This window comes from Salvelinus alpinus, chromosome 2, assembly GCF_045679555.1.
Source record: "Salvelinus alpinus chromosome 2, SLU_Salpinus.1, whole genome shotgun sequence".
In the NCBI taxonomy this organism is placed as follows: domain Eukaryota; kingdom Metazoa; phylum Chordata; class Actinopteri; order Salmoniformes; family Salmonidae; genus Salvelinus; species Salvelinus alpinus.
In genome coordinates, this window is record NC_092087.1 from 23,030,342 (window position 1) to 23,090,648 (window position 60,307).

Sequence of the window (60,307 nt, forward strand, 5' to 3'; positions counted from 1 at the left end):
GGGGGGTATACAGAAGATAGCCCTATTTGGTAAAACACCAAGTCCATATTATGTCAAGAACAGCTCAAATAAGCAAAGGGAAACAACAGTCCATCATTACTTTAAGACATGAAGGTCAGTCACTACGGGAACATTTCAAAAACGTTTAAAGTTTCTTCAAGTGCAGTCGCAAAAATCATCAAGCGCTACGATGAAACTGGCTCTCATGAGGACCGCCACAGGAATGGAAGACTCAGAGTTACCTCTGCTGCAGAGGATAAGTTCATTACAGTTACCAGCCTCAGAAATTGCATTCCAAATAAATGCTTCACAGAGTTCAAGTAACAGACACATCTCAACATCAACTGTTCAGAGGAGACTGTGTGAATCAGGCCTTCGTGGTCAATTTGCTGCAAAGAAACCACTACTAAAGGACACCACAATAATAAGAAGAGACTTGCTTGGGCCAAGAAACACGAGCAATGGACATTAGACCGGTGGAAATCTGTTCTTTGGTCTGGAGTCCAAATTGGAGATTTTTGGTTCCAATCACCATGTCTTTGTGAGACGCGGTGTGGGTGAACAGATTATCTCCGCACGTGTATTTCCCACCGTAAAGAATGGGGGAGGAGGTGTTATGGTTTGGGGATGCTTTGCTGGTGACACTGTCTGTGATTTATTTAGAATTCCAAGCATACTTAACCAGCATGGTTACCACAGCATTCTGCAGCGATACACCATCCCATCTGGTTTGGGCTTAGTGGGACTATCATTTGTTATTCTACAATGTAGAAAATAGTAAAAAATAAATAAAAACCCTTGAATGAGTAGGTGTTCTAAAACTTTTGACCGGTAGTGTATAATAATGGTGTCTCAGTCTACCAAATGTGAACTGAAAATATGGGTTTGACTCAGTGTACACAAATGTGTCATCGGTGAATATATCAACATGTTTTTTTTAATGATTAGGAAACATGTTAAGGATTTCAGAAATGTATCTTGTGTTGCGCTAATATGTTGCATAGATTTCGAAAGAGGTTACAGAAGCTGGAAATGCAAAAAGTGGGCCACTTAAACCGAATTCACCCTATTTGTTCAACTACCAAGACAATTTATATTTGAAAGTCATACTTGACATAGCATATAAGCATTTTACTGCACCTTTTATACCTGATGCAAACTGTACTTGACAAAAACTATTTGATACAGATTTAATACAGACTTTTAAATATTCAATTAGTAATTTCATCATGTTCAACGTGATATTGGCATCAGTAACTGAGTTGTAGGGTTAAAGGCTTCAGCATGCTTCACTTCGGCTGGCGAACTGAGAGAGAGTGCTCGCATGAAAATACCTTAGTTTGAAAAACGAGAAAAAAACCCGGCTATAGTGCTGCTTGTCCATTTTAAGACGACGTTGCCAGTATACACGTCCCCAAAACAGTCTGAATTAATCTATGATAACTAAATAAATATTTCATTGATTTTTACGGTTTTGCCGAGGAGATCTTAGTCGCGCAATTTTATATCGAACTAACATGTTTGGTGCAGTATTTATCAATGAAAGAAATGTGCATGAAAACGAGTCGTCTCTCGTTAAAGAGGAAGGCTTGCGCTACGGGGGCGAGCACATGCGCAGATCAAATACACCATTAAACGGTTTACATGTCCTAATAATTCGAAAGATCGATTAAAACACCTGGTTTTCTAAGCAACGTATTCTTACTTCGATTTTGACTTTAGGCCGATTAAGATAAACAGATTACGGTGTTTACATAACTATTTCCATACTCGGCCTACAGCCATCAACAGTTTAATATCGAATTATTAGTGTGCATGTGAAATCTAGCTCAGACAGCCCATAGCATAGTGCATGGGCGCTAGATCTGCACTATCGGTTGCCTAGGCTAGTTCAAATCCAATTAAAATGTTGTTGGTCGACTAGTAGGCATAGCCCAGTCTAATTACAAGTGAGACTTTTGGTGAGTATTTTTCTCATATCGCCAGCGATACTTATGAGAATAATTTAATTTGCTGAAAAAACTTTTCATAACTAGCCTAGTAAGATTTCAGTTAATTATTTTGCACCTGGCAATTAGCTTACTGCTAACGTTACCAGTTGAACTAATTAGCTTGGCCTAGTGTGGCTAGATATCCACGTGTGTGTAGATATATATATATATTCAGCAAAAAAAGAAACGTCCTCTCACTGTCATGCGTTTATTTTCAGCAAACTTAACATGTGTAAATATTTGTATGAACATAAGATTCAACAACAGAGACATAAACTTAACAAGTTCCATAGACATGTGACTAACAGAAATGGAATAATGTGTCCCTGAACAAAGGGGAGAGGGGGGGTCAAAAGTAACAGTCAGTATCTGGTCTGGCCACCAGCTGCATTAAGTACTGCAGTGCATCTCCTCATGGACTGCACCAGATTTGCCAGTTCTTGCTGTGAGATGTTACCCGACTCTTCCACCAAGGCACCTGCAAGTTCCCGGACATTTCTGGGGGTAATGGCCCTAGCCCTCACCCTCCGATCCAACAGGTCCCTGTTACGCACGCCTCTGAGAAGAGGGAACGCAACTCCCTGCTACAACCCAACTCTCTGTGAAGTGCAAGAGGTATGAACTGTAGGTGGGAGAAAGGACGACAAAGGCAGAATTTACCGTTTACTAGGATTTATTTCCTACACAGTAAGATGGGGAAAAGGGGCTGGACGGATCCAAAGCAAAGAAAGTAAATATCAAAGCTCCCCCTCTCCTATCTAACCTGCCTACTCACTTAACTTAACACCATCTGGTGCCCTAAACCAAAATACAGGGGGTGGTCCGCCCAGGTCTTCCCTAGTGTGCCTAGACAATGAATATACTACAGGTATATGTATGCCCGCGGGCCTCTTGCCTAAGCACTCCCTAAGTGCCTTCCCCTTCCCCCCTGGGAACAAATGAAACAGAATAATTATTAACAATTTCACAAACACTCACAAACACAGGACATAGCAAAGCTGCTACCAACAACAACTAATATAGTACATACCAACACTTTCTGATACACAACCAACACTATACAAAATATTCAATTCTATCTCTGATCTCTTCTCTCTCTAATGATCTCTCCAAAACATTCAATCTCCCTCTAATCTCTTCTCATGATCTCATCTCCTTTCTTCTGAACAGAACACTGGCTTTTATATCTTCAGGTGGTAATGGTGATTAGAGTCAGCTGCTTCTTGACGAGGGGGCGGGGTCAGCTCCAATCATCAATTAGCCTGGGGTCGACCAATCAGCTGCTTGGGGAGTTACAGGAGTCTATCTCCTGAAACACACACACTCAAATACAAAAGCTACAACACAGAAACTGGGGAACGTAACAGTCCCAGACTTGCTCAATAGGATTGAGATCCGGGCTCTTCGCTGGCCATGGCAGAACACAACATTCCTGTCTTGCAGGAAATCACGCACAGAATGAACAGTATGGCTGGTGGCATTGTCATGCTGGTGGGTCATGTCATGATGAGCCTGCAGGAAGGGTACCACATGAGGGAGGAGGATGTCTTCCCTGTAACGCACAGTGTTGAAATTGCCTGCAATGACAACAAGTTCAGTCCGATGATGCTGTGACACACCGCCCCAGACCATGACGGACCCTCCACCTCCAAATCGACCCCGTTCCAGAGTACAGGCCTTGGTGTAACGCTCATTCCTTCAACGATAAATGCGAATCCGACCATCACCCATGGTTCGACAAAACCGCGACTCATCAGTGAAGAGCACTTTTTGCCAGTCCTGTCTGGTCCAGCAACGGTGGGTTTGTGCCCATAGGTGACGTCGTTGCCGGTGATGTCTGGTGAGGACCTGCCTTTACAACAGGCCTACAAGCCCTCAGTCCAGCCTCTCTCAGCCTATTGTGAACAGTCTGAGCACTGATGGAGGGATTGTGCGTTTCTGGTGTAACTCGGGCAGTTGTTGTTGCCATCCAGTACCTGTCCTGCAGGTGTGATGTTCGGATGTACTGATCCTGTGCAGGTGTTGTTACACGTGGTCTGCCACTGCGAGGACGATCAGCTGTCCGTGTAGCGCTGTCTTAGGCATCTCACAGTACGGACATTAAAATGTATTGCCCTGGCCACATCTGCAGTCCTCATGCCTCCTTGCAGCATGCCTAAGGCACGTTCACGCAGATGAGCAGGGACCCTGGGCATCTTTCTTTTGGTGTTTTTCAGAGTCAGTAGAAAGGCCTCTTTAGTGTCCTAAGTTTTCATAACTGTGATTTTATTGTCTACCGTCTGTAAGCTGTTAGTGTCTTAACGACCGTTCCACAGGTGCATGTTCATTAATTGTTTATGGTTAATTGAAGCATGGGAAACAGTGTTTAAACCCTTTACAATGAAGATCTGTGAAGTTATTTGGATTTTTACGAATTATCTTTGAAAGACAGGGTCCTGAAAAAGGGACGTTTCTTTTTTTGCTGAGTTTACATACAGTCCCAGTCAAAAGATTGGACACATCTACTCATTCAAGGGTTTTTCTTTATTTTTTACTATTTTCTACATTGTAGAATAATAGTGAAGACATCAAAACTATGAAATGAGACATATGGAATCAGGTAGTAACCAGAAATGTGTTAAACAAATCAAATTATATTTCAGATTCTTCAAAGTAGCCACCCTTTGCCTTGATGACAGCTGTGCACACTTTTCATTCTCTCAACCAGCTTCATCTGGAATGCTTTTCCAACAGTCTTGAAGGAGTACCCACATATGCTGAGCACTTGTTGGCTGCTTTTCCTTCACTCTGCGGTCCAACTCATCCCAAACCATCTCAATTGGGTTGAGGTCAGGTGATTGTGGAGGCCAGGTCATCTGATGCAGCACTCCATCCCTCTCCTCTTGGTCAAATAGCCCTTACATAGCCTGTAGGTGTGTTGGGTCTTTGTCTTGTTGAAAAACAAATGATAGTCCCAGTAAGCCCAAACCAGATGGGATTGCGCATCGCTGCAGTAAATACGAATTTGTTCTTAGCCTCTCTTAGGTACGTGAGACGTTAGCGTCCCACCTCTTCAACAGCCAGTGAAACTGCTGGGCGCCAAATTCAAATACAGAAATACTCATTATAAAAATTCAGAAAACAAAACCTATTTTACATAGGTTTAAAGATTAACTTCTTGTGAATCCAACCACGGTGTCAGATTTAAAAAATGCTTTACGGCGAAAGCATACCTTACGATTATTTGAGAACATAGCCAAGCAGACAAATCATTACAAACAGTAACCAGCCAAGTAGAAGAGTTACACAAGTCAGAAATAGAGATAAAATTAATCCCTTACCTTTGATGATCTTCATATGGTTGCACTCAGCAGACATTAATTTACTCAATAAATGTTCCTTTTGTTCGATAAAGTCTCTTTATATCCAAAACCTCTGTTTTGTTTGCGCGTTTTCTTCAGTAATCCACAGGCTCAAACGCAGTCAAAACAGGCAGACAAAAAAATCCAAATTGTATCCGTAAAGTTCATAGAAACATGTCAAACGATGTTTTTATTCAATCCTCAGGTTGTTTTTAGCCTAAATAATCGATAATATTTCAACCAGACAATAACGTTGTCAATATGAAAGGTAAACAAGAAAGGCACTCTTGGTCGCGCATGAAAAAGCTCTGTAACACTTTAGGGTCCACTCATTCAGACTGCTCTTACTTCCTTATTTTTCAGAATACAAGCCTGAAACAATTTCTAAAGACTGTTGACATTTTAGTCCTAAGTCAATGGATACTGTAATGGCATTGAATAGAAAACTATAAAAACAAAAACAAAACTACTTCCCGAATGGATTTTTCTCAGGTTTTCGCCTGCCAAATCAGTTCTGTTATACTCACAGACACTATTTTAACAGTTTTGGAATCTTTAGAGTGTTTTCTATCCAAATCTACCAGTTATATGCATATCATATCTTCTGGGCCCGAGAAGCAGGCAGTTTATTTTGGGCATGCTTTTCATCCAAAATTCTGAATGCTGCCCCCTACCCTAGAGAAGTTAGTTCAATCAATCAATCAATTTTATTTTATATAGCCCTTCGTACATCAGCTAATATCTCGAAGTGCTGTACAGACACCCAGCCTAAAACCCCAAACAGCTAGTAATGCAGGTGTAGAAGCACGGTGGCTAGGAAAAACTCCCTAGAAAGGCCAAAACCTAGGAAGAAACCTAGAGAGGAACCAGGCTATGAGGGGTGGCCAGTCCTCTTCTGGCTGTGCCGGGTGGAGATTATAACAGAACTATGCCAAGATGTTCAAAAATGTTCATAAGTGACAAGCATGGTCAAATAATAATCATGAATCATTTTCAGTTGGCTTTTCATAGCCGATCATCAAGAGTTGAAAAACAACAGGTCTGGGACAGGTGGCGGTTCCATAACCGCAGGCAGAACAGCTGAAACTGGAATAGCAGCAAGGCCAGGCGGACTGGCGACAGCAAGGAGTCACCACGGGCGGCAGTCCCGACGCATGGTCCTAGGGCCCAGGTCCTCCGAGAGAAAGAAAGAGAGAAGGAGAAAATTAGAGAGAGCCAAGATTTTCAAAATGTTCATAAATGACAAGCATGGTCAAATAATAATCAGGAATAAATCTCAGTTGGCTTTTCATAGCCGATCATTAAGAGTTGAAAACAGCAGGTCTGGGACAGGTAGGGGTTCCATAACCGCAGGCAGAACAGTTGAAACTGGAATAGCAGCAAGGCCAGGCGGACTGGGGACAGCAAGGAGTCACCACGGCCGGTAGTCCCGACGTATGGTCCTAGGGCTCAGGTCCTCCGAGAGAAAGAAAGAGAGAAGGAGAAAATTAGAGAGAGCCAAGATTTTCAAAATGTTCATAAATGACAAGCATGGTCAAATAATAATCAGGAATAAATCTCAGTTGGCTTTTCATAGCCGATCATTAAGAGTTGAAAACAGCAGGTCTGGGACAGGTAGGGGTTCCGTAACCGCAGGCAGAACAGTTGAAACTGGAATAGCAGCAAGGCCAGGCGGACTGGGGACAGCAAGGTGTCATCATGCCCGGTAGTCCTGACGTATGGTCCTAGGGCTCAGGTTCTCAGAGAGAAAGAGAGAACGAGAGAATTAGAGAGAGCATACTTAAATTCACACAGGACACTGGATAAGACAGGAGAAGTACTCCAGGTAACCAACTGACCCTAGCCCCCCGACACATAAACTACTGCAGCATAAATACTGGAGGCTGAGACAGGAGCGGTCAGGAGACACTGTGGCCCCATCCGAAGAAACCCCCGGACAGGGCCAAACAGGAAGGATATAACCCCACCCACTTTGCCAAAGCACAGCCCCCGCACCACTAGAGGGAGTTGACTTAGACTTGCCTAGTTAAATAAAGGTTAAATAAAAAAGTTGTGGTTTCTTTGCAGCAATTCGACCGTGAAGGCCTGATTCACGCAATCTCCTCTGAACAGTTAATGTTGAGATGTCTGTTACTTGAACTCTGTGAAGCATTTATTTGGGCTGCAATCTGAGGTGCAGTTAACTCTAATGAAATTATCCTCTGCAGCAGAGGTAACGCTGGGTCTTCCTTTCCTGTGGCGGTACTCATTAGAGCCAGCTTCATCATAGTGCTTGATGGTTTTTGCGACTGCACTTGAAGAAACTTTAAAAGTTCTTGAAATTTTCCGCATTGACTGACCTCCATGTCTAAGTAATGATGGATTGTGGTTTCTCTTTGCTAATTTGAGCTGTTCTTACAATAATATGGACTTGGTCTTTTACCAAATAGGGCTTTCTTCTGTATTCCACCCCTACCTTGTCACAACACAACTGATTGGCTGAAATATGTTAAGAAGGAAAGAAATTACACTATTTTGCTATGAACAAGACACACCTGTTAATTGAAATGTATTGCAGGTGACTACCTCATGAAGCTGGACTTGACTTGAAGAATCTCAAATATGAAATATATTTTGGTTTGTTGAACACTTTTGTTTGGTTACTACATGATTCCATATGTGTTATTTAATAGTTTTGATGTCTTCACTATTATTCTACAACGTAGAAAATAGTCAAAATAAAGAAAAACCCTTGAAGTAGTAAGTGTGTCCAAACCTTTGACTTATATATACAGCTGACTAAATTGTTAATAGCCTTTGTCGTTTCAAAGAAGTATGACTTTTAATGTAAATACATTTTATCTGTTGCAACTCGCTAAGAGGTCAGGGAGGGGTGACATCATACAATGCCTTTTCACATTTGGCTCCACAAGAGGTCACTGTTCTCTTTCAGGTTCGGCAGAACTACAGCTCTTGGCTACACCTATTAATATATATATATATATAAATATATAAATATATGTTTTACAGTCTATGGTCTACAAAGTGCCAACAATGAACAATGGAGCTGTCTATTCAGGCAAAAGGGACGAGGCAAAATGTCTCACGGTTAATAAACTGGTACCCTGTGTAGTTTCAGCAAATGTAATGTGCCATTCAGTGTACCGATGAGGGCAAAAATAAAATGTGATAGGCACAGGGACCTAGGCACTACTGTACATTGTCAAACTGCAGAGAGGAATACCCTACTTTTAAAAATGTTTTATTAACCCCGTATTTCATTTAATTTGATTTCTACTATCGGCTCCCGAGTGGCGCAGCGGTCTAAGGCATTGCATCTCAGTGCAAGAGGCATCACTACAGTCCCTGGTTTGAATCCCAGCTGTATCACATCTGGCCGTGATTGGGAGCCCCATAGGGTGGTTTACAATTGGCCCAGCGTCGTCTGGGTTTGGCCGGAGTAGGCCGTCATTGTAAATAAGAATTTGTTCTTAACTGACTTGCCTAGTTAAATAAAGGTAAAGAAAAAAAATAGGCCAGGGTTTAGGCTGTTTCTTTAAAGAAAATGTCCATTAGGAAAGCAGACAAATCACAATTATAGTATTGTGTTAGTGGGGTAATATCATTGGAGTATTGGCCTACTGTACAGGTTTGAAACCCTGATTAGTCAGACTTGCCAAAGAAACATAATTGGTTAAATACCCATAGCATCACATAAAAAGTTCCTGCAATTATGTATTTATTTTATTAGATCAAATCATCACTTATCTGTTCATAAAAAGTATATTTTTATGTGACCACTTTAGAATTTGATGGCGCATAAGAACTTGGTGTTAACTTCTGTCTTCAAAATAGTAAGTCATCTACATTTTTTTCTCTGTTTGCACTGTTATGTAATGTGTTGATGTTCAGTTGGCTTTTGGACAAGTTCATCTCAGTTACAAGAGGGGGAAACTTTGCAGATCGACCTCGCTGTCTCTCACTGTTTGTTTGCTCTCATGTATTTGTGCAACACTTTTTCACTGCGGAGGATTTTAACTTAAGGGTGGGATCTATGAAACAGGCCTTTTCTGAAACATGTGGCCTTGGGCCTGTCCAGTATTCGTGCTCCTGTTGCTGTATTTTGTGAAATACAACCAAATGTCCTTGTAATATAGACGGGTCAAGCATGGATTACAGCACCATGTGGTTTTATTGGATGTTCTGTGCTGTGAAATGGTTTATTTTGTGATTTGGGCCTTGTTTCTCCCTCTGTCCACAGCGCTTCTCCTGCCTGCCTGTGCAGAACAAAAGATTAGCAGTCAGGAAATGCCCCAGCCAATCAGCTACAGCCTTACATCCTGCCAGTGAGAGCAGGCCACTCACAGCTTGGTATCTATCCTAGCAGCCGATCGGCCAGCCTGGAGAGCCGTGGCTGTGCTCTGAGCAGGGTGAGGACAGAGGGCTGTCCTCCATGTTTTAATAAGCATTGACATAAAACACTGAGTTTTTTAGCCATGCATCCACAGAGGTAAGCTTGCTTTTCATTATTTCACTTTAATAAGCTACCAGCTACTGTGTATGTTATGTGCCTTGGGAATATAGGTTTGTCTCAGGGAGAGAGGGGGGAGAGTCCCCACAGCACAGTAGTGGAGCCTGGCAGGAGAGCAGAGTACAGCACAGCAGGCTGCCTCTGCTGGTTATGTCTCTGATCACATACGGGTCAGCCTGTTTTACTACCTTTTTACAGAATATAGCATGGCAAGAGGAATATATCCCTGTTGGAGTAAGGAACAGGATTGATCCGTTTGGCTTGGCTGTCAGGTTGTAAGGGTTTATGACTGTCACAGGCCTGTACAGTCAAAATGGAAGGTGTGGGGAGGTGAGAGCTGTAACATTCAAGATGGGATCCCAGTGGATTTAACAGATGGTAAAGAGACAGCTCAGCAATGACAGCACAGCAAGAATGATTTAGGCCTCAGTGATATTAGAGCAGGGCACTGCTTTTAATCATATGCCCTTTTAAACAGGGAAGTAACCTTTATTGAGGACAAACAAGAGCAACTATTAAAAAGGCATATTCTCATGGCTGTACAGTCTGTTTTTCCAGACTACTGTTTATGCCTACAGGTAGTTCTTGCATTCTTCTTTTAGCATGTATAATTATTGAACAGGATTTGTATATTGAACAACTAGCCAAACTAAAATCTCTCTGAATGTTAGATTATATTCTTCAAAGGTTTAGTATCTGGTGAGAAAATCTGCCTAATGGTCTTTTTCAGTTCACTGCTTTCTCTTTGCTGTGGAGTGGCAGCCATTTCAGAGAGCTTCCCCTTTCTGTGCCTTGGCTCTAGGCACTCTGGGTGATATCATGTGAAGCCTGACGAAGGGAAGCAGGGCTGTTTCAGACAGCCTTGGACAGAAAAATATCATTATCCCAAGAAGGATATAAGAATATTTAATTCTGTAGTGGAACTCATATAATTCACACACATAGACCAATGCTGTATGTCAGCAGATGTTTTGTCAACAACCATGCAAACTATCATATTATTTCTGGCATGTAACGCCAATTGCCTCTACTTCATTGGGTCAAAACACATTACTTTTTACCGTACAATGGTTCTTCTTAATGAATTGAATGGAGAGGAAACCTTTTCATCCAGTGCCTTTTTGTGAATGGTCTTTGGTAATGCCCATAATCTCTTCATTCCTGTCTGGCGTGAGGATTTGAGGTGCTGCCACCGACTTAACCCATTGATAGATGCTAACTACCTTTAGCGCCCATTGATCAATGTATCTTCTTCTTGGGGGACTTTTGTTAAAAACTTTTACAGCAAGCGTCAGGTTTAACAGTTGTTTTGGAAACATAAGGAACTTATATTTCATATCAGCGAGAAATACTTTTCTAAACACAAAAGGTTAAATTAATACACACCTTTTATTAGTATTCCCACACGGCCATATCGCCATGTTACAGCGCTTGTTTAAGGAAGACCGACAGAAAACAAAGGTGACCACCTGTGCTAAATAGCTATCTACCATGCACCTGTGTGTCAGCGTAACTGGGCAGGAAGTGTAGTTAGTCAACTGGAGGCACACAGTGTATGGATCTGTGAAAATCTGCTAACGTTACAGTAAGTGTATCTTTTTTATTTGAAAGATTCTTTATCACTGATATGAAAGATAAGGGCCGTATGTTTCGAAAAACGTTTAGCAAGCGATGATTATTGATGTTTCTAATACGGCGTCAGAATTGTAGTTCACATGGCCAGCAGTGGGCGAAGCTAACTGCTGAAAACCCTACTGAGAGAAGGGTTTTCTAGAGCTACGACCAGCTGTGCTTTGTAATAATGGTCCAAACAAGAAAACCAATTCATTCTGCCACTTTTGCTTTTATTCACCACACCTGTGTTGTCTGACCTTTTCTAACGACCTTCATGTCATTCGGATTTGTTCTCCATGTTAAACCATCATTGTTTTTGTCTATCATAATCTTTTTAATGGCAGCATTAGTATTTATTTAACTACAAATAGAAATTATGGTTCAAAGTGGCACTGGCAGAATAAAATAAGTAATAGCAATACCACTGTTGGTTACAAGTATTGACACATTGTAAAGGTCCAGAAGAAAAGCCAGTAGGAAGGTTTTGGACTGGGAAGAAAAGGGTGTTGGCAGCATGTTCTCCAGTCTTAACCACAGCCGACCATTTTGATTTTGAGGCCTGTGACATTTTCAGCCCTGTCTTTGTGCTCAGTGTAAGGCCCTTCCTGCATTCCTGTGAGCCGGTCTACTGGTAAGCTGTGTGTGATCTCTACAGCAGCTCGTCTCGACTGGAGCCGTGTGTGCAGTGTTCTCAGCAGGCAGGCAATAAGGGAATGTCTTCAAAATGGACGCCACACACACTGCCTCATAGCTGAGGAGTGAGATTGGAGGGAATCTGATACGCTCCCTTTCTGCCTGTGTAACTACATCCCCCATGTTTTAGAAAATGCACACAACCAGTGAGGACTATATGGGCTTTGAGGGAGTGAGGGACTTGGTTCCAGGGGTTTTGTGATAGTGAGGAGAAATCCTCTCTGCATTGCAGCACTGTGTCTGAGGAGATAGGGGAGAAGAGAGCCTGTGTGGCACTCTGAGCCAGGCGCCCAATCAGGCACCTCCGTGTGGCGCTCAAACCAATCGGCAGTCCACAGCTGAGGTTAAAGATTGACAATCGCAGGGAGAGCAGCAGGGAGAGCAAGGCCCTTCTGGAAAATTCTGCACCAATCTTTGTCTCATACCCCACCGGCCTCCAAAAAATTAAAATAAGAAAGAATAACAATTAAAAAAGGCTGAAGAATCTGTATTCTGTGCGTAAAGAGAAAAAAAAGGTATGCTGTCAATTTCCTACATTGAAGCATGGGTGTTCTGTCAGAGAGGGCGTGGGAGGGATTATATCACTATATTAATGAAAATAATGTATTTTCGGGAATTTAACTACAAGAAGGGTGTTGTAGGCATTGGTTTAGTGTGTTTTCACTGTCTCTTGCTCTGCGTATCTGACCGGAGGAAAAGGGGATGTTGCTGAGGCAGATTCTCTGTCTGTGCTGAAAGCCTTTATCAGAGGTGGAGGCCAGTAAAGCCAGTGCTCTGTCTCTGTAATTTTCTGCCCCCGAGATGGAGAAGAGAGAGACAGAGAGGGGTGATAAAGAAATGGTGGAAAAGGGACTACATTTGCTTCTCTAACAGGGAGCTGCTGTCTTTGTATCCCACACTTTCGCATTCTAATTATGCTGCTCTCTCCAAGAGCTAAAGAAAAAGCTGGTGAAATTGAACCCATCTGAGCTGTGAGACAGTAGCTTGTGCCGTGGCGTAAAAAACAAATGTCTGAAACAAGGGGATGCTCATGTTGAGCTGATATTGCGTAAAACCTGTTTGACAGTTTTCTTATGAAGCAGTGGCTTTCCCACAAGAAAGTACCTTTTTTAAATTCAAGGAAGTGTGCATTTAAATGATGTGTTCATAGGGCTGGGGCTGTGTTTGTTCAAGACAATGAAACAGTAATGTTTGAGTTGCTTCACTCTTGACTTGAGGGATATAAAACGCATGAGACTGGGGTAGTCCCATTTTAGAGGGAAATTACTATGGTATTGTAGTCACCATGCAGTTTTAGAGCCGATGGTTCTCCATTGCCCCTGGCCTCAGTTCAGCCTTGACCTGTCTCAGTAGGTATTGGGGCCCAATGGTTGTGGGCTCAGGATTCATGGGTGACGCGAACGGTTGAGTTTGATATCATTTTTAGATTACCAACAGGTTTGTCAAACTATTCTATGATTTCTTGAAAAAAGTGTTTAAACAATTGTTATTTTTTAAGCTTTAACATTTATCTAAAAAGGCATACACTCACATTTTTAAACCCTATTTTACATTATCTGAAGTGTTTGTTATGCCCGCCATTGGTTGAGACATAGCATTTTCTTGAATGCAGGGTGAGTGTCATTTCAACCATAGAAATATTGGATCTATCCCTTCAGACCCCTGCAATCTAGCTGGTACGCCATTGACATTTACATTTAATTTAAACTTTAACTTCCAATCACTACCAGAAAGATGGCCTCTGGTCCACCCATTGTCGAATGTCAACTTGAATGGAAATGTCTATTCTATTATCTCTACAACACCAACACCTCAGATGGTGTAAAATAGGGTCTAAGCTACAACATACACTACATGACCAAAAGTATGTGGACAAACATCTCATTCCAAAATCATGGCCATTAATATGAAGTTGGTCCCCCCTTTGCTGCTATAACAGCCTCCACTCTTCTGGGAAGGCTTTCCATTAGATGTTGGAATGTTGCTGTGGGGACTTCTTCTATTTAGCCACGATCATTAGTGAGGTTGGGCACTGATGTTGGGCGATTAGGCCTGGCTCGTAGTCAGTGTTCCAATTCATCCCAAAGGGGTTTAGATGGTGTTTGCAGGTCAGTCAAGTCTGTGCAGGTCAGTCAAGTTCTTCCACACCGATCTCGACAAACCATTTCTGTATGGACCTCGCTTTGTGCACGGGAATTGTCATGCTGAAACTGAAAATTGTTCTGAAACAGGAAAGGTCCTTCCCCAAATTGTTGCCAAGAAGTTGGAGGCACAGAATCGTCATTGATGTCATTGTATGCGGTAGCGTTAAGATTTCCCTTCACTGGAACTAAGGGGCCCGAACCATGAAAAACAGCCCCAGACCATTATTCCTCCTCTAGCAAACTTGACTGTTGGCACTATGCAATCGGGCAGGTAGCGTTCTCCTGGCATCTGCCAAACCCAGATTTGTCCGTCGGATTGCCAGATGGTGAAGCATGATTCATCACTCCAGAGAACGTATTTCTACTGCTCCAGTCCAATGGCGGCGAGCTTTACACCACTCCACCCGACGCTCAGCCATGGAAACCCATTTCATGAAGCTCCCGACGAACAGTTCTTATGCTGATGCTTCCAGAGGCAATTTGGAACTCGGTAGTAAGTGTTGCTCAGTACCGAGGACAGACGATTTTTACGCGCTTTAGCACTCTGCGGTCCCGTTCTGTGAGCATGTGTGGTCTACCACTTCGCGGCTGAGTTGTTGAGATGTTTCCACTTCACAGTAACAGCACTTATAGTTGACTGGGGCAGCTCTAGCAAGGCAGAAATTTGACAAACTGACTTGTTGGAAAGACGGGCATCCTATGACGGTGCCACGTTGAAAGTCACTTCTGTACTGGCCATTCTACTGACAATGTTTGTCTATGGAGATCGCATGGCGGTGTGCTCAATTTTATACATGTGTCAGCAATGGGTGTGGCTGAAATAGCCAAAACCACTAATTTGAAGGGGTGTCCACATACGTTTGTTTTTGGGTAATTGACGCTAAAGCTGAAAAAATTTGTTTTAATTTAAAATATTTTTTCAATCATAAAATAGTTTCACAACCCTGTTTGTAAGCTTTCAAATTATATCAAACTCAACCGTTTATCTTTTTTTAGGGAAGACACGGATGTAAAATGGGGTATGCAAAATGGGTCTTCTTTCAGCCCCTCTCGCTCCTGAATGTTTTAGTGTTCAGGTTCAAAAAGTCCCTTTCTACCATGGGCAAACATGTATGGAAGGTTTTGTTCAAATCAAAAGAGGTGCAATCAGAAAGTAATTGAAATCATATGGAACGACCCCATGTTGAGTTTGAAACTAGAATGCATTTAGCTGTTAGTTAATAATAGTTAGTTACATAACATCCATGCCCAGTCAATTCCTGTAGATGTGTCTCTGTGTGTAATTTGTCCATTTGAGAAATCCACTTTTGGCATCAATGCATGACATGTGTTTGAGTTCATGTGTAGATAGGATTCAACCCCATGTTATGAAATGCATGGCTCCAGAAAAGCAAATCTAATCCCTGGGACATTGTTCTGAGGCACTGACAGATGATTGTTGACCTTCAACTTAATCACATTCTGTCAGTTTCACACTCTGGAACTCTGAACATTAGAACACTGCTTTACTAGACATTTTCCTTCTCCCAATAAGAGAGGGACTCTTGCTGGCCGTAGCCTGTAGATTTATGATACCTCTGCACCAAAGCGAACAGTGTGTGTCTGTGTCCAGTCAGGATTGGTTTAGACAGAGTTTGCCTCCGGGCCAAATAGACTCTCACTCTAAGAATAACCCCATTGTAGTGAGACCGAGAGAGTGGGTCAGTGTTGAAGCAGACCTTTACAGCCAGACGGGATTGTCTTTCCTCTGGAAATGATACTAAAATGATACAAATAAGATTTGTGAGACTTTGGTTTTACATTTACACACAAGTATTTCAGCAGATTATTTTATACAGTGTGATTTATGATTGTTACTTAGTAGATGGTGTTGCGAAACCACGTGCATACTGAACATACTGTAGATTAAGCAATGTCTGGTGTAAACATAGTGAGTCAAACTGTAAAAAGGCATTGGATGAATTGATTTATGTTGGGAGTCTTTCTGTAGGTATTGTCATAACAGGGCTTTAATAGTGCATCTCTTTTCTCTGCCAGTTTGGCTGAGGAGGAGGTGACGACTGAGTCGGATGCAGTAGAGGGGATGGAGATATCTACACGATCCAAAGGTGAGAAACACTGAAAGCTGAGCTATACTTTCACCTATTTATGCCTATGCCTACAGGCAGTATGTGGTGGTGGTGAAAGGCTTTATTTTATTGCTCCCATGTTGAGTGTAGGCTACTGTATGTATGTGTCTGGTACAGAGCTGAATCACAAACAGTATAAGATGGAGGCTAATGTGCTGCTTCTGTTCATATCGCTGTCATGGCTTATCACTATGGTAACCGGTTTTTATCTTCTGTACTGTATGAAAACAATGAACATCTACTGTTCTATGGCCAGTACATGCACTTTCTTCTGGGAAATAATACATCTGTCATGTTGGCTTGCCTGACATTTGACCCCCTCCCTGCAGTTTCGGACCCAGGGTCAGTGGAGCGGGCGGCCCAGAAACGCAAGGTGCCCAGCCCCCCTCACTCGTCTAATGGTCACTCCCCGGCTGAGACCTCCCCCAGTCCGGTCAAAAAGAAGAAGAAACCAGGAGCGGTCAGCAGCAGTAAAGACCAGGTGCGACCTCCCCCTCCCTGCTCACACTGTTGTGCTTTCAGAGGCTGCTGGGTTTCTGTTACACTGAAATAGATCCTACAAAAAAAACGGTGTATAACATTTTCTGTTCCAGTTGTCTTTTGGTATGCCATGGGACTATTTTATGTTTGTGACACCATGAGGTTTATCTTTTCTTATAGTGTTACAGTAAGCCTATATGGCCTAATACTATGTAATAAGATTGATCTAAATTGTTTCATTAATGTGTTTGCATGCTTGTTTTACAAATTTTGCCTACTGAAATCAAGTGATTGGTAATGCTTCGGCTGTTGCTCACTCACACTGAGACTATTAATGATTAGCACTTATAAATGGTAAATTACAATAGCAACCTGGGCTTAAAAGCCATGGATCAAAGCTTGTCTCAATGCAAAAAAAGTAACAGGTGTGGACCAAAACACAGACTGCTTATCAGATCCAATCAGTAAGCGATACTAAAGGCTAGCTTCTCAAACTGATCCTTTTCACTGTCTTGACCTTTGAAAGGGGATTTGTAATATAATCTACAGTAATGATTCTCTTCCAGTCTGATACCAGGAATGGTCAATTAATCAATGTTTTAATGCCTTATGTCGCAACACAGGGTTCTAAGCAGTCTGTTTTGGACAGTTACTATGTAGATTGTGTTTTTTGAAAAACATATTTGTAATTGTTTTTTTCATGTCTGCTATGCTGCTCATGTAATCTCACACCTGATTTTTGAAACCCCAAACGTTCTCTTTCTCTTGCCTGCATTTCAGTCAGAACTAAGACATGGTCCCTTTTACTATGTGAAGCAGCCAGCACTCACCACAGACCCTGTTGATGTTGTGCCGCAGGACGGCAGAAATGACTTCTACTGCTGGCTGTGCCACCGCGAGGGTCAGGTGCTCTGCTGTGAGCTCTGCCCGAGGGTGTACCACGCCAAGTGCCTCAAACTACCCGCAGAGCCCGAGGGTGACTGGTTCTGCCCTGAATGTGAGGTACTCGCTTGTGGGTGGGACCGAAAACCAGTTGTCTACCAGGAAGACAACTTTAGAACCTTAAAATGCATGGGAGGCTGGGGCTTGAGGCCGGACCATGATGACAGACATCCCTATTTTATGGAATTTACAGAGTTGAGAAAAATCTTGGAGTTACAAGAAATTCTGACCATGTTGGTATAAGATGTGGTCAAGGTAGTAAAATGAGGCTTGATACTGGGAATATCCTTTGAAATGGGAATATACATTTGAAGCTAACATCTTGCTAACAAAAGATCTCTCTTTTCTTTCAGAAAATAACAGTTGCAGAGTGCATAGAGACTCAGAGTAAAGCAATGGCGATGCTAACAATAGACCAGCTGTCTTACCTGCTAAAGTTTTCACTCCAGAAGATGAAACAGCCAGGTGTAAGTGCACTGACCTCCCTCCTCCAACTGACTGATCAGTCACAGTAACATTCTAAATCAACTGGATATAGGGCACATATTCCAAAGGCTTGTGCTTCTGCTTTTACCCACATTGTCATGGAATAACTACTTATTTCTACCTTTTCTAACTGTTGTTATTGACTAATTGTTTTGACAGTAGATATTGAACTGTTGAAGAACAGAGAGATCAGCGTTAGTAAAATTCATATACACTGAGTGTACAAAACTTTAGGAACATCTGCTCTTTCAATGACAGACTGAGCAGGTAAATCCAGGTGAAAGTTTTGATCCCTTATTGATGTCACCTGTTAAATAATATCCACTTCAGCGTAAATGAAGGGGAGGAGACAGGTTAAAGAAGGATTTTTAAGCCTTGAGACAACTGACACATGGATTTTATATGTGTGCCATTCAGAGGGTGAATGGCCAAGACAAAAGATTGAAGTGCTTTTGAACAGGGTATGGTAGTAGGTGCCAGGCACACCGGTTTGAGTGTGACATGAACTGTATCTCTCCTGGGGTTTTCACGCTCAACACATTCCCGCATTTATAAAAAATTGTCCACCACCCAAAGGACATCCAGCCAACTTGACACAACTGTGGGAAGCATTGAAGTCAACATCTCATCTTTACTAGATGCTGTTCTTCCACTAATCTCATTGCAACTCCCCTCCAAGTCTCCGACCACTACCTTGTATCCTTTTCCCTCTCGCTCTCATCCAACACTTCCCACACTGCCCCTACTCGGATGGTATCGCGCCGTCCCAACCTTCGCTCTCTCTCCCCCGCTACTCTCTCCTCTTCCATCCTATCATCTCTTCCCTCTGCTCAAACCTTCTCCAACCTATCTCCTGATTCTGCCTCCTCTACCCTCCTCTCCTCCCTTTCTGCATCCTTTGACTCTCTATGTCCCCTATCCTCCAGGCCGGCTCGGTCCTCCCCTCCTGCTCCGTGGCTCGACGACTCATTGCGAGCTCACAGAACAGGGCTCCGGGCAGCCGAGCGGAAATGGAGGAAAACTCGCCTCCCTGCGGACCTGGCATCCTTTCACTCCCTCCTCTCTACATTCTCCTCTTCTGTCTCTGCTGCTAAAGCCAATTTCTACCACTCTAAATTCCAAGCATCTGCCTCTAACCCTAGGAAGCTCTTTGCCACCTTCTCCTCCCTCCTGAATCCTCCTCCCCCTCCTCCCCCCTCCTCCCTCTCTGCTGATGACTTCGTCAACCATTTTGAAAAGAAGGTCGACGACATCCGATCCTCGTTTGCTAAGTCAAACGACACCGCTGGTTCTGCTCACACTGCCCTACCCTGTGCTTTGACCTCTTTCTCCCCTCTCTCTCCAGATGAAATCTCGCGTCTTGTGACGGCCGGCCGCCCAACAACCTGCCCGCTTGACCCTATCCCCTCCTCTCTTCTCCAGACCATTTCCGGAGACCTTCTCCCTTACCTCACCTCGCTCATCAACTCATCCTTGACCGCTGGCTACGTCCCTTCCGTCTTCAAGAGAGCGAGAGTTGCACCCCTTCTGAAAAAACCTACACTCGATCCCTCCGATGTCAACAACTACAGACCAGTATCCCTTCTTTCTTTTCTCTCCAAAACTCTTGAACGTGCCGTCCTTGGCCAGCTCTCCTGCTATCTCTCTCAGAATGACCTTCTTGATCCAAATCAGTCAGGTTTCAAGACTAGTCATTCAACTGAGACTGCTCTTCTCTGTGTCACGGAGGCGCTCCGCACTGCTAAAGCTAACTCTCTCTCCTCTGCTCTCATCCTTCTAGACCTATCGGCTGCCTTTGATACTGTGAACCATCAGATCCTCCTCTCCACCCTCTCCGAGCTGGGCATCTCCGGCGCGGCCCACGCTTGGATTGCGTCCTACCTGACAGGTCGCTCCTACCAGGTGGCGTGGCGAGAATCTGTCTCCGCACCACGTGCTCTCACCACTGGTGTCCCCCAGGGCTCTGTTCTAGGCCCTCTCCTATTCTCGCTATACACCAAGTCACTTGGCTCTGTCATATCCTCACATGGTCTCTCCTATCATTGCTATGCAGACGACACACAATTAATCTTCTCCTTTCCCCCCTCTGATAACCAGGTGGTGAATCGCATCTCTGCATGTCTGGCAGACATATCAGTGTGGATGACGGATCACCACCTCAAGCTGAACCTCGGCAAGACGGAGCTGCTCTTCCTCCCGGGGAAGGACTGCCCGTTCCATGATCTCGCCATCACGGTTGACAACTCCATTGTGTCCTCCTCCCAGAGTGCTAAGAACCTTGGCGTGATCCTGGACAACACCCTGTCGTTCTCAACTAACATCAAGGCGGTGACCCGTTCCTGTAGGTTCATGCTCTACAACATTCGCAGAGTACGACCCTGCCTCACGCAGGAAGCGGCGCAGGTCCTAATCCAGGCACTTGTCATCTCCCGTCTGGATTACTGCAACTCGCTGTTGGCTGGGCTCCCTGCCTGTGCCATTAAACCCCTACAACTCATCCAGAACGCCGCAGCCCGTCTGGTGTTCAACTTTCCCAAGTTCTCTCACGTCACCCCGCTCCTCCGCTCTCTCCACTGGCTTCCAGTTGAAGCTCGCATCCGCTACAAGACCATGGTGCTTGCCTACGGAGCTGTGAGGGGAACGGCACCTCCGTACCTTCAGGCTCTGATCAGGCCCTACACCCAAACAAGGGCACTGCGTTCATCCACCTCTGGCCTGCTCGCCTCCCTACCTCTGAGGAAGTACAGTTCCCGCTCAGCCCAGTCAAAACTGTTCGCTGCTCTGGCACCCCAATGGTGGAACAAACTCCCTCACGACGCCAGGTCAGCGGAGTCAATCACCACCTTCCGGAGACACCTGAAACCCCACCTCTTTAAGGAATACCTAGGATAGGATAAAGTAATCCTTCTAACCCCCCCCCCTTAAAAGAGTTAGATGCACTATTGTAAAGTGGTTGTTCCACTGGATATCATAAGGTGAATGCACCAATTTGTAAGTCGCTCTGGATAAGAGCGTCTGCTAAATGACTTAAATGTAAATGTAAATGTAAACATGGGCCAGCATCCCTGTGGAAAACTTGACACCTTGTAGTCCATGCCCCGATGAATTGAGGCTGTTCTGAGGGCAAAGAGGCATGCAACTCAATATTAGGAAGGTGTTCCTAATGTTTTGTACACTCAGTGTAATTCCAATGTGAGTGAACAGAACTCGCTCACACAAACACAATATAATGGTTGTGTGCTTGTTTATATGGTCTGATTTTAAGACTGCTCAATGCTTTCTCCTGATTTTGTGTTCCATCAGTGAGGTCCATTGCCCCTTCCCCAATACACTGTGAACTTATTTACTATACTCAAAGTCTGAAGTATCCTTTGGTGTTCTGGTTACAAAATGGTAAGCCATAAGTAAGGGTGTTCTAACAACACTAAACCACCCAAGCCTGTTTTTAGCCAGTCCTCTCCTCTACAATGACATAAAGAGCAAAGGAACCATTGAACCAAGGGTCCATTTTGGAAAGCGGTGTTGTGGTGAGGATACAGTTGCCCCTCTTACTCTTTTTCAGGACCAACCACGCTCGTCATCTCACTCCCCCCATGCAGGCGCCACGCAGAGAAAGGCTTTTAATTGGGTAATCAAACACACAAAAAAAAAGACCTAATCATATTTCCCCCGTTATTTTCCTCCTGTTTGGAGTGTTTTTTGTGTCTGTTTTTAGTTGCTGTTGTCTGTCCTGGGGTGGTGGAGTGTTTGTATGGGTTGTGGTGGTGGAGGTCATGCAGTGAAGGCTTAATCCTAAATTGAGATGCAATTGAAATCTTAACCTAAATCTTGAATTAATTGCAATTATATATTTACATTAAAGTTTTAGCTATGAGTGTGTCTCAAGTTAGGATTTGGTCTAAGTGTGGCCTATTTGGAATTTGAATATGAAGGTTAATTCACTGTGCATGTTTCTTTTGTCTCTTCTCCAGACGGAACCCTTCCAGAAGCCAGTATCTCTGGAACAGCATCCAGACTACGCAGAGTATATATTTCACGCCATGGATCTCGGTACATTGGAGAAGGTTAGAAAATGTACTCTTCTTTCTTTGGGGTTAGAACTACAATCCCAAACCTCACCAGTGGTTGATCACTGACCTTTTCTATTTTATTTTTCCAGAATACAAAAAAGAAAATGTATGGCTGCACTGAAGCTTTCTTGGCAGATGTGAAATGGATTTTACACAACTGCATAATTTATAATGGAGGTCTGTGTCCCTGTTTTGATTGCAATGGATTTTTACTGGTTATCAATAACTGATTTGTAATGATTACTCACTGTGACCTTCTTATTTTAGGCAATCATAAGCTTACTGCCACAGCTAAAGTCATAGTGAAAATCTGTGAACATGAGGTAAGTGTGGGTATGCGGCCAAAAACTCTTTCAGGCCTTCAGAAGAGATTCTTCTTACACATACAATGATTATTCTCTTTCAGATGAATGAGATTGAGGTCTGTCCGGAGTGCTATCTGTCAGCTTGCCAAAAGAGAGACAACTGGTTCTGTGAGCCATGCGTGAGTTCAAAGCTTGTGCTAAACGAGTCGTACATTTGAATTGTAGTACCTTGTGTATACTGAATGTGGTCTGTATAATGGTCTCAGTATGATAACTAGTCTTCCTGTTTACTTTGCTCAGAGTAATCCTCACCCTCTCGTGTGGGCCAAGCTGAAGGGGTTTCCATTCTGGCCTGCCAAAGCACTGCGGGACAAAGACGGGCAGGTGGATGCTCGTTTTTTCGGGCAGCACGACAGGTACTTTTGGTACTTAACTATGTCACTTATACTCATCAGTTCATTTGGTATTTCACAGCTCTCCGTCTCTATCCTCTGTGTCTATTCAGCTGTTCTGATGTATTATTATTCTTCACCTTCCAGGGCGTGGGTCCCCTTAAACAACTGCTACCTCATGTCCAGGGAGATTCCCTTTTCTGTGAAGAAGACTAAGAGCATCTTCAACAGTGCCATGCAGGAGATGGAGGTCTACGTGGAGAACATGAGGAAGAAGTTTGGAGTGTTCAACTATGCCCCCTTCCGGACACCCTACACCCCTGATAACCAGTACCAAATGCTGCTGGATCCTGCCAACCCCTCGTCCGGCTCGGTCCGGCCCGAGAAGCAGGAGAAGATCAAGTTCAACTTTGACATGACTGCATCTCCCAAGATGCCCTTGGCCAGGAGCATGCTGTCTGACGGGGGCGGGGGCATGGGCGGGGTTGGAGGGAGTACAGGCCGGAGGATCTCCCTGACAGATATGCCCCGCTCGCCCATGAGCACCAACTCCTCTGCTCACACAGGCTCTGATGGAGAGCTGGATACACCAGACAAGGGCTCGGCTAGAGCCCCAGTCAGCCACTACAGTGCTGGGGAGGAGTCCATGGACTGCACAGGTAGGTACTGCACACTGCCTGTCTGACAGTCTGTAGTCCTAGGGGAATATGAAATATACTGTAACAGTGACCTAGACTCTGGTTTTCAGTATAAATCAAGAACTGTAAACACAGGGCATGTTATTTTTTTTAATACCTGCCACTTAAATTAAGATCCTGAGAAGAGCATGACATCGATAGATATATCTGCGCACTCTCCACAGCATCACCTGCTTCCACTCGACCTGGTCCTGCCTCTGGTGCCAATGACAGCCCTAAACCGTTCCTCTCCCAGGGTCCTGCTCTAGTCCCCAAGCAGGAGAAAGCAACTCTCACAGGGAGCATCCTTAACCTCAACCTGGGTGAGCTGCCACACACCTGCCCTCAGTCACACCACAATCATCTTCAAAGCTCACCTATTTAGCACACCTGGGAAAGGCTTCATGACAGCAAAACCATATCCATAAACCTTAACCATATGTAGAGACATTCCTACTTGGTCTAGTGATTGGAGTGGATTTCAACCAGTCAATAACATTGTTTGTGATCTTGTGTGCTGGCGTGTCAGACCGTAGCAAAGCCGAGATGGACCTAAAGGAGTTGAGTGAGACTGTACAGCAGCAACAGCAGGGGGCCCCACCAGTCCTCACCTCGCCCAAGAGACAGATCAGGAGCCGCTTCCAGCTCAACCTGGACAAAACCATTGAGAGCTGCAAGGCCCAGCTGGGTGAGTGAACTCGCCACACCGCTAGTAAAGCACCAGTTATGAAGATAGGGGCACCAGTCAACTACTTTGTTTTCAGTTAGTCCATTTGTATGAAAACAACCAAAAGAACCTTTGACGTTATACATTTACCCCAACTTCCCCTCTGCTGTGTACAGGTATAGATGAGATCTCTGAGGATGTGTATAAGGGAGTAGAACACAGCGACTCAGAGGACTCTGATAAATCAGATTCGAGTGACAGTGACGCCAGCGACGAGGAACAGAAACCTAAGGCAGGCAAACACACAAAGGCCAATGACAAGGGCGAGAAGGACTCTTCCAAGAGGGGATCCAAAGACCCCCTGCCCCCCAGCCTAAATGAGGTCAAAACAAAGGGGCCAGCAACTGCCACGGTAACCATGGGGGATGTGGGGGCACCATCTACCCTCTCTGAATCCTCATCTAAAGAGAATCAGGGTGTACACTCGGACAAAGAGCTCCCAGAGGAAGCAAAAGCAGCCCCAGTATCCCCGGCATCCAGAGAGAAGCCCCAGGTGAAGCAGGAGGCTAGGCAGCCCTCTGTGGTGGACGACTCCGACTCTGAGAGGGAACTGGTGATTGACCTGGGGGAGGACCAGGGGGGCAGAGACCGGAAGAAGAGTAGGAAAGATTCACGCGCCACCAAAAATCCACCAGCCAATAAGACAGAGGGTGAGAGTCCTCCTGTTCTCTATTACTAGTTGATAAAATATGAAAGCGAGAAAAAAGTTTAACCAAAACAGATGCTGTTATTAATATTTTCTTTTTATTGTAGGTAAAGCCCTGTCAAGTTCCCTTACTCCATCTCAAAACAACACAGCCCATTTCTTAACCCCCAGTATGAAAGATTCATCACATTCTCCACTAGCCATCCCTCTAAACATGGTGTCCTTCGCTACTGCTTCTTCCACCACCATCGCCCCCACCACACTCCCCAATGCCACACTACCGATGGCCCCCATCACATCCTCCTCTGCCACCACAGCAGTGAAGAAACAGCGCCCTCTGCTGCCCAGGGAGACTGTCCCTGTGGTGCAGCGGGCGGTGGTGTGGAACCCCACCAACAGGTTCCAGACTTCCTCCCAGAAGTGGCACATGCAGAAGGTGCAGCGGCAGCAACAAAATCAGCAGCCAGATACGCCTCAGCTGCAGGCAGCATCACCAGGCCAGCCACAGACAATGCCGCAAACGCCAGCATCTGCAACATCTTCATTGCCACAGCAACCTTCCCAAAGCACGCGGTACCAGACCAGGCAATCTGTCAAAGGTACACCACAGTATTAGTTGAAAATTAAATTAGCACACTACAGAGAAAATGGACACAGCAAAAAAACTACAGTATGAGGTTCAACTGCAGGCCTAAAAACCACCGCTGTGATGTTTTATTTTTATTTATTTAACCTTTATTTAACTAGGCAAGTAATTTAAGAACAAATTCTTATTTCCAATGACTGCCTACCAAAAGGCAAAAGACCTGCGGGGACGGAGGCTGTTTTTTAATTTTCTTTTAAATATAACTAAAAATAAATAAAATATTGGACAAAACACATCACGACAAGAGACACAACACCACATAAAGAGAGAACTAAGACAACACCATAGCAGCAACACATGACAACACAACATGGTAGCAACACAACATGGTAGCAACAGAACATGACAACAACATGGTAGCAACAGAACATGACAACAACATGGTAGCAACAGAACATGGCAGCAGCACAACATGGTACAAACATTATTGGGAACAGACAACAGCACAAAGGGCAAGAAGGTAGAGACAACAATGCATCACGCGAAGCAGCCACAACTGTCAGTAAGAGTGTCCATGATTGAGTCTTTGAAGGAAGAGATTGAGATAAAACTGTCCAGTTTGAGTGTTTGTTGCCGCTCGTTCCAGTCTCTAGCTGTAGCAAACTGAAAAGACGAGCAACCCAGGAATGTGTGTGCTTTGGGGACCTTTTAACAGAATGTGACTGGCAGAATGGGTGTTGTATGTGGAGGATGAGGTCTGCAGTAGATATCTCAGATGCGGGGAGTGAGGCCTAAGAGGATTTTATAAATAAGCATCAACCAGTGGGTCTTGCGACGGGTATACGGAGATGACCAGTTTACAGAAGAGTATAGAGTGCAGTGATGGGATGTGTCCTATAAGGAGCATTGGTGGCAAATCTGATGGCCAAATGGTAAAGAACATCTAGCTGCTCGAGAGCACCCTTCCCTGCTGATCTATAAATTACGTCTCCGTAATATAGCATGGGTAGGATAGTCATCTGAATCAGGGTTAGTTTGGCAGTTGGGGTGAAAGAGGAGCCATTACGATAGAGGAAACCAAGTCAAGATTTAACTTTAGCCTGTAGCTTTCATATGAGAAGGACAATGTACCGTCTAGCCATACTCACAAGTACTTGTATGAGGCGACTACCTCATACAAGTACTTGTATGAGGTGACTACCTCAAGCTCTAAACCCTCAGAGGTAGTAATCACACCTATGGGGAGAGGGGTATTCTTCTTACCAAATCACATGACCTTCGTTTTGGAGGTATTCAGAACAAGGTTATTAAAGGCAGAGAAAGTTGTTGGACACTAAGCTTTGTTGTAGAGCGTTTAACACTAAATCACTAAATAAGACTATCATCTGCATATAAATGGATGAGAGAGCTTTCTACTGCCTGAGCTATGTTGTTGATGTAAATTGAGAAGAGCGTGGGGGCCTAGGATTGATCCTTGGGGTACTCCCTTGGTGACAGGCTATGCCTGATACAGCAGATTTTCTGACTTTATACACTGCACTTTTTGAGAGAGGTAGTTAGCAAACCAGACCCACAAAAAATGGAATGGTCTACCGTATCAAAAGCTTTGGGCAAGTGAATAGAAATAGCAGCACAACATTGGAATCAAGGGCAATGGTGACATCATTGGGGACCTTTAAGGTTGCAGTGACACATCCATAAACTGAGCAGAAACCAGATTGCATACCAGGAGAATACTGTAGACATCAAGAAAGCCAGTCAGTTGATTGACAAGTTTATGATAAACAGGGCAAAATAGAAATGGGCCTATAACAGTTAGGATCAGCTTGATCTCCCCCTTTAAATAATGGACGAACCATGGCTGCCTTCCAAGCAACGGGAACCTCCCCAGAGAGGAGAGACAGGTTAAAATGGTCAGAGATATGCTTGGCGATGATAGGGGCAGCAACATTAAAGAAGAAAGGGTCTAAACCATGTCACTGATTTAGTCTTGGTTCTTGTTGTTTACTCTAGCTGTCCAGCAGAAAGACCCTCCACTCAGTACGTCCACATCGTCTGTTACCCTGGTGACCAGTACCCCACCCTCTGTGGCCATGATGGCAGCCCCTGGATTAGGTAGTGGCCCCTCCACCCCATCCTCCATGGCAGGGGACTTCCAGATCCCCACCGCATCAGCAGACGTAGCAGCTGACATTGCAAAGTACACTAATAAAGTAAGTATGTGAGGCTTGGATCGATGGCCAGAGTAAGCAAGCTGAAGGCTGTACACTACACTATCAGTATTATGGTTTGGGGCTTGGAGCAAGGCTTATTGAAGCATGCACACTTTTGGGGGACAATTTTACATATGGCAGATAGATTAAATATGTATTTTTTTTTGTTATCTGTCTTTTATTTAAGGTATGAATAGTCATTGGCCTCTTGGGTACTCAAGAGTGTGATGGGTCTGCATTCAAAGAGATTGCATAAAGCTTACTTCCGAAAAGTTTTTGCTTCAGGTCTCCTTTATCCCTCAGATAATGGATACAATCAAAGGGACTGTGACTGAGCTGTATACAGACCTTTCCAAAAACACTTCAGGGAACACATTAGCAGAGGTAGGTATCTGCTGGTCTCCCTCAGAGGGACTGAATACCACCATACCTATAATAGTTAGCTGTATGACTCTGGGGAGTCTGAGTGTATGTCCTTGTCTCTCCCACACAGATTAGACGATTGAGAATTGAAATAGAAAAACTGCAGTGGCTTCATCAACAGGAGCTGTCAGAAATGAAGCACAATCTAGGTAAGGACCTTTACATTACTCTAGCTTAAACTGCAGATGACCTTGGCAAATCTGGGTCAAGGACTGTCTGTCAATATAACAACGAATGTCATTGACTAAGGAGAAGTAATCACATTATTCTACAGAAAAGGTTATGTTATTGTCTGATGTGTGTGCATGTGCAGAGTTAACCATGGCGGAGATGAGGCAAAGTCTGGAGCAGGAGAGGGAGCGACTGATGGCGGAGGTGAAGAAGCAGATGGAGGTGGAGAAACAACAGGCGGTAGATGAGACCAAGAAGAAGCAGTGGTGTGCCAACTGCAAGAAGGAGGCCATATTCTACTGCTGCTGGAACACCAGCTACTGTGACTATCCCTGCCAGCAAGCCCACTGGCCAGAACACATGAAGTCCTGCACACAATCAGGTAACGCACACGCACCAGCCATATTCAAAGCTGAATTGATATTAGTTAAAGAATATTGAATCCATCTGACTACAGGTATCAATTGTCTTACAATTGTATAGTTATATATTTCTGTTCTCTTTTTGTAGCGACAGCCTCACAGCAAGAGCCTGAGTCGGGGTCCACGGCAGACGGCCCAAACAAAGCCTCAGGACAGTCAAGTGGTCAAACCTCTCCCAGAGGAACGACATCCGCACCCACAGACAAAGACTCTAACGTGGAGAAAAGCAAGGACAATGTCACTGTCAGCCTTTCCTAACACTGAGCCCTTGCCCCAACCATTGAGTTATTGCACTTGAACCTGTAACATAAAACTATCGACACTTTATATTTTCAAGCTGCTGCTCTGGAGTAATCCAAAGGCTCTTTTTTTGTTAATGACCGGAATTTAATCTTTCCCAAAAATCTACAATCATCCTTATCCATCTCAAGTATACTTACTGTATTTCCAGGAGATGAATGTCCAATGCACTGTGGGACAAGTAACCACTAGAGGGCACCACCTGTTCTCGCAATCACTGTCAGCAACAGGCAGTACATTACACTCCCTTTGCAAGCTCATAGAGAAGCAGCTTTATGGCCAAATTTGAGGAGTAGGTGTGTGAGTAAGATGCATAGAAAGTTTAGCAGAAAGTGTATCTATTATTATCTGTAATATTAATAAACATTTATTGGGAGTGCATAATAAGTTTTGGTACTGGAGTTTGGTCAATGATCACCCAGATGCCCAAACTCGATAAGAATGGAACATGGCTTCAGATGAGTGTTAACACAAATGTCTTTTTTTCTACAATTGTGTATGTTAATTTATTTATACCAGAATGTTGCCTACAGTTTATTGCAGAGATAATGTTCAATATACTGCCTGTTGAATTAAGATATGGTTTAAAGATAGGCTTTTCCATTTCGGAATGTTTTTCTTTCCTCCCTTGGGTCTCGTGTTCATCATAATGCTGCCATTTGTCCTGAATTCATATCTGTGTTATACGCATGTTGTCACTGAGAAATAAACCATATTTATGGCAAACACAGGCCTAGTTTTTGAGGTAACATAATACACCACTACATTTAAGGCTGTTACATTTTTCAATGTGTCTGCCACATAATTCCAAAATGTAAATGTAGCTGGTTGAAAATGATAAACTACAGCGAACAAGTCTTTGTGTGTCAGGTTTAAGCGCTCTACACCTTATTCACTCATCTGAGAGCAGGAAATGTCATTTGACTTTCAAACTATTTTCCTACTACAATCTACTGTAATGGAATCATTCCTCCCTGTATAGAGAAGTGACTAAATCAACTCTGTTGTATTTAATGTCTTGTTTGTTTACATTCTGTAAATAAATAAAGTATGTTCTGAAACTGTTTGACCATTATTATGGCAGTTGGGGTGAAAGATGTTAAATAAAATGTTATTGGTCACATACACATGGTTAGCAGATGTTATTGCGAGTGTAGCAAAATGCTTGTGCTTCTAGTTCCGACAGTGCAGAAATATCTAACAATTCCACAACTATCTAATACACACATCTAAGTAAAGGAATGGAATAAGAATATATAAATATATGGATGGGCAATGACAGAGCAGCATAGGCAAGATGCAATAGATGGTATAAAATACAGTATATGTGTATGAGATGAGTAATGCAAGATATGTAAACATTAAAGTGGCATTAAAGTGACTAGTGATCCATTTATTAAAGTGGCCAATGATTTCAAGTCTATGTAGGCAGCAGCATCTGTGTTAGTGATGGCTGTTTAGCAGTCTGATGGCCTTGAGAAAGAAGCTGTTTTTCAGTCTCTCGGCCCCAGCTTTGATGCACCTGTACTGACCTCGCCTTCTGGATGGTAGCGGGGTGGTTAGGCAGTGGCTCGGGTGGTTGTTGTCCTTGATGATATTTTGGCTTTCCTGTGACATCGCGTGCTGTAGGTGTCCTGGAGGGCAGGTAGTATGCCCCCGGTGATGCGGTGTGCCGACCGCACCACCTTCTGGAGAGCCCTGTGGTTGTGGGCGGTGCAGTTGCCGTACCAAGCGGTGATACAGCCCGACTGGATGCTCTCAATTGTGCATCTGTAAAAGTTTGTGAGGGTTTTGGGTGACAAGCAACATTTCTTCAGCCTCCTTAATGATACACTTGGAGGGTTCTATGGTGTTGAATGCTGAGCTACAGTCAATGAACAGCATTCTTACATAGTTATTCCTCTTGTCCAGATAGGTTAGGGCAGTGTGATGGCGATTGCATTGAAGTGGGTCTAGGGTGACAGGTAAGGTGGAGGTGATATGATCCTTGACTAGTGTCTCAAAGCACTTTATGATGACAGGTGAGTGCTACGGGCGATAGTCATTAAGTTCAGTTACCTTTGCATTATTGGGTACAGGAACAATGGTGGCCATCTTGAAGCATGTGGGGACAGCAGACTGGGATAGGGAGAGATTGAATATGTCTGTAAACACACCAGCCAGCTGGTCTGCGCATGCCCTGAGGACGCGCTAGGGATGTGTCTGGGCCCGCAGCCTTGTGAGGGTTAACATGTTTGAATGTCTTACTCACGTTGGCCACGGAGATGGGAGAGCCCACAGTCCTTGGTAGCAGGCCGCGTCAGTGTCACTGTATTGTCCTCAAAGCGGGCAAAGTAGGTGTTTAGTTTGCTACCATTGCAGCTTACTTCCCGTCAGATAGGTAGCAGCATGGCTTCATTGTTGTACTGTGTGACCTCGAATTTTGATTTGGAGCACAAGTGCGCCTAGAAAAAATCTGACGGGAAGTGAGCTGCAATGGCATCTTGGTATCAAATCCTAGATGCCATTGCCTGGCGTTGTGCCCTTGAGTTGATCAGATCCCTGGTTTAAAATCGGAAGCAATATTTCGTTTGGACCTTGTGTGCAATTGACCAATACAGTGATCGCATAATCTATATTAATCTATTGTAGATTGAATTGCAATGCCCTGGTTTCCCTGGGGTTTGTTTTGGCATCAGAATCTGGTTTTCCACCCCTGGCCTGAATTAGCGCTGTAGTAACAACTGAGCAAAATAGCTCTCCTCTAGCTGACAGTCAGCGCCATTCTGCATTGCCAGCAAGTGCGAGCCAACCATCACGAAATGAAAATGGAGGACTAAACGGAGACTGTGCAAGAACGTAAAATATCGTCAATGTTTACAAGTGGGTCGAATTGCAACGTATTATATACACAAAGTATACTTGTGTGGCATTCTTTGTCAATTACTAGATACGGTTGAATGCTGTTTATATTTGAAAGTATCTAGCTAGTTGTAAGCAGCAAGCTAGCTAGCCAGTCGAAGTGTGGTGGTGGCCTAGCTAACGTTCCACGTTTTTTAACGTAATTTGCGGGTAATACATCACGCTAATTGTATGTTCGTAAACTTAAATGATTTGGCTTTAAACGAGTCCCTATCTGTGTGTGCATTAACGCATGTTGTCTGGTGGCATGAATTCATGTTGAGGTCACTATGCATTGGGATGGCTACATAGTTTGCTACATTAAAGTGGTGGGTGTGTGATCCTTCTCGAGCTTCTCTACTTCAGTGCTTTTATCTAGTACATTTGCAAAACATCAAGTACTTGGTTAGCTAGTTGTGGCTTATAATATTTAGCCACCCAACATAAATATCATCGTTATCTAGCGAACGACGGTATCGGATTTCTCAGTGGACGCAGACGCCTTGCATTTGCGATCTACTGTTACGTTAACGGTACCACGATAAGCGGTTTGTGTCAATGATTGTTTCTTCGGTGTCATTCAGATACTTCTTTGCCAGCCACCCGAGTATGACTGTCGGGATTATAATTTGTATGATCCAAAAGACAAAGTCGAGCATGTGATGTGTTTCTACAACGGTTGTCAATATCTAGCTAGATGGTTCGCAGTGTTCTGTTAGGCCTGGACTGAGAGCTATCTAGCTAGCACAGTGTAAAATAACGTCGGGCATATTAGTATGCGATCACTGTCACTTCCCCACGATTTAGTTTAGAATAACATTGTAGCTCGCTAACAATGTTGAAGTGACCACCCCTTCCCCCAACATGCCAATTGGGGTGGGTCTCTGGGAGTGGTTTTCTCACGTCTGTCGTGACCATGATCGGGGAACAATCCGTGGTGCACCCCTCTCATCCCAGCATCGTGGTTCTCTTGTTAGTATTTTTTTCTTCCGTTGAATTGCTGTAAATTCAAATACAGACATTTCAAATTCATTTGCATTTTGTGGGTGAGGCTATTTACTTAATTACTATGTTTTAAAGGAGGGGAAGAAATGTCAATAGGCCTACCATTCTGCCTTTGAATGAGGACTCAACTCTTGCCAGTTCACTTCACCTATTTTGTGGGCCGAGTCCCTTTGCATTCACATTGCTATGTTTAGAAAGGAACCAATATATCTTTCCAATATGCACTCTGGGTTTTTACAAAGTGCAGGACAAGCCATTCAATCAGAATGTTTTATGAAGACCGCTATATATACCTACATACATTTTGGGAGCTAATATATTGCATTTAATTAAAATATAATAATTGTAATCAGAATATTCTATTAACATGTAAATTTTATTGATAACAGGATAAATGGCAATAGAATAAATGCAATTGTGCACCGAAAAGGGCAGTTTTCCCAGACATCTAGCAGTATTTCAATGTTCTGGAGAAGTGTGGATTAAGGTAAAATTTGGAGTACAGTGGCATATCCCATCCCTGCATTCAGGTACGTTTTTTGACCCCGAGTGTAACGGTAGGGTCTGTATCTTTTGGCAAGTGCTTCATCTATTGGTGAATTGTAGAAATGTGGTTACTTTGCATTGCATTTGCCCATTTAATACCATCAATATGGTCTTTTGGCGTACAATAACCATTTATATTCAGTGGTGTACCCTCCCCAACAGTAAATCAGGGATGAGAAATGCATTTGAGAATAATCAGACCAATGTAAATGGGATATTGAATCTTAACATGTGAAAGTAAATGTCAATGTTTCCCTGCATGTGTGTTTGTCAGTCATTGAAACAAACAATGGGGTGTACATTTGAAAACTTTACAACTTTGTGTATTAGGCAACTTCTATACAGCCAAAGCCATTCCCAGAGCTGTGCTAATGTCATTTTGATGTCAAGTTGTTGGTCTGAAGTGTTTATTTAGTGACCGTTTAATATGTTTTTACAACCCAGTTAAGTTTTATTATTATGATTCAGATGTTCTGTCAATTAATGCACCAATTCAGAGATAAATATGACTGACTTGAATCCTAGGCAAACCCCAAAAACTGCAGAAATGGTCTTGTCTCTCTTTTCTTGCTGCATTTGTATATCCCCCATCACCAATTACCTTTCTCATTGAGATATTATCAAATTGTAGTTGTCACATGCTTCGTTAACAGCTGTAGACTAACAGTGAGATGCTTACTTACGGCCCTTCCCAACAATGCAGAATACAATAGTAGTAATAATAAATAGTAACATGAGGAATAAATACACAATGAGTAACGATAACTTGGCCATAGACATGGGGTACCAGTATCGAGTCGATGTGCTGAGGTACGAGGAAATTGAGGTAGATATGTACATACAGGTAGAGGGAAAGTGACTAGGCAACAGGATAGACAGTAGCAGCAGTGTGTAACTGACAAATGTGAGTGTGTGGATATAGAGTAAAAAATAGTTAGTCCGGATGGCTATTTGGTTGAACTATTTAGCAATCTTGTGGCTTGAGGTTAGAAGCTGTTCAGGATCCTTTTGGTCCTAGAGGTTTCGCCTGTTCAGTACCGGTTGCCGTGCGGTAGCAGAGAGAACAGTATGACTTGGGTGGCTGGAGTCTTTGACAATTGTGTGGGCCTTCCTCTAACAACACTTGGTTTAGAGGTCCTGGATGGCAGTGAGTTCGACCCCAGCGATGTACTGGTTCGTACGACTACCCTCTTTAGCACCTTACGGTCAGATGACGAGCAGTCAAGATGCTCTCAATAGTGCAGCTGTACAACTTTTTGAGGATCAGAGGGGCCTATGCTGAAACTTTTAAGCCTCCTGAGGGGGAAGAGCCATTGTCGTGCCCTAGGGCTGGGCGATATATCAAATGATTAATTATAATGTATGCTATAGCGCGATGTTCCAACTGCCTGTATCGCTAGAATCTAGACTAGGTTTGTCGTATTTTCAGTTTTTATGAGTGATCCGTCTCCTTCGCAACTTCCCACTCAGACACAAAGCCCCTCCCCCAGCCTACTCGCAAGACGAAATGTAATTTATTCTCTGACAACAAGCTATTTAAACTCGCTATTTGAAGTTTGGTCCAGCAGAATCGGTCATATGGCCACTGAAACGCTTAGATACATTATTTTACTGTAGCAGACGACAACTTAACCTTTCTAACGATACCCTTTTTATGACTCACTCCCAAAATGTAGAGCAGAGCAGACCCTACTAAAACGAGAGTATCAATGAACATGATTGTGGGAAATTAATGCTCAGTTAATGTCGCTCCGGGCTTTACCACATACCGCTAGCAGCATTTTAGCCACAGACGTAAACGTCAGCAGTCTGGTCTGTGTTTTCTAATTGTGCAATGAGCATTAAAAGGGATTGGCAACTCATTTTCATTCTGAGAAATAAGCATCTTATCCAGGTAGGCCACTTGATTTCAATATCTAAACAAAGTGAACAGGCTAGAGGGTCTATTAATCACAGTTCAACTGTACAACTTTGTTGGCAAGCAAATAGATCCAAGTAGGCTAGACTTGAAATAGCAAGTTATCTTGGCTACTCACTAGCACGCGGGCTTGTGCTTGATGGATTTGTCTGAGACAAACCTGTGTTAATTTTCTATAATGCCTGCTACTAGAAGTTGTTCATTATTAGAAGATGTGCATGATTCTGGCAAAATTTATAACAAAAAGGGCATTTTCATAGACAGCCTTGAAAGCCAGATCAGTGATCTATTGCAAAAAGCAGGTTAAACTATTTTGATTAAATTATTAGCGTGTCTTATGGTGGTAGGTTTATATTTAGCAGTGTATTGACCTTTTAAAATGTGCAACAAAGCTTATTTAGAGAATGTATTTTTTGGGGTGGAGATATACAGTGCATTCTGAAAGTATTCAGACCCCTTGACGTTTTCCACATTTTATTACATTACAACCTTATTCTAAAATGGATTAAATTATCAATCCACACACTACCCAATAATGAAAAGAGCGAAAAGTTATTTTTTGAAATGTTTTGAAATTATACGAAAATAAATAAACAGGTACCTTTATTTACATAAGTATTCAGACCCTTTGCTATGAGACTCGGAATTGAGTTCTGGTGCATCCTGTTTCGCTTGATCATCATTGAGATGTTTCTACAACTTGATTGGAGTCCACCTGTTGTAAAATTCAATTGATTGGACATGTTTTGATATTGCACACACCTGTCTGTATAAGGTCCCACAGTTGACAGTGCATGTCAGAGCAAGAAGGAATTGTCCGTAGAGCTCCAAGACAGGATTGTGCCGAGGCACAAACCAAAAAGTTTCTGCTGCATTGAAGGTCCCCAAGAACACAGTGGCCTCCATCATTCTTAAATGGAAGAAGTTTGGAACCACGAAAACTCTAAATAGAGCTGGCTGCCTGGCCAAACTGTGCAATCAGGGGAGAAGGGCCTTGGTCAAGGAGGTGACCAAGAACCTCATGGTCACTAGCTCCAGAGTTCCTCTGTGGAGATGGGAGAACCTTCCAGAAGGACAACCATCTCTGCAGCACTCCACCAATCAGGCCTTTATGTCAGAGTGGCCAGACAGAAGCCACTCCTCGATAAAAGGCACATGACAGCCCACTTGGAGTTTGCCAAAACAAAGGACTCAGACCATGAGAAACAAGATTCTCTGGTCTGATGAAACCAAGATTGAACTCTTTGGCCTGAATGCCAAAAGTCACGCCTGGAGAACCTGGCACCATCCCTACGGTGAAGCATGATGTTGGCAGCATCGTGCTGTGGGGCTGTTTTTCAGCGGCAGGGACTGGGAGATTAGTTAGGATCAAGGGAAAGATGAACAGAGCAAAGTACAGAGAGATCCTTGATGAAAACCTACTCCAGAGCGCCTAGGACCTCAGACTGGGTCGAAGGTTCACCTTCCAACTGGACAACTACCCTAAACACACAGCCAAAACAATGCAGGAGTGGCTTTGGGACAAGTCTATGAATGTCCTTGAGTGGCCAGCCAGAGCCTGGACTTGAACCCTATCGAACATCTCTGGAGACACCTGAAAAAAGCTGTGCAATGACGCTCCCCATCCAACCTGACAGAGCTTGAGGGGATTTGCAGAGAAAATGAGAGAAACTCCCCAAATACAGGTGTGCCAAGTAGAGGTCGGCTGATTATGATTTTTCAACGCCGATACCAATGTATTGGAGGACCAAAAAAAGCTGATACCGATTAATCGTCTGATTAAAAAAAAATACATGTATTATTGTAATAATGACAATTACAACAATACTGAATGAACACTTTTATTTTAACTTAATATAATACATAAATAAAATCTATTTAGTCTCTAAATAATGAAACATGCTCAATTTGGTTTAAATAATGCAAAAACAGTGTTGGAGAAGAAAGTGAAAGTTAAATTCCTTGCTCAGAACATGAGAACATTTGAAAGCTGGTGGTTCAATATTCCCAGTTATTCAGTATTTCCAGTTAAGAAGTTTTAGGTTGTAGTTATTATAGGAATTATGACGCATCGACTATTTCTCTCTATGCCATTAGTATTTCATATAACTTTGACTATTGGATGTTCTAATAGGCACTTTAGTATTGCCAGCCTAATCTCAGGAGTTGATAGGCTTGATGTCATAAACAGCGCTGTGAATCAAGCATTGCTAGGTGCTGCTGGCAAACGCTGTAAAGTTTGAATGAATGCTTACGAGCTTGCTGCCGCCTACCACCGCTCAGTCAGACTGTTCTATCAAATCATGGACTGAATTATAATATAATAAACACAGAAATATGAGCCTTAGGTCATTAATATGGTCAAATCCGAAAATATAATTTAGAAAACAAAACGTTTATTCTCTCAGTGAAATACGGAACCGTTCCGTATTTTATCGAACGGGTGGCAACCCTAAGTCTAAATATTGCTGTTACATTGCACAACCTTCAATGTTATGTCATAATTATGTAAAATTCTGGCAAATTAGTTGGCAACGAGCCAGGCGGCCCAAACTGTTGCATATACCCTGACTCTGCGTGCAATGAACGCAAGAGAAGTGACACAATTTCCCTAGTTAATATTGCCTGCTAACATTAATTTATTTGAACTAAATATGCAGGTTAAAAAAAATACACTTCTGTGTATTGATTTTAAGAAAGACATTGATGTTTATGGTTAGGTACATTCGTGCAACGATTGTGTTTTTTTTGCGAATGTGCATTTGTTAAGTCATCCCCCATTTGGCGAAGTAGTCTGTGATTCGATGATAAATTAACAGGCACTGCATTGATTATATACAACGCAGGACAAGCTAGTTAACCTAGTAATATCATCAACCATGTGTAGTTAACTAGTGATTATGTGAAGATTGATTGTTTTTTGTATAAGATACGTTTAATGCTAGCTAGCAGCTTACCTTGGCTCCTTGCTGCACTCGTGTAACAGGTGGTCAGCCTGCCATGCAGTTTCCTCGTGGAATGCAATATAATCGGCATCCAAAAATGCAGATTACCGATTGTTATGAAAACTTGAAATCGGCCCTAATTAATCGGCCGACCTCAAGCTTGTAGCATCATACCTAAGACTCGAGGCTGTAATCGCTGCCAAGGGTGCTTCAACAAAGTACTGAGTAAAGGGTCTGAATACTTATGTAAATGTGATATTTCAGATTTATATATTTGCAAAAAAAATCGAAAAACCTGTTCGTGCTATGTCATTATGGTAATTGTGTGTAGATTGATGAGAAAAACAACCATTTAATCAATTTTAGAGTAAGGCTGTAACGTATCAAAATGTGGAAGAAGTCAAGAGGTCTGAATACTTTCCGAATGCACTGTATATCGTAAAAAAATTAAATAATAATCAAGATCAGATTTTTTTTAGGCCATATCGGCATCCCTATCATGCCCTCTTCACGACTAAGTTGCTGTGTTTGGACCATGATAGGTCCTTAGTGATGTGGACATCGAGGAACTTGACGCTCTCGACCCGCTCCACCACAGCCCCGTCAGCGTGAATGGAAGCGTGTTTGGCCCTCCGTTTCCTGTAGTCCACGATAAGCTCCTTTGCCTTGCCCACGTTGAGGGACAGGCTGTTGTCCAGGCACCATACTGCCAGGTCTCTGACTTCCCTATAGGCTGTCTCACCGTTCATGCTGTATTGATTATTCATTTGAGTCACTCACGTCATTGTTGTAGGATAGTGTCCATGCTTTGAATGTTTAAATATACAATTTCAACATGGTTGGTTCTATTTGTTCTACACCTGTTTCTCAGACATGTTTGAGGTGGAAATTATTTGGAGGTCCTCATGCTTGTGGTATTGTCAGTGGAATGGTCAAGGCCAGACTGATCTGAACGTTATTTCAAAATATAGCTAGATGCTTTGATTGTGGAGAATATATTCCCTTTTCTTAAAATGTCTGTTGATCAAATAGTTAAAATATTTTAACTTAAATTACTTCGACTATTAGGAATCTTTTATTGAGTAATCTGTGGTTTGGCACTTTTGCTCAGGGCTATTGCTTATCATACTACAGAGAGGGATGCTTTAAAAATAAATTATAATCTAAATGCTACCTGTCCAGGTTTAGTTATCTGTTTTCAGTTCCAACTGTTTGGGGGGAGCATTGTTTATAACATGTCGGCCTATTTGTTGTGTTTTGATAATAATTATTTGATAAGGATAACTACAAAGTGGGATTTAGGTTTGTTTAGTCATCAATTGTGATTGGGACACATTTTTTGTTAATCTGAATTAAATTAGGTGGGGCTGAATGATTATCTACTGGTGTGTCTTGATTACGACAAATATTTTATAACAAGTTGACTATGTCTGTACCCTACACACTGAACCTTTTTTGCAGTAGTCACTATTCTATTATGTTGCAACCTTTTATTTCAATAGGTCTAGATGAAGTGAATTATTGTTGCTAATGTGTGTTATCATGACACTAAAGGAAGTGGGTCTCATATAGACAAACTGTCAGAGAACAACCTCTGTTTCAGCAGTGTCTTGAATTTGGAATCCGTGGTGTTGTATGATCTGAAGTCCCTGAAAGTGTCCCACACATTGAAAAAAAGTTAGGAGTTGGATGGGTGCCAACCTGTTGTGATGCATTATGCTTTTCAAGGCTGTATACTGTTGCAATTTCCATACCCTCAAATGCTTAATGGATGTTTTCTGACTTATCTACAGGTCCAAGATCCCAGTACCAGACCTGTGATGAGTACTGATCAGAACCTGCTGTGAGTGGAAAAGGAGCATTTTTCTCATCAGAGAAGCACTTTATCAGTGCCCTACCACTACAGAGCAGCAGGTAGGCTCGTGTTTTATTCTGTCAAAGAACAGATGCCATGCACTCATTTGTTTGATTTACGGTGGTTCCATTTCTTTTGTAAACCATAGGAATCCTGTAAATGTAGATGTTTCAACAGACTAGGCTTGTCCCAGTAGTGGTGTTCTATATAGTTTTTATGAACTGGGTGGTTCGAGCCCTGAATGCTGATTTACTGACATCCGTGGTATATTTAAGCAATAATGCCTGAGGTGTGGTATATGGCCAATATACCACGGCTAAGGGCTGTTCTTATGCACGACGCAACGCGGATTGCCTGGACACAGCCCTTAGCCGTGGTATATTGGGCATATATCACAAACCCCCAAGGTGCCTTATTGTTATTATAAACTGGTTACCAACGTAATTATAGCTGTAAAAATAAACGTTTTGTCATACCTTTGGTATACGGTCTGATATACCACGGCTGTCAGCCAATCAGCATTCTGGGCTCGATCCACCCAGTTTATAACAACATATACCATGGGTATGACAAAACATTTATTTTTGCTGCTCTAATTGCATTGATAACCAGTTTATAATAGCAATAAAGCACGTCTGTGGTTTGTGATATAGGGCAAACATACCACGGCTAAGGGCTGTATCCAGGCAATCCGCATTGCGTCGTGCCTAAGAACAGCCCTTGGCCACATACCACACCCCCTCGGCCCTTATTGCTTAATTGTATGAATTTGACAACATGGGAAAATTTGGCCCAATTAGTGAACTGCCTCAGATTTTCTGTCCTTCCAATATCATTTTCAATATCAAATATTTTAAGAGGTAACAATGAACAGCAAGGTGATAATATGGCATTGTAAAACTGTTTTTTCTGAAGATGTACAAATATTGTTCTGTAGGAGGTGTTTTAAAATACTCATAACTTCGTTTAATCAAAATTCTTCTGCTGCTGTTTTGTCATTTTACCATGGTTGTGGTGTAACAAGAACTAGGCTCACAAGGATAAATTCACTATTCAACTACGGGTAGAGTTATCATTATAACTACAGCAGCCAACCTGCTGTAGCCATTTTGTGGAAAGGAGGAAAATTGATGGTATGAAAAGACGACAGCAATGGCTGACAAAAACAAATTCAAATAATTTTGGGAAAAGGGTTGTCTATCGATATGAAGAAAGTAGTTGAACATTGACAAAGTGCTGCTTTACCCACCCTCCCCAAAACAACCACACTCTTCAGTTAAATGGAGTTGCAGAGTAGCTATCTCAAGCTCGTCTCTTGTGCTCTTCTCTTAACTGTAGACGTTCTGTTTGAAAGTAGTGAGTGACTCCATCATCTATGGAGGAGAATGTGAGCCCTGAGCTCTATCTAGCTCTCGAGCCAGAGCAGAGCCAGGACCCTATGGATAGCAGCTCTCAAGGTACCTTGGACTAGCTTCCTTTCCCTTGTCAATGACAGGGGCATCTTGTTTGTCTAACTTTAATGGGCACTGCACTGCTGGATTCTCTGTAATTACTCTTTGTACGGTGTTGATTAGTGTGTAGGGTCAGGATTACTAGAATCACAATGGATTTCACTATTGCTATATACGCTTTGAAGACCTAATTAGCTTAGTAAATCATAGTCTTTTGATTGGCAAAATCTGCTGCTTCACGTAAACACATTATTCGTTGCCCTTAATGTGTCTATACCATCAACAGCTATCCCAGAGGACAATAAGGTCCAGAAGGACATAGTAGATAAAGAAGACCAAGAGCACGGTGACAATGCTACGGAGGAAAAGCTAGAGGAGACGGAGCAATCTGCTAAGACCACAAGCGAGTTCAAGAAGACCTGGGGATTCCGCCGGACCACCATAGCCAAGAGAGAAATGCCAGGAGACACGACTGCTGAGATCCAGGATGGCCAAGTAGGGCCTGTGCGCCGCAGCGGGAGGCAGGCCAAACGCACTGACAAGTTGGAGGAGTTCCTGCTCACCACCAAGAGAGCGCGTACAGTGGGGAGGAGGAGTGCACCTGGCAGCATAGAGGGTGGGGACCCTCCCTCCCAGACCCATACAGATGCGGAGACTGCCTCTGAGGCCAGCTTTGACGGCAACACAGAGGCCAAGTCTGTAGAGGGTAAACCAGATTCCCCAGTGAGGAAGACGAGCAGGAAGAGGATAACTCGGAAGGCTAAAGGCCGTGGCAGCTGCAGAGGTGGCTCGGTCAGTGACGATGGAAGCTCTGACAACGAAGAGAAGGGTAGTGGAGATGCACCCAAAGAGCCCCAGCCTCAGCCCCAGGAGGAGAAGGATGAGGACAAGAAGACAATCATCCCTGAAAAGAAAGAGGAGGAGGATATAGTGCAGCTGCAGCCAGAGCAGGACTCTGTGAAGAAAGAAGTGTCAGAAAAAGAAGAGAAGGAGGACGAGAAGGAGGAAAATGAAAAAGAGGAGAGTGAGGGAAAGCCCGTGGAGACCAGTGGGAGGCATGCCTCCAGGTCCAGCAGTCCTGCCAAGGCGGCCAGTAGGGGCACCAACCCAAACAAGAGAGACACCAAGTCCAGAGGAGGGGCAAAAACCCGCAAAGAGGAAGATGATGATGATGAATACCCGTCATCCTCATCATCCAGTGACTCGGGCGACGCTGAAGGATATGACCCTAATGCATTGTACTGCATCTGTCGACAGAAACACAACAAAAGGTAAGCATTTGGATGTTATTTTGCATTTCAATTGGAAATCTGATGCCTTTAGTACTTACAAATGCTTTGTCTGATCCTTCATGGATTACGGATTGTGATCAAAATAGCCTCCATTTCCCACCTACAAGGGGATGAATAGTTAGTGATTAGTTAACCTGAGTGATGTCCTTGACTTGTAAACTATTATCACAATACTTTGCAGCCAATAGGATATGTATTGCGATTCGATACTGTTAATTTACTATGATTCAATGTTTCATATTGCTCACCACATGGTCGCTGGACCAGAGAGAAAGCCATGAGAAACAAATTTTGATCAGTCAGGAAAATAAAAGTGCTCAAAACAAATTGGCCCCCTTTTTAAAAGATGGAGAACAAGCTGTGAAAGTAAAATACTGGAGTTTTGGTGCAGGTACAGCCAACTAGCGCAAAAATATAGCGACATTGTCAAAACAATGTGATATAAATTGTCAAAAATAATATCACAATATGTAACCCTCCCATTGCTACTGTTTGCATAGTAGTCTCTCTATGCTCTGCTAAGTGCTCTGTGTGCGCCCAGGTTCATGATCTGCTGCGACCGCTGTGAGGAGTGGTTCCATGGAGACTGTGTGGGCATCACTGAGGCTCGTGGACGTCTGATGGAGAGGAACGGGGAGGACTACGTCTGCCCCAACTGCACCACCCAGAAGAGCCAGACAGCCAAGCCCAATGGCAAACTCAAAGCAGCTGTCCCTGGAGCCCGCAAGGCCGAGCAGAGCCCCTCTGTGGCAGCCTCCTCACCTACAGCTGCTGCTGGTGCAGATGAGAAGGGTGGCGATGACTTGGGTATTAAAGGGAGAATAGAGAAAACAACAAACCCCAGTGGAAAAAAGAAGATCAAGATTTTTCAGGCAGTAGGTTTTCTATTACTTTTCTCATAGCTCCAGTGGATGAACCCAACAAAAAACCTGTTCAAGTTTGTCATGCCAATAATAGCTTTCTGAAAGACATCTGAGAGCTCCATATTAGGGATGAGTGTGAATACTTGATTGAAGGTTTCTATTTTATTACTAATAATTGAATAAAAGCACTCAATGTGTAAACAATGGCAACATATCAAACTCTGAGAGGTGTTTATTGTTTGTAGTGAAAGTAGGTTTTCGTTTCAGTTGTATCAGGACAGCCTGTATTTGGAACAACCGTGTGCACCTCTGTGACCTGTTTGACTTTCAACAGGCTGCAGAGGAGTCTAATCTGCCCAAATGTATCGGGCCAGGCTGTGAGAAGAACGCCCTGAAGGACTCTGTCTACTGCGGCAGCGAGTGTATCCTGAGACATGCCGCCGCAGCCATGGCAGCCAAGTCCATCTCCGAGCCCAAGCAGAAAGATGAACCTAAGCAGAAAGACCAAGACAAGGCCAAGGGACAGAAGAAAACACCTGGTACCAGGGCAACGCCCAAGGTAAACATGGGGTTCATAAGATACCGAAGATGTTTACATTTTTACCTACTGAAACTGGTTAGTAATATATTGTGTGGAGCCCAAATTAAGCATAGGCCTCATACATTCCAATGTTTTGAAAGACGTTCTCTAAATCAGGCCAAAAAAGGTACACCAATTTTGAGTGTGAATATCTCATTACCAACGGGTTATACAACTGGTTAGATTTCTTTCAGAAATATCTGAGTAATTATAGTGACCTGAAATAATGTTTATTGGTTACTTGCTAGATTGTTATTTTTTCTGAGTCATTGGTAGCAAACATTCATGGGAAGGTTGGTGATTGATTGCATCAGTTGGAACTACAGAACACAATTCTGGTCTGAGGAACATCTTGTGGAGGAGAGACAGGGGGACATTGCCCCAGGATAAATATATTTGCCGTCATTTGATTGCTATTCAATAGCTATTTCATCTATTCAGCGGTGTCTAATAAATTACAGACAACTGTCATATGATTTACTAAATTGTAATTCTTCCCCCAACATAATGAATTGGCAGCAGTTTAAAATTGTATATACAGTACCAGTCAAAAGTTTGGACACCTACTCACGAAAAGGGTTTTTCTTTATTTTTACTTAAGACATCAAAACTGTGAAATAACACACATGGTATCATGTAGTAACCAAACAAGTGTATTTTATATTTGAGATTCTTCAAATAGCCACCCTTTGCCTTATCAGCTTTGCACACACTTGGCATTTTCTCAACCAGCTTCATGAGGTAGTCAGTCACCTGATATGCTTTTCCAACAGTCTTGAAGGAGTTCTCACATATGCTGGGCACTTGTTGGCTGTTTTTCCTTCACTCTGCGGTCCAACTCATCCCAAACCATGTCAATTGGGTTGAGGTTGGGTGATTGTGGAGGCCAGGTCATCTGATGCAGCATTCCATCACTCTCCTTCTTAGTCAAATAGCCCTTGCACAGACTGGAGGTGTGTTTTGGGTCATTGTCCTGTTGAAAAACGAATGATAGTCCCACTAAGCCCAAACCAGATGGGATGGCATATCGCTGCAGAATGCTGTGGTAACCATGCTGGTTAAGTGTGCCTTGAATTCTAAATAAATCAGACAGTGTCACCAGCAAAGCACCCCCACACCATCACACCTCCTTCTCTATGCTTCACGGTGGGAACCACACATGCGGAGATCATCGGTTCACCTACTCTGTGTCTCATAAAGACACGGCGGTTGGAACCAAGAATCTCAACTTTGGACTCATCAGACCAAAGGACCGATTTCCAACAGTCTAATGTCCATTGCTCGTGTTTTTTGGCCCAAGCACATCTCTTCTTCTTATTGGTGTCCTTTAGTAGTGATTTATTTGCAGCAATTCGACCACAAAGACCTGATTCATGCAGTCTCCTCTGAACAGTTGATGTTGACGTGTCTGTTACTTGTGAAACAATTTTTCGGGCTGCAATTTCTGAGGCTGGTAACTTTAACTTATCATCTGCAGCAGAGATAACTCCAGGTCTTCCTTTCCTGTGGCGGTCCTCATAAGAGCCAGTTTCATCATAGCGCTTGATGGTTTTTGCGACTAAGGCCTTCATGTCTTAAAGTAATGATGGGCTGTCGTTTCTCTTTGCTTATTTGAGCTGTTCTTGCCATAATATGGACTTGGTTATCTTCTGAATACCAACCCGACCTTTTCACAACACAACGGATTGGCTGAAACACATTAAGAAGGAAAGAAATTCCACAAATGCAATTTTTACAAGGCACACCTGTTAACTGAAATGCATTCCAGGTGACTACCTCATGAAGCTGGTTGAGAGAATGCCAAGAGTGTGCAAAGCTGTCATCAATTACATACATAACACCATAACTTTCAATATTTTGCTATGAAACCCTTCCTGTGCCCGTTACTGATTTGAGTGAATGTCTGTCTGTCCATCCAGAAGAATTCCACCACTGGGAGGAAGACCAGCAAGAAGTCCACAGAGGAGGAAGAGTCTGACGGTGAGGCTGATGAGGATGGTGATGAAGAGTCACACGAAGAGCATCCACCGCCACCCGCCATGTCGTCCTGGTCCAGCGACCATAATTACAATGCAGTAACGCCAGAAAAGACTACACCCATAGCACCACCAACAGTGTTAAACAAAACGTGTATGTATCTCTTTGAAGGTCTTAATAATCCACTCTTAACTGTTTATCTTCTCACACTATAGGGGTTGTCAAGTGAGACAGTTGAATGTATGATATGCATTGATCTATTACGGGTTCTTTGAAAAACCACGTTGTTTGCCCATTATAAATGTGGTTGTTATCATGGTGACGTAATGGCTTAGATGAATGACCCATATCTTTGGGGAAAACTGTAATGACAATGGGTCCCCGGATGTATTCTGAGTATGTTGCCAGGGCATGGTTACTTAGTCAGGTATGCAGAGTGGGTAAGTACACATTGCAATGAATGGATACAAAGGTAAGTATTTTAGGATTTATTTTGAAAACCCTATTGTTAAAAAGAAAATCAGTAACCATGAACAAAACAATGGTTGGGGATTACTTGTGTAGATTCATATAAATTCTAGGTTACTGTATGCTGTTTGTGTGTTGGCACCATGTGGAGCGTGTGAGTATCTCCACGTGCTCCTCTTGCTGTTCATCTGAAGGCAGTCCCTCCCTCTTCTCTCCAGCAGGTAGGTCTGTGACGTTTTATCCCTGGATTTATACAGTTGACTATACAGAAATACAGCTCACTGCTGATTTAATTAAGCCATAAGTTTCTTCAGCGCAGCCAAGGAAGTATTCACTATTAGTTTTGTAAATAACGTGCTGGGTTTTAAAATAGTTTGCATTATTATTCATATTGAATGTCATGCATCCAAACTCCCTCTGCGACACTGGCAATAAAATAAAAGGTGTTAAGACAGATTTTGGATGCCTTGATTGATTATGGGAGAGGTCTTGGATTACTGGGGATGTCCTGGCCAGTTGCTCTGACAGCATGTGCCACAGATCTACACCGTGCCAGGAGGAAGTGCAAGTCTGAAGCGGACAGACTGGGGAACAGCTGGGACAGGAAATCTATAGTTTCTTCTACTGAGACAAGACCGGCTGAAGACACAGAAGCACAGAAGTATTAGAATGACTGCACAAGAAGAGTGGAAGACCACAGTCGTCATAAACTATACATAAAGAGCAGGGAGGCAGACTGTTGTCACCTAAAAGTTATACCACACTTCTGATTTACTGATATGAAAATATATGAAAGATATATTCAGGGACAATTTAGTATATTTATCACTATGAGGAACTCTGCTTTGGTTCCTAGCTTTATCCAGGTTACTTAAGAAGGCAGATATTACAGGTTGTGGATTTTTGGAGTGTGAGGGCAGTCGCAAGGTATTTGGTAGTTCATGCTCTCCAGAATCATCTTATCCACCATAATACCATCTGTCTGTTACTCTCGACCTTGAGGGATGTCATATGTGATTCACTCAACCTGCTTGCATGTCTATATCTTCTGATCTGTAATATCTTATTTTGCAGACATACAAGTTCTGATTATGACATTTTGATTGTTTGACAACGAGATCTATATTTTTTGGTACAAATCAGTCAACTTGAAATTGTGTCTCTGGATCAATTAGCAATTGTGTAGTTGGTGATGGCAGTAACATTTTCTCTTGATGGCACTCGGGTATTGCCGTTTTGCATGTACATCCCAAATTCTCATACTTTGGTAATGAGCAACACAGACATGGCAGAAAAGCTTAATGTGCTTTAACAAAGCTATAACTAATATAGATGCACATATTTTGACATGGTCATACAAATGTAATTTGAGCTAGTATGCACAACCCATGTCTGTGGAAGATGTTGCATTGATCTTGAATAGTTTTTATTGGATTGTTGAGGTTGATAATATTCCTTGACAATACATATTTAGTCTTTATTGAATTCTCATTAAATGCGTGTAACCCTGAAGGTAGATGGTGTTAGGATATCACTACACTGTTTTCTTTGCTAGCTTTGCTAGCTTCACAGCTCTACTTTCAGTGGTGAACATATCCAATTTTAGCTGGGTAGTATGAAGATATAAAATGTTCAGACATTATTTTCCTTGACATGGTAAGTTCCAAGTTCAGTTGAACTTTTGGGAAACATTGGTTGTTTTTGGGCCACTTGATAGAGTGGGTCAACTGGTGGGATCTTCAAAGACCAGACAAAGGGAGAAAGCAATAGAATTTTCGTTTTGTGGAGAAATGCCTGTACCCAGTGACTTTCTAGACAGGGTGTCTTTGGACACATCTAGTATCTGTTCTTATCTAATGGGTTGTTGATTGGGGTCCAGTGCTGTAGCTCAGGAACGGATGTAAAATGTTGGTTATGCAGGCACCATTCATATCAGAGAGCACTGTTGCTTAGTACACAGTCAGGCCTGTGAGGATTTAGTCAGCTCATCCTTTCTGATAAGACTGAAGTGTTGTCTTGCCGACATTCTTCATGAAAAGGATTACCACCATTTCAACTGATGTTAAGAGGATTGAAATTGCACCGCCAACATGATGGCGATACATTTTTGCCGGAGAATAATGGAGATTTCTAAGTTCTAACGTTCTGTTTTTATATTTATTCAACCCATTGTTGTATGTATGCATATTGTTGGCTTTTTCAGTGTGTGGAAAGATGTATTTAACCATTTTGTGTTTCTAACGTCAAGGTATTTATTTCTACATCCAACAAAGAGAGGAGGTCCTGTCTTCAAATCACCAATATTTTGTGTTTTTTGTATGCATTCTGGTCAGATGCTGTCTGACAGTCATTAAGTGAATCTAAGTGGGGATATCTTACACCACCTCAAGATCACATTGAATATTCCTACATGTTCCAAATTCAGAATTCTATTTACTTGACATTATGTTTATGATGGTTCACATACTGTTTGTACTTAAGTTTAAAATAAGTTGTTTTATCCTTCGCAGCTCCTGAAAAGGAGAGTGAAGAGGACCAGAGTGAGAAGGAACCAACCCATCCTGAGAAGAAGTCTCCTGCTTCTACAGTGCTGCTCAAAGGAGGAAAGAAGTCTCCTGGCCCCAAAGTATTAAAGATATACACCAGACGCAATAAACCAGCATCTCCAGTCAGCAGTGCTAAGGCACCAAAGAAACAACCATATCCCACTCCTAGCAAAACAACCAAATCCAAGAAACCACCACCACCACCACCTGCTGTCCTGACCCCTTCTGCCCCTGGCTCTCTAGATGCCCCACGACATCACGTCACAGGGGCCCTGAGGGTCGGCAAGTCCAGCTTTACCATCCCTAAGAAGCAGGCCCAGCCCCAGCAGAGAGACTCCTTAGGCCGTAGTCCATCCAGAATCCAGTCCTCACCAGCCCCCTCCTCCCGACGCCCTGAGCCAGCCACTTTAGCACCTTCCATGATGTGCCCGACGGCTCCACCCAACAACCAGATGAGACAGAACATCCGCCGCTCGCTCACAGACATCCTATACAAGAGGTGTGTACCCCATAAGTTTATTGGAGAGAATAGTTTGTATTGTTTTGTGAACTTCATGCTACCTAAGGTCATTCATCAGAATGTTTATATTTCTAAAAGAAAACTGTTGTAGGCCAATGGGAAATAGATTTGCCTGAAATCTTTATTAAAAAATAAAAATACTAATAAAAATAAATTAAAAAATAAAAATAAGAAATGCTCTAAATGTGAGTTGTATCTCATTGTCCCACCAGGGTGAGTGACAGTGATGATTTGAATATGTCTGAGAACGAGGTGGGAAAACTGGCTGTCAACATTGAGAAAGAGATGTTCAACCTCTGCTTGTGCACGGACAGCAAGTACAAGAACAAGTACAGGGGCCTCATGTTCAACCTGAAGGACCCCAAAAACAAGGTCAGTCCACAGAAACACAGACGTGGGCTCTTTTGTGTCTGCAGAAGAGACTAGTCAAGCGATACGTTGTGTATGCTAAACCAAATATGCTGAATGTTGAAAAGCCATGTACATTTTAATGACAAACTGTCTTTCTATATTATAGTACTGCGTTGTTGGTATGTGGGTAAATTCACTTACAACATGAATTGATCGTGAGTCATGAATTGGATTTAAATTAATCTGCTGAATATTGGAAGTTATGTTCACTCCAACCCAGATGCGCAGCCTACCAGACCTAGAATTATGTGAATGACAGTGTGTTGTTCTTGTCTCAGGGCCTTTTCTACAGGGTGGTCTGGGGAGAGGTCAGCCCCTTCAGGCTGGTGAGGCTGAGTGCAGATGAGCTGCTCTCCAAAGAGATCTCAGAGTGGAGGAAGCCTGACACCACTGAGGTAAGAGAACATGATAATGGAAACCAATAATTCTATGAACAGAGCAATACTTGGAATTTCATTGATTGTGCAACTAAATATCACTACTGAAGAGACCATGTCATTAGCCTTATATTCCCATATATTGCTACAGACACTAAGTTGATGACCTACGTTGTATCCTATAGGCTCCCAGCGCTAGATCCCAGACAGGGCAGTCCAAATCGAGCCATAGGCAGGATGCTGGCGCCCCTGATGTGGACATGGAGGACGCTCCTCCAATGTCTGATGGAGATGTGTGTGTCTCTGGCACCTCCCCATCTCCTCGCATGGCATCTGCTGCAGTAAGTGGTGGTTTTGTCTTTCATCTTCATTTTCCCTTTGGGTAATATATTGTGGTTTTACATTTGAATTATCTTGCCAACCAATCCTTCTTTAAACTGTCCCTTTGTCCTACTGAAGCTCATTGCCATCTGCCCCGCACCCTTGCATCACTCAAATCACACCCACTGTGCATAAATGTAGCTATTGTTTTTCAGTTGATCTAATGATTCATGTATCAGAACTTTATTGCCATACAACAAATGGTTCCTCAGAATAATTTTGGTATTCAGGCCCTCATCAGATTTGGCTATGGTTTATGTGCTATTTTGAGAATCCATTGAAGGTCATTTTGTTGATTTGACTGTCTCTCTGGTCTCCTTTTCCAATGTGTTCAGGAACAAGAGGAAGCTGGCTCCACTCCCTTCTCTGGCTCAGTTCAGGCTGGGGTGAAGAGTGGCAGTGCCCTGCCAGATATCTTCAGCATGATGCGGGACACCACGGCCGAACACAGGGCCCATCTCTTTGACCTCAATTGCAAAATCTGTACAGGTAAAAATGAATGAAAAGAATGAGAGGTGAAGTGTTTTGATGGTATGTAAGAAACGGTGGCATATGTCCCTCAAAGATCTGAGGAAATATCTTAATTCCTATTACTCCATGCTTCACTTAGTGGATTTGAAGGTTTAAGCAGCCTCTGTCTCCTCTCTTCCAGGCCAGAAGTCTGCAGACGATGAACCAGCAGCCAAGAAGGCCAAACTCTCCAAGAAGCCCGAGGTGAGGCAAGAGGTGAGACGCTTGCCCAGGTCCTCCTCAGGTGAAGGTGTCCTGGTCAATTATCCCGGCAGTGAGACACCAGTCCCTGAGCCCCTGCCCTACCATGAGGACGCAGGCATCATGTTGCCTCCACCCCAGACCCCAGCCCCTGTCACTGTACCAGCCGTCTCCTCTGTCAGCATCACCCGCAGAGATCCCCGCATGGCAAGACACAGCTCTGGAGTGACGGTCACCCACTCAGCCCCAGACACCTCCATGGTAGCACCAATCTCAACAGATACCTATTCAAGACCCATTCCAACAGAGTCCTATTCAAGACCTATCCCAGCAGAGCCCGCTCCGGTTGTAGTGATGGAGGTGGTGCCCAAGGGGCCCCTCCCCATGCCCCCGGCTCCTCCACCCTCCATCCCCAGGCCCGTCATGCAGAAAGCTGCCTCGTCAGAGCCTCCTCCAGAGGGTGAGACTGCCATCTTCCTCCATAGTCAGGAGATGATGTGGAAAGGATTCGTCAACATGCACACCGTGGCTAAGTTTGTCACTAAAGCATACCTGGTCTCAGGAACCTTTGAGCACCTGAAAGAGGTTGGTTATTCATTTGTTTGAAAAAAACTTAGGTCAATGGTAGTTTTTTTTACGTGAGCTAAGAAAAAACACATTGTAGAACTAATAACTCAGAGACTGACATGACAGCTGTTATATTTTAATCATAGTGAAACTTGAACTCAATTTTGACCAGAATAAATGTATTACTTGTTTGATCTGGTTGTGAATAGATGTGGTAATAATGTCATCAGAGTTCAACACAAAGGTGACATTGTTAATCCTGTATAGGATCTACCTGACACCATCCACATCGGAGGCCGAATCTCCCCCAGCACCGTGTGGGACTATGTGGGGAAACTAAAAACGTCTCTGTCCAAGGTAAAGCTGTTCACCATGAGGTATTTATACACAACCTACTTCCTGGTCGAGGACCCTAAGGTCATACCTCTCTCTTTGGGTTTGCTCTGTCCCCAGGAGCTGTGTCTGATCCGGTTCCATCCAGCCACAGAGGAAGAGGAGGTGGCCTATGTCTCTCTCTTCTCCTATTTCAGTAGCAGGAAGCGCTTTGGAGTGGTCGCCAACAACAACCGCCGCATCAAAGACCTGTACCTCATCCCCCTGAGCTCCAAGGACCCTCTGCCCTCCAAACTGTTACCCTTCGATGGGCCAGGTAAGCATCTGCAGGGAGACACAGAGGCCTCTGATAATCCACACACTGGTTTCAATATGATGTGTCAATATACCTGAACATAATTAAGTTAGTAATGATGTCAGTCTATAGTTTATTTCTGAGTGGTAAGTATCTTCAGGGTTTAGTTTGTTTTCTTCTGTGTGAAATGAGAGCTTGTTTCATGAAGTTGATTTATGATATACACTGTAGGGGGCGATCATGTGCTTTTGTTGTTGCCTTCCTCTTTGAACATCCCTCTGTACTTTTTCTGTGCACTCTCTGTACTTGTGTATATTATCTTGTATCACATGTCTGTCTTAAATAAAGGATGTTGTGCATCACAGGTTGGTGCCACCTTAGATGTCAGTCTCAGCCTGTTGTTTTTAAGGCTCACCTTTTATTCTGCACTGTAGATACTCCAGTGAAAAATGTTTGGGTAATGATGTTGTTTCTGAAAATGACATCTGCCACAGTATGTTACATTTAAAGTGTTCTACACTGCAACTTGGTGTACTGCATTAGTGGATCTCCAGTACTTACATGTCATAACTGAAGCGGCAGCACCTGACCTGCACCTAGCCCATCCCATACCACAAACTGAATGCCTGGGGAGCCATGGTAAGTTATCTTGAGAGAGGTCCAGCTCAGTGAGCCTTGGACAGAGATTGGCCCACTCATGTTGCTGTTTTCAAGAAGATTAAGGACAAGAATAATCTATGGCTTTCAACCACTTGTCAGACTGAATTTAAGAATCAAGAAACACATCCATTTAGTTTGTCAGCAGAGGTTGGGTTGGTATGTGTCTTTAAAAAAGTAAGCTGAGTGCAATGCACTGTACAACACATATATTGTCTTTTTTATATGGCATCGTAATAAATATTTGGAAATGTCCACTTATTTACAAGTGACTTCATGAGAATGCATACTAATGACAATCTAGGAAGATGAAAAGCCTTTTGAAACTGGTGAATGTGAGTGTTTGTGTAACTTTGAAGGGTGATGAGGTTGTTTGATCAAACAGGAACATGTAGTCTAATGCAGTGCAGACAGTTACATTTCTCAAAGTATGATGGGAAGTTTGACTGCTCAGCATTTTGATGATTCTTACTACTTTTATAAAGGTTGTCTATGGCCTACAATTCTTGTTTTGTATTCTTTTGACACATTCATATTATAATTTAATGGTTATACTTTTACCTGATTATACAGGTGGCATTGTTTGCTCATGTTATCGATTCTTTGAACAATTCAAAATGGAAAGTGAAGACCACTTCAAACAGATCTGTGTCTCTGGAAATGTTTTTTTGATTCTAATTGAGATATGCAGTATACAAGTATGTGAGTGGATACATATGTTCTAGAATGTTTTTATTACATTTTCATTATTTTACCTTTCTGTCTTGTAGGTCTTGAGCCAGCGCGCCCTAACCTCCTCCTCGGCTTGGTGATCTGCCAGAAGGACAAGAAGCGTGCTGTAGCCTCCTTTGAGACTGAAGAGAAGCGTTCCATGACCCAAATCAGAGACCTAGATGACACAGGCCTTCCAAAACCAACCTCAGCCGTCAAGGCTGAAGTGAAAGCAGAGAAAGCCTTGCGGTACACCCAAGATCTTCCCTTCAACACATCCCCCCCAGGTACACCTCCCCCTCTCAGCTCCTCAGGGACCTCATCCACCTCCATGGCAGCCTCATCAGTGCTGTCCTTCCTGTCCTCTGTCAAAGCCCCTGCTATAGGCAGAGAGTCACCTTCCTCCAGCTCTGCTGCGTCCTCTGCTACCAATGCCACCCCCCTTCAGACCATCCTGAAGACTTTGTTTGGGAACAAGATGCAGGACTCTGAGGCCTCCATGTCCCCTTCTGAGCATGGTGCTGTTGATGTCTCAGCCGGCCCCGCTACTCTGCTTGATCCCATCGTTCAGCAGTTTGGACAGATTTCTAAGGAGAAGCAGATGGAGGAGGATGAGGATGACCGACCATATGACCCAGAGGAGGAGTATGACCCAGGTATGGGCTATGGAGCACCCCAGAAGTTAGTTAAAGAACCTGAGGTCATCAAGCAGCCAGAGGCTACGGATCTGGACGATGTGGCCTATGATCCGGAGGATGACACCATCTTTGAGGAGGTCAGGACTGATGTCCCTGGTCAAGCCAGGGCCGCACCTGGAGGTCTGACCAAACAGCAGAAAATGCTGGAGGATCTCAACAAACAGATTGAGGAGCAGAAACGTCAGCTTGAGGAGCAGGAGGAATCCATCCACCAACCAGGGTCAACCAAAGGGACATCAGCTGCCTCGTTCTCAGTCATTGACAGCTTGATCTCACAGCCATCCCTACTGGCCAACAGTCAGCTCCTGCAGCTGGGAAAAAAGGTTGATGAGTTGATGAAATCCTCCTCTGCTGCCGCTCCTTTGATTAACCAGAGAAGGGACCCAAGGCAGAGCAGGGACCCCAGGCCGAGTAGAGACCCCAGGAGGCTAACCTCAGACTCAATAGAAAAAGAAGAGACACCTCTTCCTGCTCCTGTCACAGCCACCACGCAACCACCACAGACTGATGCCCAAGAACCAGAAACACCACTGTCCCAAGAAGAGGTTATAACAGAATCTCTTCCCTTCCTGGAATCAGACACAACAGAGGAGTCCATTCCCCTGTTAGGTGAGCGTGTAGAACCTGATATGGAGGTCAATTACGTGGAGAAACGAACTGTGGAATCGGAGAAAGTCGACCCAACCAAGAGTGACTTTGACAAATACAGTATTTGGCCAAATGCAGCCAGCATTTTAAAGACAGGAGAGATTTCTAATTCTGAGCAGAACAGTCAAGAGTCTACGTCCTCTGGCTACTTCAAGATGTCCGCAAACAGCTCCTCAGCTTCACCTACAATTCATGTACTGTCTCAGAATGTCAACCAGGATAGCTCCACCCTAGTGGACACTCAATCCTCCCACATGTTACACATGGAAACATCAGGCTACATGGACTATGGAGCTCCTCCTGACATTCCGCCAACAGCCACCTTCCCACCCCACCTTGGACCCCGACCGATGCAAGGTCCACCTCCAATGCTTGGGCCACCACCCATGCAGAGTATTCCTTCCTTGTCAGGCTCTCTACCTATGCAGAGACCTCCACCCATACCGGTTCCTTCACCCATGCAAGTGGAGAGTGACCAGTCTCAGTACTCTCAGTATGGGTCAACTCCTGCTGCTTACCCTCCCTATCAGAACCAGTGGGGTGGCTCTCAGCAGCAGTATGAGGCACCCCTTGGACCTCCACTCCAGACCATGATGCAACCCAGAGGACCCCCTCCATTCCAGCCGATGGGCCAGAGAGCTCCACCTCCCCAGATGTTCAATGCCCCCATGGGTTCCCTGGCTCCCCGGCACATGGGGCAGCAAGGCCCACCTCCAGGCCAGTTCATGGAGGGCCATGGCCTTCCCCCACCTCCTACTTTTGATGGGCAAAATGGTTTAGCTCCAGCAAGGTTCACTGGACCCCCTCCTCCATTCAACTTCCCTGGACCCAGAGGCCCCCCTCCTCCCTTCACAGGGCCTCCCCCAGGCCACTTTGACAACAGAGGACCCCCTCCATCCCACTTCCCCGGACCCAGAGGTCCTCCGCCTTCTCATTTTGGGGATCATGGGTCCCAAGCACCCATGATCGACCCACCAAGAGGCCCTGTAGACCAGTACAACAATGCCAGTGTTGGTTCCTACCAGCAGAGCATGGACCATCACCAGGGTCAGACCCCTCCACACATGTACAAAGACAACCAGGCTCCCCCACCAGGCCCCTCTTACAGAGGACCTCCACACTACCAGTATGAGGGGCGGAGAGGTGCGCCTCCCAGTGGAGATGTGGGTGAACAGCATTTCCATCCACCTAACCAGTTTCGGGGCTCTAGAGCACCCTCCCCACCACCACACAGGGGATCTTATGATGACCAGAGACACCCTCAAGACCACCGGGGGGGCCCACCTCAGCATTTCGGAGGACCTGACCGGTTTCGCCTTGACAATCCAGGAGACTTAAGACCAACCCGCCACAGTGGGCCACTGCTCCCGACCCCTCCAGAGGGCCCCATACCTCTACCAAACCGCACGGGGGGTCACAGCCCAGAGTCCCACACGGATGACCACTGGCGACGACACTCGCCTGACATGAGAAGGAGCAGCACCACCAGAGAGGGCTCAGAGCCCCGCGGTGGAGACAGTGCCAGTCGGTTTGAGGGTGGCCACAAAGACCGGGAGCCAATCCCTGTTTCCTCTGGATTGTCGGAAAGGCAGAAGGATCTGTCTGAGGACCGCAGGAGGGAGAGGGACCATGAGGGGCCTCACGGGGCCAGGCCATGGGAGAGGAGCCAGGGCAAGCGCTGGAGCCGGGAGAGGGACAGGGGCAGGGAGAGAGACCGAGGAGAGAGGGAACGCAGCCGGGAGAGAGACCGCAGCAGAGGGAGGGCGGGAGAGCGGCACAGGGTTCCAGAGGGAGAGCGGCACAGGGTTCCAGAGGGAGAGCGGCACAGGGCTCCAGAGGGAGAGCGGCACAGGGCTCCAGAGGGAGAGCGGCACAGGGCTCCAGAGGGAGAGCGGCACAGGGCTCCAGAGGGAGAGCGGCACAGGGCTCCAGAGGGAGAGCGGCACAGGGCTCCAGAGGGAGAGCGGCACAGGGCTCCAGAGGGAGAGCGGCACAGGGCTCCAGAGGGAGAGCGGCACAGGGCTCCAGAGGGAGAGCGGCACAGGGCACCAGAGGTAGACGGGCACAGGGCACCAGAGGTAGACGGGCACAGGGCACCAGAGGTAGACGGGCACAGGGCACCAGAGGTAGACGGGCACAGGGCACCAGAGGGAGACGGGCACAGGGCACCAGAGGGAGACGGGCACAGGGCTCCAGAGGGAGACGGGCATAGGAATCCAGAGACAGACAAGAGGAAGGACAAGGAGAGAGACCGTGACCGAGAAAGGGACAGAGTTAGGGGGAGAGAGCCTGACAGGAGAGACTACGACCGAGAGAGAGCCAGGAACAGAGACCGAGAGAGAGACAGAGAAAGGAAAAGAGACAGGACCAGGAGCAGAGACCGGGACAGAGGCAGGGAGAGAGAGCCTGACAGGAGAGAAAACGACAGAGACAGAGCACGGGACCGAGAAAGGGACAAAGACCGAGACCGCCGGGACAGGAGCAAGAGCAAAGAAAAGAGAGAAGACAAAAAAGAATCAAACAAATCTTATGTCCCAAAGGAGAATGATAAACCTGCAGGGGTGGAAAGTGATAAAAACACATCATAATGTCTTACTTCTGTGGACCACTTTTCTCTGGAGTAACTCAATCACCCTGTGACTTTCACTTTCAGTATCATAACTGTACATGTAAATAGACATTATTGTGAATGCTCTTGTAGTTGAAAGGTCTACACATTTTGTATTCCTTATGCCATTTTATACATTTTAACACATTTAAAGGAACTAATTTTGTGGTCTTAAGTATGATACCATGTAATTTATATATTACAGTACCTTCACATGGTACAATAATCACATGAAAGTAACTAATTAACTCCCTTCCTTGTAATGTAGATATGAATGTATTTGTGTATATACTGGTATGTTTTTAATCACATTTTTCTAAGTAGAGAAATTATAAGCCATATATCTGGAATGGATAATGTGAGAATTGAGGAAACACATTGATTGCTATAGTCTAACGTATATGACAGTATGTGCTTGTATGTTCATCAGTCAAGCACTGAATGGTTGTATCTATAGTATTGCTAATTACAGTTGAAATGTCCTGATTTTGTTTAAACTTGGCCAATTAAACCTACTTTGACTACATATCTCTTTGTCATTAATGGGTATTGTCTAACAGATTATTTTATTGATTTGAGTTGCATGTAAATCAATGTCCGGTACATCCACTTCAGGATAATTGCTCTGAGCCTTGGCTTGCTACCTGCTACTCATACCAAATTGAGTCTGATCCAATCCAACATTTGGATGCACATGTGTGATTTGGAGGCATGTAACCAAAAGCAGTTTTCATGTAATCAGACAAACAAAAGCAATGTAGATTGGCCAATGATTGACTTAGAGAACAGTGAACAGAGAAGTGTACATTATGCCTATTACATTTTCCTAAATATTTTTTACAGGATGCCAGTATAATTCTTCCAGAATATTGAGAACAGGAAGATGTCTGACCTACACCTCACCTCAGAGGCTGAAAAGAGAGATTTAGAACATATGGGCTCAGTTTATACATCATTCACAATTCTAAAATGGCAGGCACATACTTTTTAAACAGAATGTATGTAAAAAGTGATTTGAAAAACCCACCTAGAGTTTCCAGCCCAAGGGAGTGTATTTTCTTGCTCCCTACATCACCGCAAATGTCATAGTGTTTGAAAATCAGTTTTTTAAATGTTTGAACTTTTCATGTCATCGGGTAGCTTAATATTTTTTTCTACAAAACTTAGAAATGCACCTTTAAAAAAAAACTGTTTCATTTTTTCCCCCACATACGTTGACACTGGTATTGTGGTGGAGATCATGAAAATGAGGTTGAAAAGTGGTGAAGTTACCCTCCAAAAAGGCAAGCAAGAATGATCATTAAAAACAGTGACTGACCAGGGCCTGGTTTCCCGATAGCGATGGAATTTAGGTGTTTTAATGTTTTAATGATGTATCTTGCCCTACATCGGACAATGATGCATCACGCGTTTCCCAAAACCCCATGCAGTAAGAACGTTTGCAGAAAGAACGTTCGCTAGTGGTCTTTGGAGCATGTGTCGATACTGATAGGATCGAAAGAAAGGCAGCGCTCTTTTTATACGTTGATTGTGTGTTAATTGCAAAAACATTGACAACGTATTTGTAGTCAACTTTGTTCTGAAATTGACGGATAAACCATTTGTTTCTATGTTTAGTGGAGATCTCTGTATAAAGTGACGCGGGAGGGCAAAAAAGCATCTAGCGACGCACTTAACGTTAGCTGTTCTACGGGTGGTCTCAGGCAGACGTTAGATTACAACCGTTTTCAAGTGCAACATTAATTAATAACAATGGTTTTGGGAAATAGCTCTGAGATTTAACGATGGTCCTACGAAGGATG

The 60,307-nt window shown here is 43.8% G+C and overlaps 2 protein-coding genes across 11 annotated transcripts; both read left to right on the forward strand.

The window, feature by feature from the left end:
* Nucleotides 1–9,572: 9,572 nt before the first annotated feature.
* Nucleotides 9,573–30,323, forward strand: LOC139556992 (MYND-type zinc finger-containing chromatin reader ZMYND8-like). Of its 8 annotated transcripts, none has more exons than XM_071371272.1 (21): nucleotides 9,573–9,741; nucleotides 16,331–16,401; nucleotides 16,752–16,903; nucleotides 17,683–17,904; nucleotides 18,198–18,311; nucleotides 21,893–21,958; nucleotides 22,302–22,394; nucleotides 22,490–22,577; nucleotides 22,668–22,723; nucleotides 22,807–22,884; nucleotides 23,006–23,121; nucleotides 23,245–23,756; nucleotides 23,960–24,097; nucleotides 24,304–24,462; nucleotides 24,618–25,151; nucleotides 25,255–25,746; nucleotides 27,747–27,946; nucleotides 28,250–28,330; nucleotides 28,440–28,518; nucleotides 28,683–28,922; nucleotides 29,051–30,323. In XM_071371272.1, the coding sequence occupies exons 2-21, from the start codon at nucleotides 16,377–16,379 to the stop codon at nucleotides 29,218–29,220; spliced, it is 3,615 nt and encodes a 1,204-aa protein (XP_071227373.1). In that variant the 5' UTR covers nucleotides 9,573–9,741; nucleotides 16,331–16,376; the 3' UTR covers nucleotides 29,221–30,323. The 8 variants fall into 8 exon arrangements, with proteins under 8 accessions (XP_071227373.1, XP_071227337.1, XP_071227384.1 ...); XM_071371236.1 differs by having other exon boundaries at nucleotides 9,635–9,821; XM_071371263.1 differs by lacking the exon at nucleotides 9,573–9,741 and adding an exon at nucleotides 11,290–11,427.
* Nucleotides 30,324–31,911: 1,588 nt separating this feature from the next.
* LOC139557017 (death-inducer obliterator 1-like) lies at nucleotides 31,912–59,031 on the forward strand. 3 transcript variants are annotated; one of them, XM_071371314.1, is made up of 16 exons: nucleotides 31,912–32,124; nucleotides 40,350–40,470; nucleotides 41,750–41,868; nucleotides 42,149–43,133; nucleotides 43,696–44,029; nucleotides 44,352–44,576; nucleotides 46,517–46,727; nucleotides 49,553–50,087; nucleotides 50,321–50,480; nucleotides 50,798–50,914; nucleotides 51,082–51,237; nucleotides 51,613–51,766; nucleotides 51,930–52,573; nucleotides 52,823–52,912; nucleotides 53,009–53,204; nucleotides 54,611–59,031. In XM_071371314.1, exons 3-16 carry the CDS (start codon nucleotides 41,787–41,789, stop codon nucleotides 58,483–58,485), a joined length of 7,764 nt encoding a protein of 2,587 aa, XP_071227415.1. In that variant the 5' UTR covers nucleotides 31,912–32,124; nucleotides 40,350–40,470; nucleotides 41,750–41,786; the 3' UTR covers nucleotides 58,486–59,031. The 3 variants fall into 3 exon arrangements, with proteins under 3 accessions (XP_071227415.1, XP_071227421.1, XP_071227430.1); XM_071371320.1 differs by having other exon boundaries at nucleotides 46,520–46,727; XM_071371329.1 differs by lacking the exon at nucleotides 41,750–41,868 and having other exon boundaries at nucleotides 31,995–32,124.
* Nucleotides 59,032–60,307: the final 1,276 nt, after the last annotated feature.

Bases quoted from the DNA above. Each gene is read 5' to 3' on its own strand.
- LOC139556992 (XM_071371236.1), top strand. The intron at 16,904-17,682 runs GTGCGACCTCCC...CCTGCATTTCAG, and splicing joins TCAGCAGCAGTAAAGACCAG to TCAGAACTAAGACATGGTCC. The intron at 23,122-23,244 runs GTACTTTTGGTA...TTCACCTTCCAG, and splicing joins TTTTTCGGGCAGCACGACAG to GGCGTGGGTCCCCTTAAACA.
- LOC139557017 (XM_071371314.1), top strand. From the start codon at position 41,787: ATGGAGGAGAATGTGAGCCCTGAGCTCTATCTAGCTCTCGAGCCAGAG. The intron at 41,869-42,148 runs GTACCTTGGACT...TACCATCAACAG, and splicing joins TATGGATAGCAGCTCTCAAG to CTATCCCAGAGGACAATAAG. The intron at 51,238-51,612 runs GTAAGTGGTGGT...CAATGTGTTCAG, and splicing joins CTCGCATGGCATCTGCTGCA to GAACAAGAGGAAGCTGGCTC.